This window comes from Urocitellus parryii, chromosome 8, assembly GCF_045843805.1.
Source record: "Urocitellus parryii isolate mUroPar1 chromosome 8, mUroPar1.hap1, whole genome shotgun sequence".
Taxonomy (NCBI): Eukaryota; Metazoa; Chordata; class Mammalia; order Rodentia; family Sciuridae; genus Urocitellus; species Urocitellus parryii.
Window position 1 is genome coordinate 104,012,072 of NC_135538.1, and position 72,089 is coordinate 104,084,160.

Below are 72,089 nucleotides of genomic sequence, written 5' to 3' on the forward strand. Positions count from 1 at the left end.
ATAGTATGAGAGCTAGAATAAGAAAGCAGGATGTTGTGGTTTGGATATGAGCTGTCCCCCAAAAGTCCATGTATGAGACAATGCAAAAATTTTCAGAGATAAAATGATTAGATTAGGAGAGTTGTGACCTAATCAGTGGATTAATCCACTGATATGGATTAACTGGCCTGTAACTGTGGGCAGATGGAATGTGACTAGAGGAGGTGGGTCACTGGGGGTGTGACGTTGGAGTTTATATTTTGACCCTGGTGAACAGAATTAGCTCTCTCTGCTTTATTGCTGCCATGTCCTGAGTGCTTTCCTCTGCCTTTCCCTTCCATTATATTGTTCTGTCTCACACAGCCCCAGAGCTCTGGAGTCAACAGAAACAACACACCGTGGACTGAACTTAGGAAACTGTGAGCCCAAACAAACTTTTCTTCCTCTACTTTTTTTTTTTCTTTTTTTTTTTTTTTTGTCAAGTGTTTTGGTTACAGTGACAAAAAGCTAACACGGGGTATCACCTTGGCCAATCTTAGCTGGGAACATGCGCATTAGGCAACTCCATTTTTCGCTGTTCTGTGCATGTCTGTGAATGATCACAAGAACACTGTAGATTTAAGGGTTACAAATAAAATTCAGGGAGTAAGTGAATTTGGAAATTTAGAATTTGCCCCCCCCAAAAAATGAGGGTGAATTGAAAGTGTTTTTTAAAAAAAAAAGAGAGAGAGAGAGAATTATTTTTACTGTATTTGTGACACATGCAATATTATCCATTGCTTATCTGAAATTCAAATTTAACCTGGCATCTTATATTTTTATTTTCTAAATACAGCAAACCCTAGTCAGAATAAATATTTTCAACTTTGCAGATCACATGGGTGTCTGTCACATCTACTCAACTATGTCTTTTTAGTGTGAAAAGTAACCAAAGACAGTATGTAACTGAATGGGGATGACTGTGTGCCATTAAAAACTGGTGGTGGGCCAAATATGGCCCATAGGTCAAAGTGAATTAGCACGAGACAGGAAGTCTAAGAAAGAAACTGTTGAAGTATTCTTAGAAAAAATGCCTTTAAGATAGTGACAATAGAATGGAAATATGTAGATGATGCTGAGACATATTGGGTGTTGAAGTCAATAAAATGAGGTGACCAACTGGTTAGAATCAAGGCATGCACCCATACTTAGGGCCTGGACTACTGCTTTCTCTTGGAAAGAAAACAATTGGGTTTGTATTTTTCCTTGACATCTACCACATATAACAATTTTGCAAGTTATTTAACTGGAGTAGTTCTTAATTTTTTCATTCATTTGCTTGGAGATGATGCTATAATGTTGTTACAAACGTTTAATGAGACAGCCTCTTGTTCAACACTTAGATAAGTGTTGGCATAAATGCCCAGTAAATGTTACCTACCTTTCTCTCCTCTTTCTCTTTCCAAGTCCACATTTACTTAGAGATGCATTTGCCACCAGAACTATACCTGTCCATGACTGTGCAGAATCCAGTTATCCCTACTATGTGGGTGTGAGCCACATGATTTTGTTATATTACTACTAATGACTTTACCTCCTTAGTTTATGTCTCACTTCTTGAGAGTGACCAGTCTCACCACCATGGTATCCACCTGGCATTGCTTCAATAGACCTCTCAGCACCACAGTGTTGCATTTGTTAAAGCACCCTGAAAATATCTGAAGGAAGGAAAGGAGGAATTTGGTCCTCTTTCCTGTTCTGCCTGTTGTTAGCTCATTAGTTTGAACAGATTTACTTCGTTTGGGGTTTGAAAATGGACATTTGTCAACTGCTGTAGAGTACACAGGAATGTTTGCAAACTCACTTCACTGACTATGCCATTGATAATGGTATTGTCGTAATAAATCTACCAATAGTAGCAAATATGATGGACTTATTAGAAATAATGATTTCCTTGGAACACCTGTGGCCTGGGGGCATGCTTGGAACATCAGTGTCCTTCCTTTATCCTGCCCTGTCTCCAAATGTATAAAGATGATTCTAGAGATACATACCTTGTATCCTTCCAGTCTCAGGTTTCCCTTCAAAGTTTTGAGGTTTTGCTCTATCCTGAAAAACACAATCCCCACAGGCCCTCTTTACTGTGGGACTCTCTTTGCTCATCTCAACTTAGAGGCTCCATGTAAATATGAAAAGGAAATGTGTTCATGATGAGGAAAATAACCTGCAGCAGATTCCTGTGACGGTATTGCAGGTACTTGCCCAAGGGAACACAGATGAGAGCACAGAGAACACACTGCCCTCCATGAGGGCTTAACCTCGACAGAGTCACTTGGGCTCTGAAGGTCAAGTTAGGGGATAGGGTACATCATTTTTTTTTTTTTAGTGGCCAATGTACCTTTATTTTATTTATTTTTATGTGGTGCTGAGGATTGAACCCAGGGCCTCATACATGCCAGGCAAGCCCTCTATTGAGCTATAGTCCCAGCCCCTAGGGTACATCTTTTGGGAAGCTTTAATTATGCCAATCAAGCTAGGACTCTATTAACTATAAAGGTGAAATGCTGTAATGTGACCCTCCAGCTACATCCTTAGAAGAAAGAAATGGACATATACTAGGAAGGGTCCTTGGTTATAATAACAGAATAACAATTTTTAGACCTATAAAGGACTATAAATATTATCTTAAAAAACAAACCTCATATTATAGATAAGGAAACTAAGACTCCAAAAAGTAAAACAACTTGTGTAGCTAGTGAGAAGCAAAATCAAGATCTGAATCTAAGTTGCCCTACAACTGCCAGGCTAGTGCTTTCTCCTCTCTTCAGCTCCCTGTCCACATTCCCTGTGGCTTGCGAAGGGATGGTTCTACTATGCCATTGCTCTCCAATCACATTCCTGCCACCTTTCCTCTATGTTGATTCCCTTCCTTAGAAAGTTAGTATCAGCAGGAGTAAACTTATAGTCATACAAATGTATTTAAAAGGACGTGTTGTTTATCAGAAAGCCAGCTATCTAGAGAAACTGAGGAATTTCTCTTGGGACTGTGTAGAGATGTATCAAACTTACTTTTATATGATTCTTAGGTCTATGGTGGGAACATTCTGTAGCCAGAAAAAACACTATGCAGCAAATCATGGTAGCCTGGGACTTCATTTTCACAAATTAGGATCTTAACCTGCAATAGAGAAAAAAAAGTGGGTCCTGTCAAAGGGGATCAGTTCACATAAGTAACATTAACATTGCACTTAGCAGGCTAATCAGTCATTTAGCAAGGGGACTCTGAGATATCCACACCCAAACAACCTGCTCCCAAAGGGACACCAACCAATATCTGTTTTCAACCTAGTTAAGATATAAAAAAAGAAAAGTGTTTCTCTGAACTGTTGATCTATCCACAGCAGAAGACAGGAATAAGGGAAGCACCAGGACTGATGTAAGTCCAACAGAGCATCGGTCCTTATTTAATCTACGTTTCTTTAAAGTACCATTTGTCAAAAATTGCTATTGCTTATACTAGTCTAAACACTTTCTTTGCTTTGATTCATTTAATCATATAACAGAAGATACTATTATTATCCTCATTTTATCAGTGGGAAACTAAAGCACAAAGAATTGAGCAACTATGAGCCCAAGGTCAATTGCATTAAAAGTATGAGAACCTAGAGTCCAGCTCAGATGGCCCAGCTGGACAGTCATTCCTGATTTCTATAGTAGGGTCTCTCTGGGATGATGCTATTGACATTTGGATAATTCTTACTTGTTGAAGGCTCTCCTGTGAGTTGTAGGATGTTTAGCAGCATCTCTGGTTTCTATCTAATAGATGCCACCAGCACCCCCCAAAACACACCCCAGGTATGGCAGCCAACATTGTCTCCTTACTTTGCCAAATGTGTTCTAGAGGAGACTTTCTCCCACACACACATTGAGAATCACTGTCCTTCATAATACTTTGCTTGGAGACAAGTAAAGTGAACATAACATGCACAATTGTCTGCTACTGGAGCATACACTGAGGCTTCCTCCACTGGATGAATAGATTTCTGTATAGATCCACTAGAAGTACTGGAAGTTATCTCTGTTTGTTGCCATGTCTTTGTTTCTTGCCTTTTATTTTTTCCCTAATGTTTCCATTTTTCAAAACCAGATCTCCAAGATAATATCAAATACCATGGTTTAACTTCGCTGTCACAGATAATCCTGGTCATCCCATTATGCTTTCAATTATAATGGTGATAATATATACCTCTTATTGGTAAGAGTTCCTTAGAATGGTTTTCTTGGAAGAGTACAGGCAGCAAAGTGAAAATACCATGGATTTTAGAGTTGATAAGCACTAGACTGCAATCTCATCTCCACTATTTATGAACTGTTTAACTTTACTGAGTCTTTTTGTTTTCATTTCATTAAGTTTAAATGTTGATTCATTCATTTATCAAATGCCTTTTATTTGCCAGAAACTTTACCAGATGCTGGAGGAACAAAAATAAAAAATTGCTGTCCTTTCCATAAAGCATGTGTAGTGGGGACTTGTCTAAGTCCATCTAATAGTGAGAAGAGGGTTTACCCATACACTGACCTGGTTAACAAGGCTAGGCAGAGAATAGGCCCTCAGCAAACCTCACTTCCACTTAGTGAGGGGAAATCTCTAAGGGAGATGATCTAACTCTGATTCATCATTACTCTTGAGACCATCTGATCTAACATCAGACCTTTACTGGGTGGAGTCAAATCTAAGATGAACTTTCATGAGTCTAGGGAGCCTCCTACTGAAATCAGAGCGACAGGTACTTGCAGGAAAGCTTTAAGTTGTCTTTGACTTTAAAATTCTTAACCAATGAATGGGGGAAAGTATTTTGATTTACAAAATTAACTTGTAGAGCAAGTCTGAGCAGGGGAAAGAGAACATGGCAGAATGACAGGCAAAGTGTGGTAATGAATTTGCATAGATGTGGGGATTGCGTGTACAGAATTCATCATCTTACAGTGTGGGTGGGAAGAAGCTATTGTGTGTGATGCAAAATGGAGGATGGGTACTCTAGCCAATTTGGAATATGAATATTATTTAACACAAATATGTAGACAATCATCACAAAAGAAATTACCAGCAGAGGCAGGATAAATGATATTAAATGTATCCATAACTTTCATATATACAACTGTGACTTTCAAAGTTTTTGACCATGGTATAAGAAGTGAATCTTACATTATAACTCAGTATGTATATATGTATAGGTGTGTATATATGTATTATACATAAATCTGAAAAATACATGATCTTTATGTTTTTAAAATTCTTTATGTAAAAATATTTATCCTTCCTACCTATAAGCAAGATACTCTTAGCATATCCAATTCATTTCATACATACTATATTCCATTTGACATTCTTTCAAATACTGGTTGCTACCCATTAAATTAAATTCACAAGCTACTAATGGACTATAGTCTGCAATTTAAAAAACAGAAATATAGGGGTAGGGATATAGCTCAGTTAGTAGAGTCCTTGCCTAGCATACACAAGGCCCTGGGATCAATCCCTAGCATCACACACACACACACACAAAAATAAAATAAAATTTAAATTAAAAAAAACAGAAGTATAGACTATAAGGTTTGTTTTCATTGTCAACTTGAAAACTGCTCATTTCTTTCACTAAAGTAGTCATTTTGATCCTTTCTCTTTGCTATTCCTCATAATTATGCTGAAATTTCCCTCCAAGATACAAGGGAGAAAAGATATGCACATTCAGGACCAAATCATTAGACTGATGTTGCCTATAAACCAAATTATCCTCCTTTAGAGATCATAGAGTTAAATGCACGAATGAGTGAAGGTGGACCAAAAGGAGGTATTTATAAATAATAACACCTACCATCTGAAACTTCAGGAGAAGGGTCCCTTTACCATCCATAATTGTCAATATAGAAATTTTATTTAAAGTTAACCTTGCTGGAAGAGTCAGGCATTTGACACAATAATATGATATAATTTATGGAGTCCAAAAATGCTTCCCCTCCCAGTGCTTGGGTCTCCCAGTAAGTATAGCCTCTTAAAGTATTCAGGGTGTAGGATCCAAGAGTCAAGACATTTTTTATAGGTCATTGTACTCTTATGGGACATTATGAGATAATGATATATTTTATATATTCATATAAGAAAAGTTTTACTAGTAAAAATATGTATGAGATATAAAATGAAAATCATAAACATGACTATAAGAAACATGAACTGCCTGGAGGGTTTTGATCACCTGTGTTATTGTAGTCTGTATATGTAACCTATGTATCATTAGGTATGATAATTATATGGTAAGTTTTCTTCAGTTGCTACAAATGTTGGGAGAATTTCAATAACCTTACACAAGAGGAGTCATAGAATCCTTATTTTGCAGAGTTTGATCACTGTGATGAATCCTATAGGTGTTCTCAGGTTGGCCCCAAATGGGTTGTTTCTCTTCTCACCAAAAAAATAGTTGAATGTATCTCAGATGGGGCCAAAGCCAAAAGCCAAATGTTCTGCAAAGCAGAGAGAGAACAGAGCTCTGAGAATTAAAACATAAAAAGAAGTCCTAGCAGCACAATTCATAACCAGAGACTGGTATTTTATATAACAGAGTAGAGAGAGCCCACATTCTTTGATTTACCACTGATCAAGACTTAATTAAAGTAAACTTTAACTGTGCATGATTCCAAATTGAGAAGTTTCTGCAAATATAAGCAAACTTCCTCCCTCTCCAGTATCTTGTGTTATCTCTTGAAAGAATGGGGAAAAGAAAAGAACAATGATGCAAAATTTGAATACTAAGTTAAATAGGACAAGAGAATTGTGAATCATCCAAAGGAACATGAGCAAAACACAGGACTAAAAGAAGCAGCTTTCAGATGTAAATCTCCCCCAGGCTAACTCACCCCACTGAGTCACCAGTTTTGGGTGACAAATGGCTGGAGTCAATGCCATGTTCTATCCTACATGGAAAATCCAGAGTTATTCCATGTATTTTATGCTTAAATTCCCTTTATACCATTTATTGACTTCTAATTCTCCAGTGTATTCAGTTTGTTAACAAAATTATGAGTCTCCATAACATCCCTAGTTCTATACGGAAACAGAGAAACATTTTGTTTGAGAGATAAGTCACTGGCTACTAAATCCAGGATCCTAGTACTTAGGGTGAGGGAAAGCAAGACAGTAAGGATTAGACCTTTCAGAACTGTACCGTAGCTATGAATATCTATGTCTGCCACATGATCCACTACTAGTTTACCAAGCACTTGTAGCAGGCACTAAAAGTTAAAGGAAAATTTAACAGTGAGGTGTTTGTATCCACGTATTTAAATTTTCTATGAATTTAGGAAATCTGCCTGCTTTACTTTCAGTAGGCAAACAATAGAGTTTGGTATTTGCTATATTTAACGAAGGGATGGTACCCTAAACTAGGTTTCTGTAGAATATTTTTCTCATGAAAGACAAAGGTGTTCCATGGTTAGTTCAACTGGGGCAACAATGTGTGCTATACCACCCTCCCCCAGACTTCCTTCTGTCCCCAACACACACACACACACACACACACACACACACACACACACACACCAAAGCTTCCAAGAGTTCTTATAAAACTTTTTTTTAAAAACCATGTCACCCAGTTTTTATTAAAATTAGCCTGCTCATCAAAAATGCTTTGGGGAATTTTAAGCTGCTGTTCCATGAAAATTTGTCATCTTGGAGGCAAACAAGTTAATCTGCCAAACTGGCCTGCTATGTATTTGTTGGGCCCCTGTACCAATGGGTTCATGGGAGCTCTTTAAGTCACTTACACCAAAGCTTGGGACAATCACAAGAAGAACAGGTTCAGGAATGGAAAATAAAAATCAGTAGAAGAAAAAAACAAGATACAAAAGAACACTCTTATCTGTGGCAATGAGATAAATAATAATTTTTCATTTGCAAACAAACTCCCTCCAGTTTCTAACTAGTCACATCTTGCTCCCAAAAAAGCTCCACATTTTCTTCCCAAAGAGTCTGCAAGATACTTATTTTTGCAATAAAAGCAACTACACAGCATTTTCTCAAGACATGTAAAAGTAATCAATCCATGTCCCAAATTCCTCCTCCCCTCCTCCACAAATCACCTCTGTGCATCCTTATACAAGTGTGAATTACCCACTACAGTCCACCTTTGCTTTTCACACAATAATAAACAGCAACTCTAGGCTGCTGAATTAAGCCAGGCTCCCTGCTCTAACCTAGTGATTAAAGAGAGAGAAAATAACATTTGTTGGCTCAGAAACTTAAAAGAAAATGTAGCATGATCCAATAGACCCAGAGTGAACTACCTTCCCCACCAATTTACAATAGTCAACATCCACCACCTCACTGCCCAAGCACTGATCACAATGGGTCAACAGAGCACATCAGTGCTCTTAGCCCCAGAGACTGAGAGAAATCAGGTCACATCTAGGGTACAGACAGGAAAAAAATCAGGCTTTTGCTAGTTTGAAGGTGAACACCTAACTTCTCTCTCAGCACCCAGCAGAGTGTAAGGTACATAAATAAACACTCAGTAAGCATCCATTGTATAAGTCAATTATGATCCCTCAGAGAGAAAACGAATGAGTAAAGATCCCTGCCCAGCGTTTGAAGTTTTTGTTTTATAATCAACAGGAAACTTTTCTATCTTAGAGAGGCAAGTGATCATACAGTGGTCTTCAGGATCCCTGAGAGATTGGTTCCAGGATCCACACAGACACTAAAATCCACCCACACACAAAATCCCTCATACCAAATGAAATATGGTTGCATGTCACTTGTGCACATCCACCCCTAAACTTTAAAACGTCTCTAGATTATGTATCTCATACAAGGCAAATGCTTTGTAATAGTTTTAAGACTCTATTATTGATGTGTTGGTATAGACACATTTTGCTTTTTCTTAATGGTTTTAATTCAAAGTTGGTTGAACTCATGGATGTGGAACCCACAGATAGAGAAGGCCAAGGTATTTGCAATTCTAGGTAATTTTTGAAACCTAGTGATTTAAGCAGAAATGCTCACTAATGCTAGATTTACTATGTATTTCTTCATTGTACTACCTGAAGCATGTAGGTAAAAATGTAGTGGGAGGTCCCAACTAGGTAAATAAGAAATAAATCCATGTGAAGGAAGGGAAAAAAGAAAAGGAGAGCCCTGCAAGCATATGAATGTGTGCCATGGGTGTCATAAGAGGGTGACATGACCATGCATGGGTCTTTTTCATGCTGTCTCTACAAACCAGAACTCACAGAAAACCTGGACACCGTCTTCTATTTTCTCCATCTTCCTTGTACCTCGCCTGAATTTCTGAATGAGTTGGAATTCAAAGCTACGATTAGCCTGGGTCCTGGAACTGACTTGGGTATGTGCTTGATGGAGCTGGAGATGACTCTCACAGACTGAGATGTGCCCCACCTGTCTGAACATGAGGGGCAAGGACTGGCACTGGGACTCCCAAAGAAAATAAGAAAGGGTCAGACCAGGAATGGTAAATGCAGTCAGTGATGAGGGAATGTGTGGAAAGTGTGATCTCTCAGATCTCTTGATGCCAACACCCTAAGGTGAGAGGTCTGGGAACATCTGGAAATGAGCACACACGGTCCCTAAGTGCTCCTCTCTGCTGAAGTGTACCACGCGAGGTGAGAGGGAGGCATCCATTCCCACCAGCTTATCTAGACAGTAACTCACCACATACTCCTTGGCCAATCCCTTTGTCTGATGTGAGTGACCAATTCAGAAAGGTTAACTGAAGGGCGAGGAACCTAAGAGTTAGGTGACCCACATTTTAGGGTGTGGGTATGTTTTGTTGCCCTAAGCCAAATTCCATAACTGTATGTCCCATATACTCCATTACTGCAATTAGAATTCTGATTATAACCTCAGATGGATAAGTGAGTTGTTTATGTGTTTAAAACCCACTATTTCTTGGCCTCAATAATAGATTCTCTTTAGTTACTCTTAGTGGTTCTCTCTTGCCTAGGTTAGGGTACTTCATACAGAAACTTGGGGAAAAGAAAGGTAGCAAGATCTATTAGAATTGGGGACATCTCTTCCTTGGCTATTTTAGACGGCTTCCAGATAATCTTTTTGTAGCTCTGAGATTAGTCTGAATCCAAATTCTGATAGGTCTCAAGATCACAAAACTCAGAGTTGGGAGGCATCCACACAGCTCATCAACTATCCTGGTATTTACCATAATTTCAAAGAAACTTATAGTCCCAGCAATTACTCTTTCCCATGAAGAAAGCTAAATGTGTGCACATGCGTGCACTCTCTCTCTCTCTCTCTCTCACACACACACACACACACACACACACAACTAGCATCTAGGGACACAACAATTTAGAGCTTTCATGATTTATCTCATAATCTAAGGAATATGAGACTTCAAACAGCACATCACTGTCCCCTCAAAGGAAGGGAGATACCTCTGCAATAGGTTTTAACAGTAAGAGGAAGAAATGTTTTAAGTTACTATAAAGACAGCTTTGTCAGCCTCGTTAAAGAAGAAACCACTAAAGAATGCTTTTTAAAAAACATTCAGCTTTGCATTCAGTCTAAAGAAAGGGAATTGAATTTTATCATGCAAGAGGACAATTCAGGGACAGTGAGTCTAATTGCCTGACAGGATGTTTTTCATTTTTCACTCCTAGAAGTGAGCAATTAGAGCCTGACCGATGACTCTTTGAAGAAAAACAAACATAAAAGAGACTTAGGAAACAGTCCAACTTGGAGCTGGCCAATTTCTAAATAGTGTTCGGGAAGGATCCTGCAGAATCAAGCATTCCAGAAAATACCATCATAAATCACACATTTCTCCCATGCTGGAACATATTCAAAAACATTTCTTTCTTCAGGAGAAAAGAGGTATGGGCTTGGGACAGGTACTCACAGAATCCAGGAAGTAGATCTAGCAGCCGGGAGGTGGAGAATCACCCAGCTGGCAGGTTGGCACTGAGTTCCCACCATCATGCCCCGGCATCACGTGTGCCCACACTGGTGCCCCCCACGGTCTTCCCTCAGTGGCCATGACCCATCTTTTTCATCTTTTGGAAGGGAAGTCCGGGAGGCCCTGGTGAGAACCAGCCGCCTATTGTAAGAAGCCAATCTGACAACAGTATAGCTGCCCACAGCTTCAAGGCTTGTGTAAGTGTGTGAGTCACTCCACAGTGGGTCCGTCAAGCACACCTGAGAGAAATTACAGGTTTCTCTTGTCTGAAGCAGATCCATTAAAGTGAGTCACCTGTTTGTCCTGCCATTCCTCATCTTTATCTCAGATGATGACATGAGACTCTGTGTTCCACCGACTACACTGGTGTGAGTAGGAGAGTGATAATATGCAAGGCTGCATCACTATCGCTGATGATTTTAAAAGGTTTTTATTGCTTTTCTGCCTATACTGAAGTTGAACTTGGAGAAAACTGGCTGAATTTTCTATAGCCAGAAACTTACCCTGCGCCATCTTGGGAAGCGTTGAGGAACTGCACAGAATAGGTTAACTCCCGATGAACCTTGGAGATGACACATGCAATGTCCTGCACATCTCACAAAGGGGGTGACTTTTAGATAATTACATCAGAAAATCATTATCTAATCTCTAGCTTGACACCAGAGGGATTTATTTATTTATCTGATGATGAGGAACAGTAGTTCTTATTGAGCCTCCACCTGGCTGTAGGTAACTCAGACCTAGAATACATAGTCCACATAGTCTGCACTTGTGGGAAACTTCACTTGATATGACTCAGGCTGCGTTCTTCTCACTACCAAATAATTTCATACATAGTAATTCTGGGGTCTTCTATTTACAGGCCTTCCTTCCCTCAAAGATCTGATGCAAACCTGCCTTTAGATGTTACCAGAGGAAGGTATGGACAATAGAGAAATAAGTAAGAGGAAACTCTATTACACATTTTACAGTAATGATAGTCAAGGAGGCAATGTTTGTTGAAATGGGTCAGATTTATTTAGGTCACTAGTTAAATACTAGGTCATTTGGGATTTGGAAAAACCAGTATCAAGAGGTTGTGTAACCAAAGGACTTTACATATTTAGTGAACGCATTCTATATACAAAGCACCTTGCTCTGCTCTATAAGCATGTAAGTAGGTAACACAGTGAGCAACAAGGTTTTACAGTCTTATCTGGGAAAGAAAATTTATGCACATAAAGGACTCAAAGTAAACAATGTAACACAATATATACCGATGTAAAGTGAATGGGACAGGTTATAAATCACATAAAACATTAAGGAAGGAAGATCAGCATTTCTGGTTAGACCAATCAGGGAATACTTCTCCGAAAAAAAGAAAGTGAAGTTAAGCTTAGACAAGGACAGGGCTTAGAGCCCTGTGCCACACACTCTTGTTTCCAAGGCAGGGAACCATATATCATTACCAGAGTAGCATTGGATAAAAGGCTCATTCTATGGTAGTAAACTCAGCAGATTTTGTTGACTGATAACCCTAACATTGAACAGACCAAATTGAATGCTTGACTCTTTTATTTAACAGTCAGTCAACTAGTTCCTGTGGGCATATCTACATCCAAACTCATGCAAAGAGCAGAGCTATACATTTTTTTTGTTATGTGTGTTTGTATGTGTACACATTTCCACAAGTACTCTTTTAAAAACTTAACATTTAATGAGCAATTAATATTTGCCAAGTACTATTCTAAATACCTGCACTTGTCCATTTAATCTTTACAGTAATCCTCTGAGGTAGGTTTTATTATCTTCAATTTACAGAAAAGTAGTCTAAGGAATGTAAATGACTTTCCCAAGGATGGCCATAAATAAAATACTCTACCCATGAGTCTGCCCTAGGCAGTGTTAGCACCAATTTCTCCTTGGTCCACCTGACCAAGTCATCCCCTTTGTGAGGTGTAAGCAGGATACTGCATGTATCCCTGTCAAGGTCATCAGGAGCCAACCTATCCCATGCAGTTCCTCGACATTTTCTAAGATGGTACAGAGTAGTTTGGGGCTGCAGAAGAGTGAGCACAACTTCTTCACAGAGTCCCAAAATAATTCTGTAGTTTCTTGTACCATCCACGGGCCTTTCTTGCTTTAATGATGAGCATGGTGGGGTATCTTTCCCAATATCCTATCTCCAGAAGTGAGTACACTGTAGTGTTTTCATACCAGCTGTGACTGCTTAATGCATGATACAAACAACAGGCTAATCTACCTCCTTCTGTCCCTGTACTCAGAATCCTCAGCTGTAAAATGAGGCAATAAGATTTAGCCTTTTCTAAAGTCTGCCCAGATTTACAGTCATCTAACTACTTGGCTTTATAAGATTCCATCTTTGCCTCAATATATTGACTCTGGATAAGTGGCATTTCTTGATGCCTAATTTCTGTGCACTGAGAAAAACCAGGACTATGCCTATCTCACCTCCTTCTCTTAAGGAGTCTCTCCAGGTCTATTGCTAAAAGACAAATTCAAACCACTTTCTGACTCCATTTGAGAAGAATGCTATTGTTGTCCCAATATAAGCAATGCCTCTTGTAAAATCATTCTTTCTCCAGGTTGATGAATTTTTTCTACCTTCTGATGAATCTCTTTATTATTCCTTTGCCTTCTCAAACTTCTCACTTAGAGAAAGATTCCTTGGAGAAAAAAAAAAACAGAAAAAGAGACACTACTCGTGCACAAAGCGAGCCTCACATTCCTATTTCTACTGGAACATCAATAACACTGGCTTCTTGGTGAGATAATTGGGATCATCCACTGTTCCTTGGTTTTCTCCTGCGGCAGCTGGCAATGCACTTACTCTGTAAAGGGGCTTCTACCTATAACATTGTTCTCTATCAAGCAACACCTGGTTTGAAGGTTAAATTTGTTTACATACAAAGTTAAGAAAATGAGCAGCTTTGACCTTGAAATATGATATTCCCTTTCCCCATCACAGGCTTCAAATATACAGTGTTGGTGACAGAAAGTATAAACAGAAAGCCCTTCAGTGGCTACCTGATCTTGGAGAGAAAGTCAAGAACTGGGAGTCCACAGACTTGGGCTTCTGCCTCTGGCTCAACCTTTGATTAGCTGTGCTTCTGCCTCCTTGACTTGAAATAGGGTTTTGTTTTGTTTTGTTTTTTCTTTCTGATTCAAACTCTATGATTTTCACTTGGCTTATGACCAAAGGAGTCACATCTGTATATATATGGTTCATGGGCAAGACATATTCAGTAGCACAGAACAATTCAGAAGAAGGACTTCCATCCTCTGCACACTTCGTGCCCTCCTCTGACAGCTCCACGGCGTGAGGTTTCCTTCACTCTCTCTGGTGGCAAGAAGACAGGAATAAGCACATTTCTTCTTTGGGCTCTGCCATACCTGGAATGAACAACCTTGTTATGAACAGAAAATCACAGCTTTAACGTACATGTTGCAAAACCCAAAGGCTATTCACAACAATTGCATTATAAAGCTCACTCTTCCTTGAACCTTTGGGTAGAGCCCTCTTGGCAGATGGAGAGTCTCTTCTCTTGAGGCCATTCCAGAATCTAGAGAACAAACTTGTTCTATTGCCTACAAGTGTTGTGTTCCAAACCAAACTTCTCTTAGGAAAGACCCTTCCTTTTCCCTGCACTAGGCGCTGGGCATTGCCCAAGGCCCAAAGGCTGCTGGAGCCTGGAGTAAGGGGTAGGAGGCTCCCTCTGCAGGCCTGAATTGGTCTGCCTCCATTTCTGTTTCTGTCACTCTGTGTGCATCTGTGTAGTCATTCCCTCTACCTAATTCCGTGTGTCTGAGTGTCCCTATGCACCAGTCAGCCTCTCTGTGCTGCATCTCCCTGTCTCTGTGAATCCTGTGTCTGTCTCCCTCTCTGCTCTTCCCTTTCTAGATCTAGAGGGACATCAGGCCACAAGATTGGGACAGTGTACCTACACATGTCCATGTATGGAGAATGCTGTCTTCAACTCTGAGCCACCACGTCCCTCTGTCTAGATGTCTCTGAGCTTGTTTCCCCCCTGTAGCTCCCTTCTCTAACTCTCTCTATATACATTTTTCTGTCCATTTTTCAGACACTACCTCAAATGTAAACCAACTTTTACATTACTCCTAGGGCCTCTCCCAGATATGTTCCATCATAATTTCTTGATCTTTTAAGATGAGAAAAAAGAGAGAGGTGACAGTGGGAAATTTGGGGATATTGCTTATATAATTTGTGATGTCCTAGAATGGGAAACTAGGGGACAGATGGAAGAGAGGGAGCAGTTAAGCAGAGAGGGCACCTGTGCTCAGTGCTCTAATTCACAAGCCTTCTCAGACATGACTGATGGTTTTGCAAAGACGGCAAAAATTTCAGTAGCTCAAGAACTGGAAATGTGAATGAATTTCTAACTATACCAAAGTGACAATAGATTGTATGAAAGAATCCTTTCAATCAAGAAAAAATCATTTCTAATGACAATCGAATTATCATTTTTGAAAGAAGTGCCACACGTACGGCACATGCGTGGAGACCCTTTTGCTTTGCACTCACCTCCTGAGTTAGGAATGCATGTAGTTTGTTAGCTTGGCCCTTTGGTGGGTTGACAAGAGAATTCAGAAGAAAGGTCCTATGAAAGACAAAGTATAATTGTGCTTATCATTATTAGTTTGTTTGCAATTATCACAGTAATTTAAAGCACATGAGAATTTAAAGCAGAGATTTATTTTATCTTTTAACTTCACCCTTTCTCCTCTTTATATTAGAACCACTAACAACACAGGAATAGGCTGGTGTGAAAGGTCCTCCTCCTCTCCGGCCAGGCCTGCCTGGATGCCTCTCTTGAAGGAGTCCCTAGTTGGGGTTCTGGGAAGGGAGGAACACAGAGAGGATGGTATAGAATGGTTCTCGGACCCCAAGCACCCCTTCTCATCTGATCTGCTGAAATCCTCAACATTAAAGTCATTCCCTTCAGATGTACATGTATTGAAAATATATCTTTTAGGTATGTTTTAGATATATGTTGCCTAAGAGAAGTAACACACTAATACACTAGTAGATTTACTATCCCATTACCATAGGCTAATTCCTGATATTAGATGTAATATAACCACAGATGAGCATTTATTATCCTGGGTGTAGGGTATTGGGACTGACCCTGTCCAGGCAAGTACTACCCAGCGTGAGTTAAACCTGGATGTAGAAGATTGCTACCTACGAATCAGGGGCTGACAAAGCTGGAGAGGAGAACAGATGATAGACCATGCCTACTTCCATCTTCTGAGCAGGTTGATAAAGCTAATAAGCTAGTGAGCAGAATGCAGGAAGGATTTCAAGAAGTGAGCCAACAGTACCTAGTACTTAGACCCATGAATCCTAACCCCAGCCGTGCATTAGAATTACTGCAGTTTAAAGACATGCTTAGGCCCTAAAACCCTAGAGTTTCTGATGTAATTTTTCTTCAGTGAGGCCTGGACTATGGTTTTTTTTTTTTTTTAAGTTCCCTTGATGCTTCTAATGTGCAGCTGGCATTGAAAACCACTGACAGCCTATAGACAACTCACAATAAAGTACTGAGTATTGTTTGGACTTCTTCATTTAAAAACCAAAGAGAAATGGGCAAGATGACACTTTTTCTTTGTCACAGAAAGGTAGACTTTCCCTTTGGTGGCCTGAATGGACCGATACTGAAAGCACATTTTTTAAAAAAGAGTAGTGCTAACCTGGAAGAGATCAAGACAGTGCCCCCGAGAGCGCTGTGTCCGTGGACAGGTGACAGAGGGGTATGCTTAAATCAGGTGCACTGGTAGGAAGCAGTATTTATGAAGCAAAGATCCTTTCAGAAGGCTTTTGATGAATGCATCTCAGCCTTGACTGTACATTAGAATCATCTGGGAAGCTGTCAAAACTCCCCAAACCTAAGGCATACTGCAGACCCATCCAGGAGTATGACCCAGTAACCCCATTTTTTTGAATCTTCCCAGTTGATTCTCATGTGTGGCTGAGGTTGAAAGCGACTGCTTTAAATAATTATTAGTGTCAATACTCAGTAAATTTGCCTTTTTTTTCTGTCTTTAGCTGGAAGGAATATAGAGAAGTCAGTCATCTCCCAGGTGTAAAAACCAAGGACTAAGAACAAGATCAAAGCTTAGGTAAAAGTAAGGGTAGATGCAATAAGCAAAGAAAAGGAAGAAAAAGGAGAGAAGATAAGAAGGAGACAAAAGAAGTCAAAGAAAAGAGAATGGGAAGTCAAGGGACATAGGGAAAGGTGATAATAGTGCTACGCAGGGCCACAGGTACACAGTCCCAGAATGACCTGTCACCCACCATGTGCCTATCTTCTGTAGCACCAGCTCTTGACGGGCGGTGTTGGTCCTTTCAGATGTGGCCTGGAAAACTCTAGATCACCTCCTCTCTTGTTGCTGGTCTATGTCTTAGGTTAACCTCGAATCCCTTTTTGCTGCCATCTAGAAAGTTCCAGATTTTCTCTCACTCAGAACAAGTTTGCTTAACAATAAATGGCTTCTAAGTTATAAGAATAGAATATATGCTAAAGGGCATGTTATGGTCTATCCTATTAGATAATAATGACTGAAGCTTCTCTGCAACCTCCTTGAACTGAGCCCCAGCCTACTTAACTCCAGTTATCATGGCAACTGGCCCATCTTGAAAACCAAGCTCTCAAGAAGTTCTTTGTGTGGGATCAGAATATGACTCCCTGAAATTTTCACACTGTGGATGTCATGCAACTGATCAGCAGAGAACCATCAGTCTGGTGGGATCAGACTTCTCAGCTCCCCTCATTTCTCTCTTTCATTCTGTGCTCTCTTACATCTCCAAACCTGCCACCTTGTTACTCACCTCTAAGTGCATTTAGGCCTACTTTAATTTCTCTGGATTTCAAGATTTTATTTCTCTATAAATCTTGTACTCAGAAAGAATATGAACAGCTCAAACAGGCACTCACTTGGGGAAAAAAACAAATTACAGAGTGTTGAGGTGCTAGTTCTGCACTGTTATCTTGCTGGTTTAGCAATGCAAAAAATGCACAGGAGAGCTTTACCTCTGATATTCTGGCGATCCATTTCACAGAGTTCACTCGACCCTTTAAGGCTTCTCTTATCTGGATATTTTACAAAAGGAGTTAAGAATTACAAGGTTATATGAAGTTAATACATGTACCTGAACCTGGCAAATACTGTGACAAGGGAATGTTACCAGCCGGGTCCCTATTGGTAGAACACAGAGGGATCAGTAACCTGGTGGAATGGTCTGGGAAGGAATTGGGACCTTGGGGGAGACAGGAGGGGTAGAACTGGCTTAGGAGATTCATATTCAGGATCTTAAGCCTGGACCTAATGGCTAAGAAGTAAAGTTGGCCACAAGCTTGAGGATTTCAAACAAAAGGCTTTAATTTATTTATTGTACTTTATTTTATTTTTGGAACATTTAAATAGTTAATCACTTCCATAATTTGTCAATAATTCCACCCATTTCTAGATGAAAAAAGAAAGTACTATACAACCTAGCTACAGTCCATGGAATCAAGTAAATAAGAATATTAAGTAACAATTACATTTGGTTTTATAACTTTAAAGTGCTTTTCACAGTTGTCATATTGTTTTACCCCCCACCAAAAAAAAAAAAAAAAAACCTGCAGGATAAATATTATTATCCCCATTCTACAACTGAGGAAATTAAGGCTCCAAGATTGACATCTAAAATCTTCTATCTACTAAGAGAAACAACCAGGACTTGAATTCACATCCCCTGACTCCAGATCATCCTTTCCTCTCCTGTTGAATATCGTACCTCTTCTTATTTCCTCCGACTTTCCTTCTGCTATGAAAATGTTACTTACATTCCAAGGCCTTGTATAAGTTCTGTCTTCACAATTAACATATGCCAAAGCCCTCCAGTTCAGAGTGACTTCACCCTTCCCTGAAAATGCAGTTTTCTTTGTCACTCCCAACGTCCAGTGAGGGGTCAGGGGCCAGTGCACCAAGTGATCCACTGAGATTTGTGGAGATATATTAGAGCTCCTACTTACATTTTTTTTTTGTTGCCATTCTTTTTCAACTCTGTGTTGCATAATTATATACTTTTATAAGGTACACAATTCATACTTTAAAAATTAATAGTAAGCACATTTAGGCATACATGCTCACTGTTTTTAACTGACTACTACTTGTTTTTGGAGATGACTAGAAATTACAGTTTTCTTCCATCAATCATGTAGGCTCCTGTAATGCTTTCGAGTGTTAACCTTTTGAGGAACCTGGGATTCATAAGCATTAAGAACTCCCCAATTGCACACAGCTAGTACAGAAGCTCCTTGAATGACAATGGGACCGCATCCCCATAAACCTGTTTCAGTCAGTTCTGTGTCAGTGTGACCAACAAGAACAACTTAGGAGAGGAAAAGTTTATTTGCAGCTCACTGTTCCAAAGGTTCGTCTAAGGTGAGCAGAATCCACTGATTTGCATCAAAGTTGAGACAATGCATCATGGCCCTTTCTTGGAGAAAATCTGCTCAGTTTCTGGTGGGGTCAGAAAGCAAAGGGGGCCACGAGAAAGAACAACCAGGAACCCACCTCCTCAAGCCATGCCTACTTCCTGGGATTCAAACTAAACTACAATCCAATCATTTTACATTTGAATATTCTTGCTTTGGGGAGACACCTCATAACCAAACCCATTGTAAGTCGAATATCATAAGTTAAACTTAATCCATTTAGCCTACCGAACATCATAGCTTAGCAACACAGTGGAGTATCAGTTGTTTACCATTGCAACACCTGGCTGACTGGGACTTGCCAACACCCAGCCTGGTGAGAGAGTATCACACTGCACATTTCCAGCCCAGGAAAAGATCAGAATTCAAAATTTGAAATAAGGTTTCTACTGAATGCATATCACTTTTGCACCATCATAAAGTGAAAATTTCATAAATCGGAACTTTGTTAAGTTAGGAACTATTAGGTACATAGAAATATCAAGACTAATATGCTTTCACCTCTCAATAATTTTTACCAGGTTGATATGATAACCTTAAAAAATGCTGAAAGGACAATTGTGAAAGTCTTCTTTCATAAGCCTTTGATATCAACCTAATAATAGAATTAGCATCCATACTTTTTAAAAAGCCACAACTTTGCAGTGAAGATGTTTTGCTTTTGTTTTGTTGTGTGTGTGTGGGTTTTTTTGGGGGGGCATATCTAACCTTGTATTATCCCTTTTGAGTTTATAAATTATTTTTTTAATTGGTAGAAGGTGTTTGTATCTATATCTGAGAGGGTTGTTTGCTATTCCAAGAGGCAACACAATACAAGTGGGGGAAAGGGGGACAATCTCAGAAGCCTCAGTAAACATCTGAGGTTTTATTTGTTTAATTTTTATTTGTTCTCACCACTTACAACAATCAACACTCATCTGTGTTTAAAGAATTCCCTTCCTTTAGTCCACTGCTCTTCAAGGTAAAAATCAGGAACTTACTCATCCAACCAATTCTGCAGCTAAGGTACAGTCACACAACCTGAGTTCAGATCATCAGCCCCCTCAATGCAAAAAATCAGGTACCACTGAGCCCCAACAGGCTGGGTTGGAGGTAATCCCCCACACAGCAGTAGTAGCAACTCTAGTTTAAGCATCCACTGTGTAACATTGGCCTATTGAGTTTTGCTATCTGTGCCAAGCCAAAGGGCAGGAACAATGGTATCCCTCTTGGAACAGCTCTGTCCTGTGCATTGGAGACAATTCCTGCAATGGAACCTCCAAGCCAAGGAGAGATCCTCCCAAAGATGGCACTATGAGATGGAACAAACCCCTTTTCTGAATCAGTGGGACATGGTGGGTTTGTGCAGAGTTCTGAACAAGCTACTTAATCACTCTGTTTCCCCATCTGTAAAATAGAAAATGGTAATACCCACGATCGATCGCTTTAAGGATTAGAACTAATGTGCATAAAATACTTATCCTCTCAAGAGCTCAAAAGGTGGTAGATGTCACTTTTGTTATAAGAAACAGTGGTGCTCTACTCATGTGACTCTACACATGACTCAGGTGAAAGACTCTCAGTGGCCTTTACAAGTGAGCATCTCAGGGCCAAGTACTGGTAACCCAAGAAAGAAAAAAAAGAATTTATATACGGTACCTTCGGGTCCAGTATTGTTCCAAACACCAGGATGAAGAAGCCCTGTGAAAGATAAAAAAGGGAGGAGAAGCCATTTACAAAATGATAATAAATACTAGTATTTATCATTCCGCCACTATTTGGGTAAAATGAAAACAATATATTCAATCTTTTAATTTCCTATTTTAAGATCCTAATTTCCTATTTTATGACACTGTGAAACCTCAGCAAACCAAACAGAACAAGGTCCCTGCTTCATACAGGAATATTTGAAGGATTTTGTTTTAAGGTGAGCAAAATAAAAGTGTTTAGCATTTTGCAGAAGCTATTCCTCTTATTGGAATATAATGTTCCAAGAAAAAGTTAGGCAATTGACAGCAGCCTTGCAGTCCCTGAACAATAAGTAATGAAAGAAACTTCCACAACAAAAAGCAAAAAGAAGTGTGCTTAGCTTCCCAGGACACACACAACCTCCTTCTCCCATCCACAGCAAAGAATATTACAAAACTTTGCAAAGAAAAAACAAACATATGCATACTCAGAAAAAATAATAAATCATAAAATAGATTGACTTTCTAACCATATTGCAGCTGCTCCAAAGAAGATAAAATAGAGGGAATTGATTGGTTCTTCAATCTCCTACCATCCATACAAGAGGAGGATACCATAAAATGAAAAACAGGTTGTTCCTTTGCAATTTTAGTCCATTTGAGTTTCTTACTTTTTTCACCACAGATTGCCACAAAACTTCCTTGGACAAGGAAGGATAGGGAGTAGTCCCATTTTTCAGATAAGGAAAAGAAAGCTCAGACAATCCACTTTCATTAAGTGATAGAGATATCCATTGGCCATGGTGGCAGGGGCGGGGGCGGGGGGGGGGGAAGCGAAGAGTTTTTTTGAATGTTCAGTTACTTACACTATGGATCAAAAAGGGAAGTGAGATAATGAGACCTTTTCTTTAGGCCTCCTTATGAAGTTGCTCCAATTTCAGAAGTGAATACAAACCCAGTCAGAAGCCTGTTAAGGCTCATGGGTTTAACACAACTGGCACCATAAGGATGTTACAATCAGATTCATCAATGAGAATAAACACTCAACCTACAGTTAACAGTTTGGTAAAAGTCCACCTGAGAGATGGAGGACTTTACAGAAACAGTATAGAGCCACACAGCTCATTCATTCCCCTGAACATATATACCTTTCCATCCAGTCTGTCCAACAAACATTCAACACCTTGCTCCACACATAGCTTTTATCAAATTGCTCTTTTGTGTGACACTCTTAGCCTACATGATAATTATTGAAACCTGTCATTGTTTCTACTAAAAAAAAATGTCCTCTGGACTACAAAATATTATTCTTAAAAAGATGCTTAGGACAAATACTTGTCAGCCTGGTTTTGGTGCTAGGAATGCATTTGGAATCAGAATCTAAATGAGGCTGGCTCAGAAATTTAAAATGTTGAAGATCTGGAAACCACCATTCTAGCATGTTTCTGCCACAGAATCTGCATTCTTTGGCTAAAGGACTAAGAAGAGTTTCTCTCCTCATAAGATTTTCAGTTCCTTGGGGTTGACTTATTTATATTTATATTCGCAACAGTTAGCACAATGAATGACACAAAATAAATACTCAATAAGGATGGTGTCTCTGTATTGAGTGTGTATGTGTTTGATAACCTTATGATACACTCTGCCCCTATACAGCCACAAACATGTAAAGGAAATGTTCAATTAAAATCACTTCTCATTGGTTTGTGCCCTTTGGGGAAAGTTACCTAAAATGTCAATGAGAAGATTTAGACAAAAGATTAGTCATGAAGTTTAATATCTGAAGGAGAAGGGATGAGAAAGTGTACCTAATAAGAATTTATCAGCCGCATCTTTGCATTTCTTTTAGTAGATAAAACACAATTTGAGCAAGTAAACCCCAAGGTGTTCCCCCAGGTTTTAATATATGTGCTGTATATTTCTCCTACTAAAATAGCTACAAAGGGTCCCCAAACCTCACCCAGCCCACAATTACCTCCCATAAATAAAAGGAGGGGATACCAATCAGAAGTAACTATGGATCGTTAAGATAGCAGCTAACTACCTAATACACCTCCATAGTAAAGGGGATGGTTAAGCCATTGGAGATACTCCCATGGGGTTGGGACCAGGAAATCTTCAGAAGAGTCTTCCTCACACACGTCTGGGCCTCCCAGCATATTTCAGAATCTCTTTTCTGGCTCTGTCAGCCTCAGCTGCCTCTTGTGTCTTCTCATCCTAAGAATCTGCTTCCCTCCTTCTTCCTACCGGGCTTTCTATGTCTCTCACCTCATGACTGTTATCTCCTCTCCATGACTGACTCCTCTTCCTCTCCTCCCTTCCTAGGCATCATGAAGATGTATTGATCCAGTGAGATGCTGGTAAATAACTATGAACTCTCCTTATTTGTAGTATTTACCCATCTTTATGGTTAAGTGCTCTCACTGGGGCTGATTAAATCTAGCAATACAACATGGCTGAGCATGAAGGTAGGAAGAAATGGGCAGTGAACATCATTATTTAGTATTTCCACCATATGGATATAGCAAACCCAAATCAAGAGTATAGTAAAATGTTAGACAAATGATTAGGAAGTGATTAGTCTCAAAGTATGATCTTTGTTTTTAATTTATTTCATTGCACATTTTAATTTTGGCTGAGGATTGCGTTTATAACCAGCTCACAAAATTCCTAAGAATGTGTCAGTTCCCATGAGCCAGAACAAGCCAGCTCCAGCTCAGCCCTGCCTTCTGCCCTCCCCATGTCTGGCCCTCACCCATGCCCTGCTCTCAGCTCCCCAATGACTTCTACACACAGAGCCCCAAACTGCTCCTGGCCTAGAGTCAAGGCAAAAATTGAATGGAAATTTCAATTCATCCTAGTATGACTAGTGCTCACAGACTAGTCCAGAAGAAAAAATCACAGGTGAGATGGCCCCAAGGGAGACAAAAAAGGAAAGTGCTGTGGGATGAGACATGAGCTACGGTCCCTTGGAGGACAGGTATGGGATATGCTGAACTGAGACTTGGAAAACTGGGTTCTCACCTCAGTCCTATTTATGACTAGTTTTGTAAACATGTGTGAGGAATTGATAATTACTAATTGCTATACAAATGTACAGAACAATAAATAGCTTCCATAGAAATGTGAGGCATCCTATATTATTAACATAGTTGTCATACATTATTTTCAAACCCCTATATTATGCAAAATATTTTATTAGCATAGAAAATTTGTCAAGGATAAAACTGTGAATGTTGTTAATTCATACAAGATATGAGAGAAGAGAAACCATTTTTAATGCCACTCTATAGAGCACAACTTGTTAAAATAAGATGGTTTCCAATGGCAACTAAAAATTCTAAGTAACAGAAAATATAATAAAAAATTTAATAACTCCAGTTATAACCCTAAATTTTGGGAGAGGTGTTATTGTTTAATTTCTCAACAGTAACAAGTCAACCTAGTAGACACCTGCTTGTGATCTTTAGATTATTTTAGTACTTTGATGCTTTCATAATCATGATTTTTATTTCCAAACAACTCTATGAAGTGGACAATATGATATCCACTTTATGTATAAGAGAAATATGCTTGAATAAGTTAAGTAAATATTCCAAGATCTTATTAAACATTATTAGTAAATAAGAGGGTCAAAATTCAAATCCAGGCCTTTCTGGAACAAAGGCTAATTTTCTTATTCCAGATATACTATTTAATTGTCTTTTGTAAAATCTGATGCCACAGACTCCTGATCACAAAACTTCTTCACATATTCTCTCACTTCAATCTTGAGCAGAAGCATCTGGACTTACCTGGAATGCGTTGAGCAGGGAGAAGATAACGTGGAAGGCCAGGGAGCTGTCATCAATGACTGTGGCTATTCCGAATCCCCAGGTCAGACCCAGCAGTGGTGTGAGGATGGCGATGTTCTTACTGATTCTCACAATGGCTCTCACTTCCTGGAACATGGAACTGCCAATGGCAGCTCGCTGGGTCTTGGTGATGACCAGTGTGACCGTGATCAGGTTGACTATCACAATGGCCAGAGCTGGGACCACAAAGGCCAAGAGGGCTTTGGTGGTGTCCCAGTTAAGCCAGCAGGCCTCTGGCCGTAGGTAGCCTTTGCCAGGCTCCGTGACAGCAACTGTAATAACAGCAATGACCAAAGGGCACCCATAGCCCACTGAAAAGAGAGATGCCACCAGGACTGACTTGGGCAGTGTATGGAAAACAACCAGAATTCCATAGAGGATGAGGAGTGCCTTGGCAAGCATCCAGAAAAACACAGAAAGGTAAAAGAAATGAACAAAAAATGTTGCTGCTACACACCCATTGTGGTGTATCATTGAACCACTGAGAAAGGAAGCCACAATGAACCACACATCAGCCATCAGTAAGGTGGCCGCAATGTTAGCGATACATAGGTGGCGTAAGTATGAGATCTCGGTCTTCGTCACTTGACCCCACACCAAGGCCTCGATGGACAAGCAAAGGATCAGGCTGAGAATCGAAATGCCCAGGCCTATGTATGTGATATAAATCAGAGTTGGGCTCTCCAAGGTCTGAGGTGACATAAGAATTGAGAAAGAGGTAAACAACTTGCTTGGCCAACATTTGCAAACAGCTTGCTGGGAGTTTTCTTGAATCATTTTACAGGCCTGCTTGTCCCATCTGCTCTCCAGGGAGTGCCAGCCAACACACTGTGTCTTCCTTTCCTCTGACTTGCTGATCTTTTCGAAAATCAGTGAGATTCTTTTAAGTTCCTTGGGCAAAATGACAGACAGAACAAGCCCATTTGCAGTGACACTTTCCAAAAGACTGGCTTCCAAGATGGCCCCAAGAGTTGGAAATGCAATGCTGATGATCTGAGAAGGGGAAGGCACCTTCTGAAGTTCTTCTTGACTAATCAACACCCTCCCGGTAACTTCATTGCCAGTGTCATTAACTTTCATGGAAAAAGTGAAATTCTTTCCTGTGTTGTCTTCAGAAATGGTGGTGCCCATGGTATGAATGAAGACGTCTGATATGTCAATGGGATGTTTACTTACAAAAAGCTTTCTTGCAAAGGAATTGACTGAGTGAAGCAGAACACAGCTGCTGTTTCTCTCAGGAATGAAGGTCCAGTTTGAAATGCTTTTGCTGTTAAGAATGTGGTTGGCCATGGTGCTGTAACTCTGCCAGTGAAGAACTGGTATTAGTACTGAGCCACTCTCAAACAGCCAATGCATTCAAGATTCACTTTTACAAAGTGTGGTCCTCCGACCAGCAGCACAGGCATCCCCTAAGAACGTCTTAAAGGCAGAGACTCCTACCCCAGATCCTACCCCAGACTTAATGAATCAGAGTCAGCATCAGAACAAGATCCCCAGGCAATCTGCTCATTTCTATCATCAATTCCACTTCACAAAAATTACAGTTTGTAAAACTACAATTTGCTTAACCTGTCAAGTACCCATCATGTGATTAAAAACATCTGTTAAATTCCAACTGTTGCAGAATCCTATACAGGAACATAGTAAATGGGAAACTGACCCCAGAGGCTGAAGCTACTTTTTAACTACCCTTTGCTTTTTGAACAAAAGAAACAGATCCAGTTCCATTTCAACGTTTCTGCAGAGAATATGGCTATTTTCTTGGCATTCCATTATTTTCTGTTTTAGTAACCAGCTCTAACTCACAAATAAAAGTAAGAAAGATGTTTCTCTCTGCCAAAGCTAGAATGATTCTTAGAGGTTTACAGCAGCCAAAATTGGAAAAGCAGACTCCAGTGTCCACCACAGTCCCAAGTAAGTGCAGTCTATAAATGTTTGTTAATTCAACAAGTTATTCATTCTTTCTGTCTTCATTGAGAGTTTACTGAGCACTTGCTGTGCTAGACACTGGAAATACTGAGGTGGAAGAGTCTTCAGCCTCCAGGAAGCTCAGAGAATACTTCAAGTAACCTAAATTCCTTTTCCATGTAGACAGTGCTCTACTAAATATCCAAGGCCACTCACCTTCATCTTTGCCTCATCAACATCTGTCAGCAGAGCTGTTGAAATGTTGTGTAAGAGCTGTACAATGACAGCGATGTTTCCTGGTATCCGGGGAGACCTCTTAATGTTTTTAATCGCGCAAGACAAATCTTTTGGACACTTTTGCATCAACATATCTGTTATGGTCTCAGATTTTCCAGCATATTCATTTATTCTTATGGTTTCTCCAAATGGTTTAGCTAAATATGAGTCCTCCTAAGATACAGCCAAAACAAAGAAATTTTTAATATGTCATGTTTATGTTAAGAGTAAGAGTACTTTTACCAAAATTTACCAGGCTTATTGTACAATTGTGAATTGCGTAATGATTTTCTGTTTTCCATTTCAAAGTCACATTTGGGGTAGAATAACTTGATCAATACCAAGGTAAATGAACCAGAAAAAAAAAAAAAAAAAGAAAACCAATGGCCTACTCCTGAACCCCTCCTTCAAAACAGCAACTGTCATCTTTCACATTAGATTTTGGACAGCCTCTGTGTATACATACTATGTGTGCATCTGTGTGTGTGTGTGTGTGTAGAGAGAGAGAGAGAGAGAAAGAGAGAGAGAGAGAGAGAGAGAGAGACTAGATTTCTAGTGACATTTAAGCTTTTATTTACTATTCCCCAAAACCAAAGTCTGAGACATGACTATAACTGAACTAGATTGAACAAAACAATTAGGACACTAAGGTACAAGAATGCAAGAATGTCTAAAAACAGTGACAGACAGTGTCTCCCACTGATTCAGGCTCAGGGTCCCATGCTTTATGGTAGAAATGGTAAACTATGGCCTCTAGGTAACTGTCTTTTTTTTTTTTTTTTGGTTTGTTTGGTTTTTTGCTTTTTCTCTTTTGTGAATAAAACTTTATTGGAACTCCACTGGCTTATTCACTTAAGTATTGTCAATGGCTGCTTTCACACTATAATGGAAGAGCCGTATAGCAGTAACAGAGAACATGTGACCCACAAAACTGAAATTATTCACTGTGGCCCTTTATACAAAAGTTTGCTGACCTTGCTCGGAAGGACTTCCAGCCTACCCTTTCACAGGAAGAGGAATCTGTGGATCTAGAAGACATGCCAATGCAGAGCCCTTTGCCCTGTTAGAGACATGTAAATGCCCTACTCAACACTCCAGGTCTACTTCTAGGGCCTGGAAGGGCTTCTTTCCCAAAGCTAGATGACACCACCATCTTAGGGGTGTAAGAGGTTAAGAGGCACTGTTTTCAGGGTATTAGATGCATGACCTTGGCAGTGCACTGCCTTTGAGGAATAGAATGGAATCTGGGATGGAAGCAGACAGGTTATATCTTATTTAGCAATTTTTAAGTTAAAACATTGAAATATTAAGACATATGGTGTGTGGGTCTGCACATACACCTTTGCTCAATCTCCCCAGATGTTAGAACTGGGCAGCCTCTTGAAGTCTGATCAGAGACTCTTGGTCTAATACCCACTAAATACTCCCTAGAGATGTGCACAAACACAACAACAACAACAACAACAAAGGAATGTTCCTAAAACAAAAGAAATGCTAAAGCAGAGACTCCTCTGAAGGAACCAGGAGCTGATTTACCTGCACAATAGTAAAGCTCCTGCCAGAAAAGGAGAAAAAGAAGCAAAGGAGAAGAAATAGCATTTGACTTGAGTTTATTAGACTTTAATTAAAAAGCTATGGAATTACTTAAGTATATGTGAAAATGTTCGTTTGATGACAAAGTCATTCCCTTTAGGCCAGCTGGCTTCTCACATTTGAACGACAACAGAAATCACCTGTGGATCTTGATAGACAACAGATTCTGATTTAGCAGGCCAAGGTGGGGCCCAAATTCCACATGTCTAAAAAGTTTCTAGGACTGCTGCCAGTGGGTGAAGGATGCCTTGTGTGTCAGAGCTTTGGGGTGTTAAAGAGCTAACTGAGCAGTTTTCTATCACAATTGTGGCACCCGTTGTAGCTCTAACCTAAATGACTGGGTTCCTTCATGTCAAGAAAGGGTGTGAGGAACTGAAGCACAAATGCCCAAAATTAAGAGAGTAGAGATATGCAGGTATTTAGGTATTAACAAACAACCTATTACCACCCCACCTCATGTTCGTCTTCCCCCTAATGCAAGCCCAATATGAATTGCTAATTCAAGGTTCCACTTTTTTCAGAGAGCCCACAAAAGAATTCATGTTATGAGAGACAGGATATTACCTCAAAGATGTTGAAGGCATTAAGAGTCCGGCAGGTATCAGTAACTTTGTACCATTTGTTTTTCCTGCATGAAAATCCCATATTTCCCTCAGTGCCTGGAGGGCAAGGTTGGCTGCAATGGGAATTGTCCATGCAGACATCATCACATACACCTGGAAGAACAAAAGATGTCCATATCAGATTGAAAGCTCTGAGATCTAAGTTATGCTGGGCCAATCACCAAGGTGTCCCTGAAGTAAAGGCACATAAATCTGGTGGATGTCAGGTATCTTTTCTTGGTAAAATGGCAGAAGATTAAAATGAATCAGTGGGCATCACATAGTTCAGCAACAAAATCCTATCGTGTCTGATAGAACCTTATCCTGAACTCCAATATATAAAACATATAAAAGTGGAATTGCCCCAGTTAAATTGGGCCAGAAGAGTCCACAGCTTAGCCCACTGGGTCACTCTCCTGTGCCCACAGAAACCCCTGGGCAACTCCTCAGATTGCTAAAGCTTTCCAGATCAGCTCATTTGGAATCCACTGTCCCTGATGTTCCTAGAGAAGCCCTCCAGTTCTAGAAACTTATAGTGTGTTACATCATTAATGAGTTTTTCACAGATCCCTTTTAGCTACCTCCCTAGTTTGACTCCACTCAATACAAAGGATCTGTGGCAAAGAAGTCTCAGGCCAGGATGGAGTAGGGAATGTTGGGAGGAAAGAGGAACACACCTGTGGTCAAAGGCACAATTTAACACAAGGAAAAAAAAATAGAGTCCAAATACAAGCTACCAAGATGTCCCATCTGCTATGCCATGTGACAGAGGACTGAGAATGGCCTTCTGTTACAATATAGGACCAGTCAGCCTTCCATGTGATTAGGAACTGCTGCCAACATACCATGTGGCCTGGCAGGCACCTTCTCCGTGTTTTTGTTGGCAGCCTAGACAGAAAAATAAAAAATTCATGTCAAAATCAGCTGTTGATATGCAATCCCAATGGTCCATTTTAGTCACAGATGAATAACTATGTCTGAATCAGCTGTGAGGACAGTGTGGCCACTGGAATCTGAGCTGTGAAGTGTGGCCCGTGGCCCCATTTTCCCCTCGGCCCTCCCTCCCATTGCACGAAGTAGGCGTCCACTTCTGTCTCCCGTAAGAACAGTCCACACTCTGTCCACAAAATACATTGTGGACAGAGGTGGATTTACAGGGAAACTAATGAAGGTTCACTTTGCTTCTAGAGGCCCCTTTGAATTCTGGGAACACAGGACTGAATATCCTTGAAATCATGGATGTGATATGGCTTATTTTATAGTCAAGAGAATAAAGTCTTATTACATAAGCAGAATAGCTAAAGTTCTTCCACTAAAAGAGTACTAAAATAATAGTCTTAAGAGTTCTGGAAGATTCTTTAGATCACTCAGTCCAACCCCCTTATTTTACAGATAAGAAAACTGAGGCCTTGCTAGATGAGGTGCCCTGCACAAGGCTATATAAGGAGTTCCTCTCATGGCTGAGACTAGAACTTTACTATCTCCTTAGGGAACAGTTGTTTTTTTTTTTTCAAAGAGCCAGCCCATGTCTACCTGCAACAGGTAGAGTAGGTATGTGGAAGGAAGCATAGGCTTATCAAGGGGCCCCAAACCCATCCTGATAGAGCCATGTTCTTCAACACACTATGGGAAATGTAGTAGGAAGTCAACATTCTGGATGAGACTTGACCCATTAAACCAACTCCAGTGAAGTCACATCATATCAATCAGGTATGCGGGCAGAAGGCCATGGTATGAAGTTTGCAAGTAGTTCTGGAAAACCTGTCTTCTTAAATGAAGGACCTAATTCAATCCTTCCCAGTTATTTTCCAAAGCATGCCATATGTGACTCCTCTGATCATTTCATTTCTAGGGGGCATGCAGTGTGGGACACTTCAGCTTCAGATACCAACAATCCTCAACCTAATAACATAAAAAGAGACAGTTGCAAATCGGCAGCCTGCTCAACTGGTTAGGCTGCCCCAGTGCGAGGGCAAGTCAAGAGGGGGCAATTCCCAACTGTTCAGGGCCCAGAAACTTCTATAATAGAGGGGAAAAAAGGATAAAATGTCCCTGATGAGGTGATCCCATCAATCAAGAAAAACAAAGCCAACCTCCCATCCTCTGTCTACACTCTACATTCTGTCTGGTAGAAAACTGTGGATTAGGGGCTAGGAATGTGGCTCAGCAGTGGAGTACACGCCAAGCCTGTTAGAGCCCTGGGTTCAATCCTCAGCACCACATAAAATAAATAAAATAAGTGTATTGTGTTCAACTACAACTAAACAATAAATATTAAATTTTTTTTAAAAGAAAACTGTGGATTAAAAAATTGAATTAAGAGGGGAAATAGTACCATGTTGTGGGGTTGGAGTGTCTCCTGCGAAAAAGCTTCTAAAGGGTCTTTAATTTCTCCTGGAACCAGATATGCATTCTGTGTTGGCGGAAGGAAAGTCATGGAAAAGAGTCCCACCCATACTAGTTAAGGCAAACTACTTAGAAAGTAAATATTATTTGGAAAACTGCTAAAAAGAACTTTGAGTCTCCCCTGCTACTCAAGAAGGCTTTACTAAAAAGGAACATATTAAAATGGAAATAGCAAGAAGCTGAGAATCTGAAGACAGATGTTCTCACCTTGGCCCTGTAGCTGAGCAGGGTGCATACCTCATGCAAATTACATTCTAAAACACTGGCCTCAATCTCTCCATCTATAAAACAAGGGAGTGGAGCTTCACCTGTCAATCTCAGACCTGTGGTCAAATAATAATACTCTCTTCTCAAGATCTCAAGATGCTCAAAATATTTTTTTTCTCTCTCTCACACTCTCCTTCCACACCTTATTTTAAATAAGAAACTAATAGGGAAATTTAAATGACCTATGGTATGAAAGAAAATATTCCAGAGAGAGGCCCATTTTTGCTATTCATTATCAGTTTCCCAAAAAAGATGCTTTTGCCATTTTGACTAGGATGATGCACTACTGTGCCAAACCCGTTTTAGATCCTGCCAATTAAATGACATTAATAACTCCCAGTCATGGTGGTAACTCCACCACCTCTACATTTTCAAGAGCCCCTTAGGAAATAGCATCACCCTGATTATAAGCAAGGGAAAGGATATGAAAAGAAGTTTATTACCCTTCATTTCAATCTTATTGCATCTCAGAATAAAATGGGGGGAAATAATTTGTAGCTACTGGCTGACATGGGTTTTTGTTAACTGTAGCTGCAGTTTCTTCTGTCAGAGCTGTCACTCCATCATCATCCTCTCTAGCACATGGGCTCTCAGGAAACTGAGAGCTGGTTGATGGATTCTGTTGTCCATTTACATTCCCCACCCATTTCCTCCACCTTTCCCCCTTTTCTTACCTGACTTAATATCTTACAGGATTCTGTGGGCAAAAGAAACACCAAACAGAAGAACAAAAGTGTACAAGTCATTGTCTTCCACACAGTTGAATTTCTTGCTTCTACAAAAATAAACAAAAGGGCAAAATATCACAAATTGGAAGCTCTCATCATTCTATGCCACCGCAGACCATCAGCCTGTGAGACTGGGCTCTGTCTTCAGTGCTGTCCACTCAGAATTTTCTGCTCCAGAGGTGGTGACCCATCAACTTCACCAGGAGGCTACAGGTGTAAGCACCAGCCCACACGGGGAGGTACAGGCAATTGCTGAGTGATCCCTCACCCTCTGCTGCCAGCTTACAAGTCACACCTAACATGGGAATCCCTCCAAATGAAGCTGCTGCTTACCAGATTTCACCTCGCCTACGAGGTATAATAAATAACAGCCTGTGTTTGGGCAGCAGGAATGATGGTTCACTCTCTGGGTTCGGCAGGTCTGAGAAACGTGTAGGTGGCTATAGTGGAAGATGAGCTGGGGTTCCTATGGGTAAGCTCAGCCAAGATACATTTTTTGAAAGACAGTAAGCACCAGACTTGGCCTATTATCCCACCCTCCCCAGTAATTCTCATGGATAGGTAGTGATTTCTTTAAAACTAATCTGCTATTGTTATGTTTACCAGAAATGATGTCAAAACTCAATGGATTTCTTGACACCAAGAATGCCTGGCACGTGGTGGGAACATAATACATTCAATAAAGGAATAAGGAGGGAGGGAGATAGGGTGTAAGGAAGAGAAGAAATGAAAGAGGGAAGGTAGATGGAAAGAGCTGAGGATTTGTATCAGAATCTGTGTTCTATAAAGGATTCACCGAAGTTTTTTCTTTTTTTTTTTTTTGGGTTTGGCTTACTTTATTTTCTATTCTTAACACTTATTCTAGGGACTGGTGTAGAAATGGGAAACAAAGACAAAAAGAAAGAAAGAAACTATTTATACAAACTTTGCTTTAAAAGAAAAAAAAAAGCCACCGAAAGACCCTTACACTTTCACCCTGCCTGCCATGAGTGATGTTGGTCTTCAACGTATGGCTACAGCAACATAAATAAACCTCTATCTTACATTTACGAATACCTACTCAGGTCCTAGGAGCACTCTGAAGACACAAAGGAGGCTTTAGTACAATTGGGGCCTGGCACACAACACTAAGAAACAAGTAGAGGCTGCCATATGCAAGACTTGGTGTGGACATCAGTCTCATGTTCCCCCGAGGGAAGTTAGATTAGCAAAATGGTGCAGCATACTTAATGTGGAGGAGTGGGGGCAGTAAAATTTGGAGAATGAGTGAATAAAGGAAGCAGATTGTGCTAGGCTATAAATGAGAGTGACTCTTAGCAAGTCATCAATTTCCTTCCTCACATGGACTCAAAGTGGTCAGACCTGAAGGTGCAGTGCAAAGTCCAGCCTGGCTTGGCCTAGAGGAGCTACCTGGTCAGGTGTGGATCTGTGAAAGGTGCCAGCTGAGTCTCACTGACACTGTCCAGCAGGGCCCTGCTGCTCACTAGGGTGCTTCTAGAACTGCCAAGGAGCTCTACATTGGAACCATATGACCCTTGTGTAGGAGGCAACCATTTCCCCAGAGTTGATTTTCTGAGGAGAGCTGATGAGGTGAGAACTGTGTTGTGAAAGGTGCTGTGTCACTGAGGCTGTTCAGAAGCAGTGTCTCAAGGTTTAGCATACACTCTTAGGTGCACTTTGTCTAGTGAGAGGCCTGGTGGTCTTTGACTACTGGTGTTACATCACTGTCAGGAAGTCATTCTGTCTTTCTGCCTACCCTAGTAGTAGACATTTCTGATCACCTCTTCAGACCTGCACCAGCTTTGAAAGAATAGGGCCCAGGTGCTCCTTAGCAGATAGACAGTTGTTCAGATGTGGTGAGGGGGTTAGGCCTAGGCTTCCTCATGTTTAAGGGATCTGTGGTGGCTTTGCTTCTTTTGTGGCTCCTGGAAGGCAAGAGTCTCAATGCTGGGGCACACAAGAAGGACCCTTAAGGAGTTCACTGATCTGATGTCAGATGGTGATGTATTTGAAGCAGGCTCCGTGACTGTGTAAGATGCAATCGTTGCTTTAGCTCCAAGTTAGTCCTTGCCTTCTTCAAAACATCATGTGTCCTGGTCAGCTGGCTGACAATGAAGTTCTCCATGTTCTCCTTCTGCTGGTTAGCAGTCTTCAGACGCTCAGCTGTGCTCTCAAGGAGCTTCTCCTGTTTGGATACTTGGGCTCGCAGATCCAGGAGCTCCCTTTCCATTGATTCATCCACTTTGCCAGGCAGCCCAGGGCCCTGGAAGCTTGGTAAAGCTGCTCTCCAGAACATGGTCAGGAGCGAGGCTGACTCCTCCAGGGTGTGCTGCAGGGCATGAGCACTGCTTCTTAGCTCATGGAAACATTTGCTGCCTGGTGCCTCTGAGCCCTGAGCTTCAAGGCCCAGGAAGTTGCATGTGGGCCTCAGGAGAGACTGGATCTTTTCAACCAGCTGTTTCCCCTCCCCAATCTGCTCTCTGAGAGCAGTATAGTCATCGATGTGGCCTATGATGTGGCAGCCATGATTGTTGGCGAAGGAGCCATCCTTAGTATCACCCTCTAGCTTCAGAGAATTCTTCATTCCTGAAGGATCATTTGAATCCAGCTCTGAAGCCTGAAGGCCAGGGAATCTGCATGCTAGTTTCCTCTTGCTCATCAGAATTTTTCTTGTAATAATTTTCTGTTTGCTGACACCTGTGGCATCACTGAAGACATGTTCGGAAGCTTGAAGTACTGGGAATCTGCATGCCATTCTCCACTTGCAGAAGAGTTGTTTTCTTTTCATGATCTTCTGTTTCAGGACACTCATGGTATCAGTGAGGACATGCAGCTCACATTCAGGTGTTTTGACAGCCAAGCCTCCAAGGGCATCACCCTCAAGCTTGGGAAGGTTCTGCAGTTCAATGCAAGTATCCAAATTCAGTTCTGGGAAGAGCATCCACTGTTTTCCAGGGTCACTGTTGGCTACACAGCTATCGATAGCAGAGGAAAGGCTCAGCCTGGCTCCACCATCTCCACAGATTAACTGGTGATCCAACATTGTCCCTTGACAACTACTCATTTGGGCATTTACATCCAGGTGTGCATCTGAGGCTTGCATCTCTGACACACTGGGGCTCACATGCCCACTCAAAGGCCCATGGAGGCAGGCCTTCTCAGTGACACTGGTTCCATCCACAGTAGAGCTGACATTAGGCTCATGTGATGGCAACACAGAGCTTATGTCAAGTTCTTCTGTGTCACATGAATCAGGATGACCAGAGTACCGAAAATATTTTTCATCCAGCTGGAGGTCATTCTCTTCGTCTTCCTTCAATTCACTGTTGAGACTGCTGAGACAGCTGAAATAAAGTGACTCTTCTTTATCATTGTCCTCATTGTCATGGTGTTCCAAGAGATCAGCACTGAAGCAGGGGGCCTGCTGGATATCTGATGATTCAGAGTGACCAGGGCAAGTGTTACAGCCCTCATTCAATACGTCCTGTAGGATTTCTTTCTCCTCCTGTGGGGCTTGTCTCAGACTGGGAACCAGTAATTCCTGTTCTTTTCCATTCTCCTCCTTTGCACCACTCCGATATTTCTGGAACTGGTTGGCAAGGGTATAGACGGTAGATTGACATACGATGAATTTTTCTTCCAGATCACGGAAATTCAGTTTCTGTTCTTGTAATTCAGCTTGTAGTCCCTGTATGATTTCTTTAAGTTTATTCTGAGGCTCTCCGTCAAGGTTCATTTCAGCCCCTCCATCAGGGGAAGGGCTGAAGAATACTGCCATGTTTGTACAGTAAATGTACAGCCAGGACTTATCCTGCCTCTTTCTTCAGCTGGCCAGAACATACTCAGTATCTGTTGATGTCATCAAAATCATCTTCAGATCTTGAGAATATGGATTTCTATGAGCCAAACTGGAGAGCAGGTGTTGGTCTGAGAAGTCATACATCATTATGCTGGGACTAAAGGTCAACACTGGAGCAGGGATGTTGGTGGATATCAGGCAGTTCACAGTAAATGGAGGATGTCTTACGGGTCTCATTAATGAGTCCTTCAGGGCTTCTTCCACTTCCTCCTTTTCCTCCTGTCCCTCTTTTTCAGCCAAAGTTCTGGGGCTGCTGTAAGTAGCAGATGCTCCTCTGCTGTCTGCATGTGTGGAAATTCTGGCTGGTGCATGGGTCCTGGTCACAGGTGCTCGTGTCTTGATGCCAACAGCAATCCTTGTGAGCACGCAGGCATGTGTGTGAACACGGACATCAGCTTCCACTGCGAGGGTCCTGAGGGCCATAGGGCACCTTGCTTTAAGACATATCAGAAGGAACCACTCTACATTTTCTAATCCCTATGTGCTTTCTAATGTATGTGATTTTGTTTCTCATCCTTCCTTCCTCTCCAGATATTTTAATCTTCCGATACCTCCAGAGCTCTCCAATGTCATCAGTCCTTTCAAAGCAAACAGGTTTTCCAAGACTTCATCCAGGCAGCCATTGACAAAACAGAGCCAACAGGCTCCACCCAATCACAGAGATTCTTTTCTTGTTTATGGTCTTCAAGGATCTTCACCTGGCTAGGGCAATGTCACTTTTCCTGGAGGATGACACCCAGCTGCAGCTCCCAGCAGAAGTCCTCTCAGCAGGAGCCACCTAGCAGCTGCCTGGCACTCCCAGGTCTTCTGTGGCACTCCCAGGATCCTGCGAGCTGCTCCCAGGGTCCTCCATGGCGCTGCCACCGTCCTCAGCTCTCCAGGTGAGCAGCAGACCCTCAGAGGTATGGACGCGGGCACAGGCGCAGGACTCACAGCAGTAGGGCTTGGAAAGTGAGAAGTCACCTGGCGAAGGACGGCGCAGAAGACAACTCCACCGAAGTTTTTTCTATAAAGGATTCACCGAAGTTTTTTCTATAAAGGATTCACCGAAGTTAAGAATGTGAATATTAAATTTTAATAATTTTAATATTTCATTCTGAGCAAAGTCATCTGTGAAAGATATTTGATGTCTTCATTCTCAAATAAAAGGGTTAAGAAGACCTGGATGTCATCACAAAATCCAGGAGCTATCAAAATGATTGATATTGGTTACTTGACCATTTTTAGTCCAAAATAAATCTTTACCCAATTATGTGTAGTTCTATAGCAAACCATGTCATTATTTTAAAGACTAGACAGCAACAATTTTTCAATCATGTTTCTTGCACTGAAATGTTAGTCTAGCCGAAATTCCACTGAAATTCAATAATTGTTTAAAAAATTTTGTATTGCCTATTTCAGCCTGGTTGCAAATACTATTTTCTGCAAAGTCTATAGCTTTTACACAAAGGGGCAAAGGGAGTACATTATTGCTCATCACTTTTAAGTGTCTTTGGTGGCAACACAGATGGACACACAATTTCAAGTTAAGTGGTAGCCTTTTTTCTATCTTTTATTCCAACTTGAGTCATTCAAAGACATGGAGACTCCAGTATAAAAACCATCCAAATGACCCATTAGAATCATTAACACAATGTAATTACTGCTTTGTGCAAAATCATCAAACTAAAAAACTAGAAATATGTTGACATAATTCTCATACCACTTGATAATAAGTCCATACTTTTTCTGAATTAACTTTAATAATTTTCATCATATTTAATGTTACTTCTCATGTCTAAAACAAATTTTATAAATTCTTTAAGAAAGAGACAACAAACTTTCATAAAGCTAGTATTACTTGGCCCCAAAACTCAAGTAAATGAAATTTGTTCATTTCTGCAAATCAAGATGAAAATCATCTTGTTTGCTTAAAATTTTAATGTATTGTATTAAAATATAATCTTTATTACATTATCATTTTGCTTTAAAGTTGAAATATAATTAAGTTTAATGCTTTTCAAAATGTTTTTTTGGTTATTACTAAAATTAAATATCTATGTATGACAAAGTAAGCACTCTGAGTTTTATGTAGAAATGATCTTCATTAGACAGGAGCCACTCCTTTGTTAGACTGTGAAGTGTGACCTTTCTTATTTCAACAATGATGACTCTAATTCTTAGTGACTTTTTAGCTTATTCTTAATTCTTTTGACTGAAAAGAAAATTTCCAAAAGTTAACATTTTTTTGTTTAGCTTATAAAACTGATTGCTTTTTAAATACCGTGGCATGTTTTAATCTAGGTTCAAATGAAAACAGTTTTCTTCCAGTTTTGTTGACAGTAAGCCACATCATTAACTCCTTTTTCAGATCCACAGAAAATTCAGAAGAAGTAAAAGGATATAGTGGTAAAATAGAAGCATGGCTCTAATATTTCGATCACACAGTGCCCCCCCACCCAGAGCCTTCATGCCATTTTTTTCCTGAAAACCACTGGTATCCAACAGTTCCCATCCCCCTACCCAAGGTGATTGGATTATAACTCTAAAAGAAGGGATAGTTGGAGTATAACTCTTGCCTCTCAAACAAATGCCTAGAATGTTGTCTTTGTGTAGCCTAAGCCAAAAACTTTATTACAAACATGCATTTCAGAAAAGACTTATCTCTTAAGAACATAACCTAAAAAAAAAAAAAAAAACCCTCATGTAATTCATACTTGCAATAAGCAATCACATCAGTACTGAAATTTCACAAGGGGTAATGTGCCAAGTACAACATGTATAATTTTAAAAAAATAAATAAAATAAAATATAGAAACTACTTCACTATCTCCTTCACTTAAAAAAAAATGGAACCACAGAGTATACTGATATAATGGCTAAATCTGCAAAGAGATAAAATTTCCAACTCTCAAATCTAGATTACACTTTTCCCTTCTCTTGTCTGATTTACAAACCTGAAGAAGATGCTTAAGATGTTCATTTAGGTGTTGATTTCACAAACAAAAATGGAACCCCCTCATTGCCAAGCAATGTACTAGCCGTTAAAAATTAAACAACAACCAGGATGACTTCTTTCCCTCAGCCCCCACGGGAAAGTCACAGTGACACCAGGCACAGCCTCAGGGCTGGGAACTCGGGGATGGGCTTGCTTCTTAGAGACCAACAGACCCTAAGGGGCAAAACTGGTGTAATTGACATGACAGGAAGTATCTCAAAGTTCCAGATTCCGTAAATGATTCTCATCTTTGTTGGCAATTTAATTATATAAAATATCTCTTCCTATCTGTATCAAAATCCTCCACCCCCAAAGCCATACAGTTGGCGGGCAACAGGCACAGCTCACTAACATGAAACAACAGGCAGAAAGAAAATGTGTGAATCACATGCTGGGATGTGTTTAATGCACGGCCCCTTCAGAAAAAAAGCATTTGCTTAATTAAAAAGTATAAGTGCGCACGCGCACACACACAGGCCAATAAAGACAGGCAGTTTTTTAGAGTAATTTAAAAAAAAAAAAAATCTTTTGCAAGTTGACCTCTCACATCTTGATTAACAACAACAAAAAAGAGAACATATTGGGATAGTCATCACAAATCACATCAATCACAAAGGTAAACAAAACTCCAGACAGAACTTTAACTACCAACCAGGAACATTTCAATCACCAGTTTTGTCAGCTGATAGTCTGTGGCTACTACTTGCATAATTAGATTTTACAATTGTTGAGGTTTGAAATGATATTCCAAAAAGAACTATAAAAGTTCCCCGGGCAGACTGTGGGTATACACTTCAGATGATCTCAGGGGTGGAAGATTCCATAGCGTCGGTCATTAACCATCGCATCATGTCACCCTTGGTCAGTGACCAGGGTGTACCTCCTGCCTGAGTGCAGTCATTGTGGAAGGGCAGAGGAGAGTAAAGCAAACAGTTATTTATTCTTTGTCAGAGGCCATGTTGATGTTAGCTCTTTTTAGGCCTTCAAACAATTCTGTGTTTCTGAAATGACTTCCAGAGTTTTCCAATGTTAAGGAACTGAAAATTGATCCTGCCCAATTTTCAATTACCAGGCAGCACAGTTGGGATTTGAACCTAGGTTTGTTACCTTTTAGTTTTTTTCCCAGAATATCATCTGACTTTTCTAAAATATGAAAGAGCTGATTTTTGTATGTATCTAATTCTTTCAGAGCATTTCACTATAACTTTCAACTTGATGTCATAATAATTTTATGAAGTAAGCAAAATAGATATCATTTTTTCCTTGTCTAAAAGAGGGAAAATCATGGTTCAGATAGCAAGTGATTTGCCTAAGTTCATACTGCAAGTTATTGGAAGATCCAGATTCTCTTTGGACTCCTTATCCAAGACTCTTAAATGAGATCATCCCTCGGTTTCCACAGGGGACTGGTGCCAAGACTTTCCATAGACACCAAAATATGGGGATTCTCAAGTCCCTTCTATAAAATGGCATAGTATTTGCCTATAACCTATCCACATTCTCCCTTTTACCTGAAATCATTTCTAGATTACTTAAAATAATTATTCCAATGGAAATTCTCTATAAATAGCTATTATATTAGAAAGAATGACAATAATGATGTCTGTATGTGCTCAATACAGATTGATCTGTAGTTGGTTGATCCACAGATGCAGAAGGCTGAGTGTACATTATTCTGTCTGCATCTTCCTTTCTGTCCTTATTGAAGATGGCAAGTGTTGGTCATCATCTCTAGGAAGATGAATACCAGAAGTTTCATGGGGTTTGTTATTCCATCCAAATGTATATTTTGTCAGGGATCTCCTGGAGGCAGCATCTCCAACAGTAGGAAGTGGAAGGACTGTCTCAGGTTGACAGGCTAAATATTTGATGATTTTTCATGCCCCAAATCACCCCCACAGTTACCCACTCATAGATTGGGTGAGCCCTCAGTTTTCTCCAGAATACCAGTTTGCTAAACCTTAAGTCATTTTCACCAGTTCCTCTGAGACTCAACCAACCTTCTTCTTTATGTACCCATGTTGCATGCAGTGCCAACTCACATCTAGAATGTAAACAGTGAACCGGGACGAGCATGTGCAGATGGCATCTATGCCAGGCACTTGGTCCAGGTGTGCCCTAAGAGTCATCCACCTCATGAGTCACCACAAAATCAAAGAGAATTTCATCTGATAGTCAGATGCTGCCAAGATAGAGACTGTAAAAATCAACACAGTTTGGATAGGAACTCTAAACAACTAGGGGAAGTCCAACTATGGCAGTGCTAGCAGCATATCTGGGCTTTTGTACAGAAATAAAGTATAGTAAACAGCATGATGTTGAGGTGTGTGTGTGTGTGTGTGTGTGTGTGTGTGTGTGTGTGTGTGTGTAGAATCTTGATAATTCATTAACATGAGATAGCAGTATTATATAACTTCTTGATATTGGGAGGATAAACAGTCAACAGGATCCTTGAGGCACAACCAGAGAAAAACACTAGTAGGATTTCTCATCCATCTGGAATTAAATCAAAGTACTTCTGGCACCCAACAAAATGCTGAAAACCAGCAAAAAAAAAAAAAAAAAAAAAAAAAAAAAAAAAAAAAAAAAAAATTCTAATTGCAAAATAAATAAATAAAGTGTAAGATTTAAAGAAACAATTCAAAAACTATTAAAGAAAAAAATTTTAATTCTGAAATGGAGTGGAATGCAGTAGTAGAGCACAGCTCCTAAAATTTATTCCCCTTTCCTCTCCCCCTTAACCAAACCACAGTGTAGACAGAATCTCTGGAAACGTCAGAAATGCCCAGAAATCTAGAGAGAAGCAAAGGTGAGAGGCCTTTTGCTTTTCCTCATCTGTCTTAGTCATTTTTTGCTGTACAACAGATTATCATGGACCAGGTGATTTATAACAAATAGAAGTTTATTTGACTCACAGTTCCGGTGGCTGGCAACCAAAACCACAGCACTGGCCTTGGGAGAGGGACTTTGTGCCACATTGTAACATGAAAAGTGAGAGCACAGGAGACACAGAAAAATCAGGATGAAATCATCTTTTTATCAGGAACCCACTTCCCTACTAACCAACTCCTTCCCAAGATAGCAGCCTTAGTCCATTCATGGAAACACAGCCCTCATGACATAATCAACCTCTTAAAAGCCCCATTTCTTATCACAGTTACAATGGCAATTAAACAGCTTCAACATGAGCTTTAGAGGGGACATTCAAACCCTAGCATCAACTAACCCAAGAGCTCTAGAACAGGAAGCTGGGGATACACTGTGAACTGTAGAGAGGGAACGATGAGATTGCCCCTCTCTGGGGACATGAAGACTCCAAGGCTCTACCCAGACAAAGAAACAATCCAGAGCCTTAAGATATTTGCCATTGGCATTTAGGATCCATGGAAATGGAGGGAATTCTGACACCATGCAACAAAATCTCAGTATCAGAGTTATGCCCACATGAGCAGCTGGCTCTGTATTTGTTCCCCGTCACTCATCAGAATTATTCTCTGTGCTTCTAAATCCCACTCTGTCCAAGAAGCTGACCTCTGCACACTGTCTTGCCCCTGTTTCCAGTGAGGGTTCTTCTAATGGGAGTCACTGGCAGAAGATGGGAGGGTGGGAATAGGGAGAAGAGGAGACATACTCCTTATTTCTCCTTCCTCCACAGTTAGAATCCTAGACGTGGCTGCTTTTCTCTGCTGTTGTTTTTGTTGGGCATTTTCTCTTCCATGCCTCAGTTGGCACTGGACTTTAATGGTTTCCTTCTCTTGCCTCTTCAAAGTTAGTGATAGTAATGGTTTTCTACTTCTTCTGTGCCCCGGCTGCCTCCCTTGTTGGGTCTTGAGTCCTGCCTACTATCTAAAGAATCTCATCATTAAATTTCTTCAATTTATTCTTTTCAGCTGGGTCCTTTTCAGGTTAACTTGTATTCAGAGTTAGCTGGGAGCTTGACTAATACATGCAGTGTAATGCTGCCTTAGAACTCTGCTTCTCCTGGGTATTCCCTTAGGTTGCAAGAAAAGTGAACAGAGCACAAAATACCCAGACCCTAAACCGTGCCCTTGAAAAAATGAACTACTGTCAGGTACAGAGAGGGAGAAATCAAGAAATCACCCACTGTGTACCAGAGTAATTTAAACACTAGCAAGGTAAAAGGTGATACATCCCAATGACTCAAACATATTATAAAGAAAGATTTTAAGGAAAAACACAAATGAGCAGAGCTTCTGAAAGACAGCCAAAGAACTCAAATCTAAATATTAATACCGCATTCGAGCATGCACACATGCACACGCAGGCAAGAAAATGTTTCACAATTTAGTTTAAGGTACAGAACAAGATACATGAACGTGGTTTTTAATGCCCAAGTTCAAAGTAGATAAATTTGAAAGTTCAAAAATCAAAATCACAACATAAAATTCATAAATGAATCAGGAGCTTGAATCAAAGAGACACTAATAAAAACTAAAGTATCAACATGTAAGATTTACCAGCATAAATGCTGATAAAGTAAAGGAGAAATAAAAAGACAGAAAGATAATGTAGAAAATGGATAAAGATAACCAGAACAAAAATAAATTTAGTCCCTGAAGTATAGAGATAATATGAATCTTCTCTAGAAAAAAAAAAAGAATGCATTCAGCTATAATGTAAGACCGTTTTTGCTGAAACTTAGCAGTAAAAAAAGGTCAATATAAAAGCATAATGTAGCTGCCAAAAATTGAGTGTCAAAGGACTGACTAGGAAATTGTTGAAACCTCATCTTTCCAGTGGTTATAAATCCACATGGCCTGTGCAATTAACAGGGCCATTTTTTAAAATAACTGCTTCCAGTATGGAGATTCCTTGGAAAACTGGGAATGGAACCACCATTTGACCCAGCTATTCTTCTTCTCATACTATACTCAAAAGACATAAAAACGGCATACTACAGGGACACAGCCACATCAATGTTTATAGCAGCACAATTCACAATAGCTAGACTGTGGAACCAACCTAGATGCCCTTCAGTGGATGAATGGATTAAAAATGTGGCATTTATACACAATGGAATATTACTCAGCACTAAAAATAACAAGATCATGGCATTTGCAGAGAAATGGATGGCATTAGAGCAGATTATGCTAAGTGAAGTTAGCCAATCCCAAAAAAAACAAATGCCAAATGTCTTCTTTGATATAAGCGAGGTGACTCAAAATGGGGTAGGGAGGAAAAGCATGAGAAGAAAATTACCTCTAGATAGGATAGAGTGGTGGGAGGGAAAGGGATGGAGAATGGGAATTGCATGGAAGAGGGAAGGAGACTCCCTTCGTTATACAGAATTCAGGTATGACGATGTGAGGGAAAAAAAAAAAGAAGAAGAAGTGGGTCACATTAGATTGGGTAGAGAGAAGTAATGGGAGGGGAGGGGAGGGGAAGAGGGGAATGGAAGGACAGTAGAATAAAATAGACATTATTATTGCTGTGTATATATACGTGACTGCATGACCAATGTGATTCTGCAACCTGTACACTCAGAAAATTAAGAAATTATATCCCATCTGATTCAAATGTCAAAATCATTGTACTGTCATGTGTAACTAATTAAAACAAATAATAAAAAACTGCTTCCATCCACAATATATTTTATCAACTTTTTTTGAGTATTAGAAAGGTTATTTAGAAAATAACATTTCTTGTGAGAAAAATTATAAGTTCAACAATCCTTCAGGTTTTATCTGATATTCCCTTTTTTTCTATTTAGTTTAAATAAAATTGAATGTATTAATTTTAGAAGCAAATAGAACATAATTATTAATAATTGTACTTTTTCTGTTTTGTTTTATATTGATGTACCCATTGATCTACCATGTCTTTATATATGTCCTGTTGATATCTATAAAAATAGGTGGAATAAGGTTTAGCTATTAACAATGATTACTTCTAGACAGCAGGATTTGGTATGGTTTCTTTTACTTTTCTCCTGGAAATGTTTTGTTCTCTTTGAATTTTTTTGTAACATCATGTATCATTTTTAAGAAAAGCATGATTTTCAAAGGAGGGAAGGAATAAGAAACAGACTTGAAATAAATACAGCACATGCTAACAAACAGCAAGTAATTCTGGAGATGGAAATATGAGTGACTTTTATTTTCATTTTTATACTTGAGATTTTTCTAATTTCTACAAATTATTTTTTAAAAAGAAAAAACAAAACCACTGGAAATAAATATAGGACAATATTAACAATAACTATGACAAAAGGAGAAAAATTTCTCTGCATACTTTTCTCTGTACTCTATATTTTCTACAAATAATTATTTTTATAATAGGAAAAATTAAACTTATTAACATTATGGTGGAAAAAGAATGAAGTAATTTGGAAGTCAGCTCTGTGTTCTTCTCCCAATTCTGTCATGACTAATTTTATGAAATTTGGCAGGGTACATGGTTTCTCAGGGCCTTCTTTCTCCATTCACTCATTCACTTATTCATTTAGAAAATATTCACTTTAGGCCTCTTTCTTTCAGGGTAAAAATTCAGGCTCTAGAGATGATTATGAAAAAAAAATAGGCCATGATCTGACCCTTCAGGAATCTACAGTGTAATTAAGGAAGACAGGTAATAAAAATGGTAACAGTTAATGCTCTAAGTATCCTCCCTGAGCCATATAAAATTTATTTTTGAGGCCTGTGGCAAGAAAAAATAAACTCAAGTATAAAATAATGGATTTTGGGGTGGATCAGAAACAAGGTGGCACTGATCGTGGCCACTGCTGGGGCAGTGGTGAAGAATAGTGTTCCAGGTAGAGGAGCAGCAGATCCAGAGCAGGTTTGGAATACCCACGTGAGGCAGGGACGTCTGAGAAGGTCACCGTGGAGCATAACAGGAGCAGTAGGAGCTAAGGCCTGCAGCTACTCAGTCAAATAAAAACTGGTACCAAAATCAGGCTGATTCTGTGCCACAATAAAGCAAACAAATTCCTCCACGGACAGAGGAGCTAGCAAATCTTCCAATGACAGGATCAGATTCCACTTTCTCAAGTGTATTTTGCCACCACAGAGGCTGGAGACAGTGAAGAGGCCATTCTTCCACCCAGATGAACAACTAGAAAGATCCAAACCAAGGCAATGGCAGGCAAGTGGGTCCAAAGCCAGCAAGCCTAATAGGATCTGATGCCAAATCAGAAATAGGGAGACTAATGGGGGAAGATACTAAAACTTGGGTTGAAGGGAAAAGATTAAAAGGTTAGGGAGGGCTGGAGTTGTAGCTCAGTGGTAGAGCACTTGTTTAGCACGTGTGAGGCACTGGGTTCCATCCTCAGCATCATATAAAAATAAATAAATAAAATAAAAGTATCATGTCCATTTACAACTAAAAAATTTTTTAATAAAATAAAATAATAAAAAGGTTAGGTAACAGGGATAAACAGATGATACTTATGTTTTCAGAGTCAGCAATTTTGATGCCATTAATCAACAGGAGAAATACAGAAAGGGGGCCAAATCTCAAAACAAAGAAAAATTAGGAAATTCAGTTGATGTTTAGATACCACTTAGCCTATATATACAAGATTTGTATTTTTCCATTATGTAATTTTTGTTGAAACATGTTTACTATTGTTCATATTTCAATAGACTTTTCTTCTATAAAAGCCATGTTATTATCACAACTGCAGGGCACATGGTGTCATACTGCTTTATAGTTCTGCAAAAGCATCCCAATACTGTCTCACTCACATGAGTAAAGGCTGAGAAATGAAAAAGTCTGACATAAAAATAATAATAGTTTTAAGGTAACTGTTATTTAAAAAAAAAACACACATAAATATATAACAGTCCATCACAAAATAATGATTTCTGACCTACAGTTGTTCATGAAACCATCAAATTTGAATGTTTACATCATGCAAATCCTCATAACTGTGTTCTTTGTTGACTAATAACTCCATTTCCTCTTTTACAAAATGAGAATATTAAAAGGAAAAACTTAAAGTAACCCCTTTGTTCTGATCACAGGGCAGGAGACAAATTAAAAATGTGGACCACTTGACTCAATGACTTAATAATGGACATTAAAATGCACACAGTAGTTACATTTTAACTGGACAACAAGTTGGTGTTTGGGTTCTTTACAAACATCAGCTCTATCTCATTTAGTGTTTGTCTGTCTTCCTCTCTCTTTGCACAGATGTAGAGATGGAGATAGACATGAGAGACTTACGAATAATTGCTTGTGGTTACTTTATAAAAAGAAAGAGGAAAAAGAATAGATGTTCAAAAGTAAAAAAGCTATATGAACATAGGGAGCTATCTAACTTTTACGACCAGAAGGTATTTCTGTCTCTTCAGTTCTCCAAATCGAAGGCTCATTTCCCCCTTTCTTATATTTCTTTTTCTTATATTTGCTTTTCCTTCTTACTAGACTTTCAGACTCCCTTTAATGAAGATCAGTGGGTGATAAACTCTCTTAATCTTTGTATGTCTGAAAATATCACCTTTTCTCTCATTCTGGATGATTAAATGAATGAGTACAGGGTCGGGGCATTGATGGTTTTGTTTCAAATGATGCTTTATTTAGAATCTGGCTCTGGAGCATGAAGGGACTTTTGCATCAAATACATTTTGAAATGGCTTTATGGGAGAAAGACACCAGGACAGCAACTAAGAACAAGGTGAAAAGGACATCCAAGGTGCAGCCAGCATTCTGGAGACAGCAAAGCCTTCTGTATAAATCGTGGAGAAGGACCAATACCCAATGTCTACACAGAAGATAAGTACACAAATATCATGAACATGTGCTGCTGTCACAAAACTAGATGGGCACCGATGTGACTGGTTCTCAAACTATCACTGAACCTAATTAGCACTACAATCCTTATTTGAGCCAATGGTGGAAAATTTTCCCATACAAAGAAACTCATTGAGTTTTGGTTCAAACTAAGCCTCTTTTGATTAATTCAAGGGTTTCCTCCTTCTTTTCCTCCTCTTTTCTTTTCTGGAACAATGTCCTAGCATTGGGAAATAAACATCCAAAGATGCACCCCCCCACCACTGCCAGCCTCTGCTGAGATGTGCAATCGTGCTGGTCTTTGGGCGTTGTGCCCACCCCAGCTTTGCCACGTGGTGACATCTGGTCCTGCTCTCCTTGCGGGTAACTAGCTGCTCTGTCTGGGCCAGTTTCTGCCACTTCTCAGGGGCTTTTCCCTCATCCTATATTCTTCCTCCTCTCCCTTCCAGCTCTGTTTCTTCAGGAATCACAGAGACTTTCTGTCTTCCAAAGTCCAGTTGTTGCCACAAGAAGCCCAAGTTCTCTCCTCAAACCAGCAGGGAACATGTCACCATTTAGACATTCTGCATCAGCATCATGACTCCCTCATTTTCCTTCCTCAGTGCCATCCACCGAAGCATGGAGATGCCCTCCTGGCTGTCCCTCTCCACCTTCAAGAGAGGGTTCTGAGCTTAGAGCCCTTTGGACAACCTTTTGAGATTGTGTCTGTCTGGCTAGCTTCTTGGAACTTTTTTTTTTTTTTTTAAGTTCTGAGCTTTAAGTTCCCTGCTTCAGTAGATATTAAGTGTGTTTATATATACTACTAGGTATATCAAAATAAACTACTAGGTACCCAAATACAATTCCTACCCATGTGTTTTATGCACACACTTGTCTCAGAAGGTGATGGTGAGTGAATACTGGGGAAAAGAGAGAGATTTGGGCCAAGGAAGAAGAGGTTTCTCCTGGTGTTTGACTTTGGACAGGTTATTGGCAGACTCCCTAGTCATCAGCTCATATATGCCACCCAATCGATGCCTCTAGAGGTGAGAGGACCTCGTAGGTGACTTAGGGTGCAGAAAGAACAGAACTCCGAGATCCAAATCATTAGGGACCATAAAGAGTCTCAATACTCAGTTTGCATAGAAGTGATGGTACCACTCTCTTCCAGCTGCAACGACAATTTGAGACTATTTAAGACTCTCAGAATTATTACTTAGCAAAGGGACAGTGCCTCCAGACACAAGACTACAATGGAATTTTCTGCAAAATCACTGGAAGGAAAGAAGGGGACTGAGGAAGACGCAGAGCCTCTTAACTGATTCAGAGAATCTTTGAAGAAGTGTGATATTTTTAAATTTTAGTGTGCTGTGGGGTAAAATTCATACCTGCTACAACTAGAGCATTATGTCCAGCAAAATACCTCATAATATTTGTTATTAGACATCATTTTATGCATCACAACTTGTAAGGACTAGTCTGATATGGATAGAGTTGTGTTTTTTGTTATCAAATATATTAAATTATTTGTTTTGTCCATTAAAATTTTCAAACTAAGAAAAATTAATTCTCGTCATTGCATTCTTTCAAACAAAGATATAATTTGAAAAAAAAATAGCTACAATAATAGTTAGCAACAGTTGCCACATGTTCTCAAATTTAGCAGTTCAGGATTCCCTTTGCCTTGCTTTGGAGGAATATGCTGGACTCTATTATTTTTAGCACTATTATTATCATTATTATTACTAATTACTTGCCTAGGCTCTCCCTTGCCCCAAGCACGCTTGTCTGGAAACCACAGGTGTGCTGCCATTTGAATAACGTGCCTCACTGGGGACCACTGCATTGGGGGATAACATCAGCTGGGCTCATCAGTCCGCAGCCCAGGAATTTGGAAACTTGGATAGGGAAGAAGAGAGGGGACTCACTCTCTTCACTGAGAGAAGCTGAAAAAGAGAAGAGTTCATAGCAGCAATTTCCAGCTTTGATTATATATTAGGATCCCCAGGGGAGCTTTTAAAACATAGCAGTGTCTGGACCCTACTTTAGACCCATTGGATCCGAATATCTGGGAGCAAGGCTCAGATACCTCCACCAAAACTTTTTATTTTGAATAATATCACTTTCATTCCTACTGAAAAATTGGAAGACTCCTACAGCAAACACCCTTGGTCTAGATTGCACTAAGTGGTAACATTTTCAGGGAAGAATGGCCTTTTAAAACTCTCCAGGTGATATTTTTTAAAAAATATTTTTAGCCGTAGATGGACACAGTATCTTTTTTTATTTTTATTTTTTAAGTGGTTCTGAAACCACATAAATCTAACTCAGTTCCTCACACATGCTTGGCAGGTGCTCTACCACTGAGCCACAATTCCAGCCCCTACAGGTGACATTAATATAGAGAACTGAGAAAAGTCTCCATAGTTATATTAATATGTAAATAAGAACAACCCAACTACAGAAAGGACAGAGAAAAATGAAATAGATGTAGCAAGAAAGACTGAAGTGGAAAACGAGAGTCAGGACCCTGTCTCTTGTGCTGTGTTCTGTGAGATGCCTGAGTATCACCATAACAGATTCACCTATTGGGTTTAAGCTAGTGTGATTGTTTTATCATCGATGTCAAAAGACTTAAGAACAATATGCAGAGGAAGCAACTTTCTATAACCTCATCCCTAAATAAAAATAAAAGCAGGTGTTGTTGGATACTTACAGCTTTTTAATGGCTATTATGTTCACAGAAATATATAAAAATAACAAATCCAGAAAGCCATGAATTCCCATGAAAATGGAATTAATGGACCACCTGCTAAATTATAGGTTTTCAGATGTATCTTCCGTGTGCTAAGATAAACTATTTTCTATTGGTGAATTAAGTCAAATCTCACTCATCAGAGGCAATACCCATGCAAAAGGGAGGTGGCTGTGGTCCGCCCACTAGGCCAGTATTTTATCACTGACATGGTTTAGAACTGCCAGAACCTACTGATAACATGTTTAGAAATATTATCTACAGAGAAAGCACTCCATTATTGCCTGGACTCAGGCAAATCATTTCTATCCCCATGCCCTGTGCCCTCCTTTCATGTCCAACTTTAGAAAGACCAACCAGTCTCCAGGCTTTGAACTGTCCCCTGAGCTCATTATCTCTAAATAAGAGTTCTGGTTTCTGTTTACAATTTTTCATTCATTCTGCAAAATGACAATGATGCTTTAACTCTATATTATGCCAATATTGTTGAAAGGGGGTTTAGACCTCCCTGATCTTAGGATACAATCCATAAAGACATAAAAGACAAGGTTTTTAGTCTATTAAGGCTAATCACTAGTTAAAAATATGCTTAAAATCATTCATCAGAACTACCAAGAAGTTGATTTTTCCAAATGATAAGAATATGAATAAATTTTGAAGGAGGAACTGCAAATAATAATAATAATAATAATAATAATAATAGATAAATTCAAACCTCACCCTTTTCTCAGGAAGCTTTCTTTAAGGGGGAGACCCATTTTGTCAAAATTCAAAGGATAAAATTTTGAAGCAAAACTCAACTTTTAAAATTTGCACTCAAATATTTACAAAGCTTCTTTCAGAAAAAAAGAAGAAATAAAGTTAAGGGTCAGTTACAAGACTATTTTAAGGAATAGTGTGCAAGATGACAGAAAGGTAGGTGTTTGGGTACACTCTCCCACAACACACAAAAAAAAATGACCCAAAGAAAATCTTTCAAACCAAGAAAAATCTCCTCAAAGTTCACATCATCTAAAGAAAAGAATGTCTAGGATCAAGAGATCTCAGTGCACTGGTTAGTCAATGGAATTGAAGGGTTTTTTTAAGGAGGTGAAAAAAATAATTCTTTGGCTTCCAAATTCAAGGTTGGTGAACCTTATTAAGAAATCAATATTGTGGATAAAACATTATAAAGAATGATGAGGGAAAATGATAACAATGGTTCATTAACCTCTGTATTTGCACTTAACCACTTGGAGATTACCAGAAAGAAAACAAAAATCAGTTAGAGATTCTAATTTCCCACATTCTGAAATTTGGATGGCAATCAGAGGAGCTCGGAAAAATAAATGTAAACAAAAATATGCTCATAACCAGGCTGGTACTCTTAATGAGTTATGTAAAGAGCTTCAAAGTTATCACATTCCTTCTTAATACTTACTCACTGTCATGTTATTAATTAAGCCCCCAAATTACCAAAGCCCCACTATTATAGAATCATAATTGGCTGCTCATTTCTGAAATTCCTGTCCAAAGCAAGTCACTGGAAAAAAGAAGGAGGATATGGGACTACTCACTGTGGCCACCCTACTCCCTGGCAGCTGGAGACATGCGGCCATCAGTGGCTTTCCTTCACCATATCTCTTTTCAAATCAGCAGGCCAGGCATCAGCTCCTCTGAGCAGTCAATTTAGCCCCAAATGGCAGATCCCCAGGCGGAGGTAGCTGGGCTGGGGCCTGCCCTCCACGGAGGTGCTACAGCCTGACAGGATGAGTCTTGCTTGGGGAACACCTCCCAAAGTGGGAGGGGCACGGTGCTGGGGAATGGATGAATCACACACTGGGTGACACGCCGAGACTCACAAAAAGCAAAGGCTTCTGTCTTTGGCAAGGGATCCAGTCTGTAGTGGAGGCACGGGATCTGTGGTACTTGGCCATACTTATTTCATCCTTACAATTCTTCCTATAAGCCTGGAGGTGGAATATTAAAACCACAGTGTCTATGCTTGGGGCTCTGTAACTGGCATGAATTGCACTGCAATTTTTAACCTCCTTGTGGTTGTCTGGAGTCACAAAAAGAGTTCTATCATGGTGACCAGCAATTCAAGATGGTAGCTCCTCCCTCAACCCAGGTCCCTGGATGACTGTGATAAGCAGAAGCCCCTGTCAACCCACAATGGGTATGAGAACAAGTTACTCATTATTGTTCTTAGTTACTGATATGTGGGGGCTCTTATTACCTCAGCATAACCTAACCTATACTGACTGATAAAAGAACAAAGCCTCTTGAAAAGCAGCACCATTGATGACATTGTTTTTTAAAACTTGAAAGACTCAAAAATCTTTTCCAACTCTTTAAAGTTTCCATGGACTTTTTGGTACCCTTAATCCCATATTTAAAAAATTAATTTCATGTTTATCTAGGGTATAGCATTATTTTAAGTATTCACTAAGAAGTTCTCAGAACATAGTGAGAGACACCCCTCATTTTTAATCCTTCCCCTGCTCCATCTTCATTTTGTGTCTTAGACTCTTCTGGATCTCCTAGGAAGTGATCAGAACAGGAAGGGAAAGTCCACAGGTGCTTACTTTATTTTTCAGTAACTCTAGATTTGAAATCCCGTTTGGGGAGTAATATTCATCCCTTGAGTACCATTCAAGTTCATCCCTCTGATGGGAAAAAAAAAAATATATATATATATATATATATATTAAACAGACTTTATCTTTTAGAGAATTTTTAGGTTAAGCAAAATTAAGCTAAAAGTACAGATATTTTCCATATACCCCCATCCCAAACACTCACAACCTCACCTATTATCAACATCTGTTATGGTTTAGATGTGGTGTCCCCAAAAGCTCATGTGTGAGAAAATGCAAGAAGATTCAGAGGAGAAATGATTGTTAAGACAATCAATGAATTAATCCCCTGATAGGGATTGCCTGTGTGGTAACTGAAGTGGTAGGGTGTGGCTGGAGGAGGTGGGAATAGGGTGTGGCTTTGGGATATATATTTGTACCTGGCAAGTGGAAATTTCTCTACTTCCTTATCACCATGATGTGAGCTGCCTCCCTCCATCACACTCTCCTGCCAGCCTCCCCTCAAGCCCTGGGGAGTGGAGCCAACCTTCATGGACTGAGACTTCGGAAACTGTGAGCCCTCAAATAACCTTTTTCTCCCCTATTGTTGTTCTGGTCAGGTCCTTTAGTCATAGCAGCAAAAAACAACATCCCGATACCAGAGTGTTGCATCTGTTAAAATGATGAACTTACACTGACACATCCTTATCAATCATGTTTTCATGAGATATATATATATATATATATATATATACACACACACACACACATACACACACACACACACACACACACACACACAATTCCCACTGTGTCACATATCTGTGGAGATACATGGAGATACATTTACTTAAAATATGATCTCTGACCTCTCAAGAGCTCACTGTGCATTTGGAAGCAGATACATACATAAGGAAAATGTACAAGGTCTTCTCTGAATAGAGCTGAAACAAGTCACTCAAAGCATGTAGGGGCTGTTGGAGGCTGTTTCAGGAGCCACTTTGTAGGACACACAGGGCCAGACTAGGCCAGGGAGACACATTTCATTTCTATTGATGAGCAAAGTTTGGGCAGCAGGAAAGACTGAAACTTGTTCCTAATTCATTTGCTTAGAAAACTTTATTAAGCATGTACTAGAGACAAGGAATGTAAAAGATGTAAGTGTTCTTAATGGATCATTCAGCCCAACCCCACACTACACAAAAGAGAAAAACAACTCAGCTATTATTTCCAGAGCTGGGACTCCTGACTTCTTCAAAGACAGGAACTGGCCGGCCTTCACCAAATAAAGCAGGGCTCCTAAACCCCTTCACCATCCAGGCTGGAATTGACACTTTGTACCCAGGTAATTCCCTGCTGAGGGTTTGTCTTCTGGTTTCCAGCCTCCCAGCCTTCCTGCATACTGTGCCCTCTACCTAGGACTTCCCTCCTTCTTCTCTTGACTCATGCCTGGTGTTCAGTCAGGGTTCAACCCAATTCTTTCTACAAGAAACCTCTTCCTAAGCCCCAGATGAAGCCAAGCACCCCTTCTTTGGCCTACATATACCTTATCATTGATTTTTCTTGCTAGATTCTGTTTTCTCCCCTCTGCAGTCATTTCCATCAAGACTGTCACCTGCTCTGTCCTGTTCATCTTGCTCTAGCTACACAAACTGGTTCACAGGCCCTTCCTTTCTGTTGACCTATACTGAAGCCTAAAGGGCTCCACCCATCCCCACCCACAGCCTCACACCTGGCTGACTCACCCTTCTCCTGGAGTGTCTCCTGCTCTATCATGCTTTCCATGTCCAGCCACCCTGGCCCAGGTCCTCCCTTGGCCACCATGGTATATGACGCTGGCACCACCTCATCATTTCAGGTTTTGGCTCAAATGTCATCTGCTCAGAAAAGTCGTCCCTGTCGTGGCTGTCATTCTTTAGGGACCCTAAAGTGGCTTCTTTCTTACTAAAATCCAGATTGATGATTCAGGAGGTGTGTGTGTGTGTGTGTGTGTGTGTGTGTGTGTGTGTGTGTACATGTGCGCATGCCCACACACACATATGCAGGTGGTAGGGTTGGAATCCAGGGCCTCCTACATACTAGGCACTGAGCTACATACTGAGTTCTCAAGTCTACTTACCTTATTTTTTAAATGCAAACATGAAAGAAATACCTTCTCCAAGTCTATACACAAGCAATTGAGCTTGGCAGGGATAAAATTGCAGAAAATAGACATCTACTATATTTTACTGACTCTAAGGTACCACTGGTTATAAAATGTCTGTTGCTTTATGGACCCCTGAGGGGGGGAAAAAAACATGCTGATAAACTGAAACAATGCTAGGAAGCTATGAAACAATGCTCCCAAGTCAACGACTAAAAAATGTGCATCTCACGATTGATAAACTATGGCAGTTTCACTTTAAAACAATGAATTCCATGGCCACTGCTGGCAGCTGTCCAGTACTGACATTCAGACTCGTTTCCCACAGTCCCAGATGACTAATGACATCTACTGGGTTTCTCTGACGAGTCTGCTCTACAGCCTTACCCAGCATTTCAAGGAGAAAATTGAAGCCATCCAATGGGGACTTATCTACTGAATTTCTAAGGATTGAAGTTTGGGAAATTCCAACACCCTTCTCCTCACCCCTCTGCTGTCCACTCCTCTCTCACTCATAGTTCCCTTTATTTCTCTTCTAAGCACAACATTCCCACATCAGCACATCCTGATTTCTATTTCAAAATATATCTCAAATCTGTCTATTTCTTCTGATTTCCCTCTAGCCCAGGTCCTCTTGTCTCTGGCCTGTGTTAACACAAACCCTTCTGATTGTCTTCTACTTTTACACTTGACCCCTTCCAATCTGTTTTTAAAAATCTCCTATAGCATGTACTCAATTATATTACTTTTCAGACGAAAACCTGAGTTCTCTATGACCCCCCCTCCTGGCCCCCATAGCTGCAGTGCCCAGCTGACCTCCAGGCTCACCTTGCTTCCTCTGTCCACTAAGGTCCAGATAGAAGGGTCTTGTTCAGCTTCTGAAACTTGCCCAGCTCATGTCCTGCTCTGGGCCTTTGTATATCCAGTTTCTTCCTCCTGGGATCACCTCCTCCTCAGCCTACACGGCACTGCCTTCTTCAACACACACACACACACACACACACACACACACACTCATACCTTTGTGTGCCATTTCTCCTCTCCAGAATGCCCTGAAGACTAAGGTGAGGAAAGAGAAGGCTGTGAAAGTGCTGACCTTGCACTGTGTAACCCCAAGAAAGAGGGACTCCTTCAGTGCTTCAGTGCTGTGTCCTAAGTCTCACTTGCCGCCCCTTAGTCCAGCCCTGCCCCTCTCTTATGTCTGAGGTTCGACACAGTCTCTGGGAGGCTTCCTTTGACCATTCTCTCTAACAGGTTCCTCATTCTTCTTGCTTGCCAACCCTATAATCCTAAATCACTGCTCTTTCTTTGTTTTCCTTCATCTCATTCACCCCAATTTGTAAACATCTTATTTATTTCAGGGTTGTCTGTTTATCCCTTCTGTCCCAGGAAAATAAGAACTGTGCACACATTAACCATTTGGAGTGAATTTAAAGCCATAATTACTTCAACCACCCTTGAGTGAACATGGCTTCAAACTCTGTGAGTCTTCTGTCCACCTCCTCCTGTCTTCCAAATAGTGGAGGAGCTGAGATGGGAGGAAGTAAGGGGCCTGGGAGCTTTATCAATTTCTAAGGGTAAAAATAATTAAAGTATCACTAAACTCAGAATTCTTAAAATTAAAAAAAAACTTGACATTTAACCCAATATTCAAAATTTAAAGGCAATTTGATATGGTCTAGTGAACTCATTTCTGACAAGCTACAACAAGGCTTTTGTTTCATATACAAGAAAGTCTTTCACTCTTAACATGTCAACCCTCCAAAAGACCACCAGAAAAATCCATTGATCAAAAAGCTACATGTACTAGACTTACTCTCAACAGCAAGAAAGAACTCCACCTTGACTGTCAGTAAGTCCCACAAGAGGGAAGACAAAGGAGGATATTCATGGGGTTTGGGAACCTTGAAAATCAAGGAACTGGGTGAGACTGGACAGTTTATGGCACTGGCTTGGCTAGGTGGACACAAAACCAAGAAGGGTTTAAGCAAGTCTTGAGAAGCAGGTGATTACTCTTGACAATAAGCTATTTTATTTCATTCAGGGTTTATCTTCCAGGAGCAAATATTTTCTGGAGAGAAGGTGGTGTCTATGCTATTTTCGCTCGCCTCAGGTTTTATTTCACACGGAGACAGGAAAGGATGCCCAGTTTCAGTACCATTTAACACAAAGACTGGAAAGAAAAACTTTTTTCTACAGCTCTAAAACTCACCCTCACAATTTTAATTTACATTCCCTCTCCTTTACCCACCATCCACCCTTCCTCAAGTCCATTGTTTAAATGGTCAATAGCCTCATTTCCCATCTGAGTCACTAAATAGGCTTTTAAGGCTCCAATGTGATCAGTAGGAGATCTCATTATTTTTCTCTTAAAAGGTTATTATCTACCACAAAATTAGTCACTTGGATAATTTTAAGAGTCTAGTTGTTGGAATGGACCTTGGTGGTGAATTACTCCTCGGGGTAATTTCCTTTCAATGTATTCATCAACCCTCCTCAAGCCACCTCCTTGCGTTCTTTTTGAAAGGGCCGGTCCTTTCGACTGATTTCCAGTGCCTTTTAATATTTACTAGATGCTCCGATTTCATTTTGCTTCTGGCTACACTTCCCAACTCCTTAATCAAGCTGACGGTTCTGCTTTTCTAGGGGCCTGTGTGTCAGTCCGGGCAAAGCTTCATGCCTTCCTTCCTCTTCAGGAGTCCCTGGGTTGTTGGTGGACACTGTTGGCTGGCTGACTGTGGAAGCAATGGCAGTAACATGCAACGACAAGTTGCCACCTACTATTTTTATCACCCACATAGATGACTGAGGGCAAAAAGGGGTAACATTATAAACACGCTGATATATATATATCAGAGAGAGAGAGAGAGAGAGGATAGGGTTAAGATGGTTTTAAACTCAGATTCCTAACATTTCAATTGAAGAAAGAGACCCACTGAATAAGAACTTGATTTTCTAAAAGACATTTATTCCTATTCTAATACTTCCCAGCTGTGTGAACCTGGGCAAATCACTTACCCTCCCCTTCCATCAGTTTGCTCCTCTGTAAGTAGGGATGTAAAAGACACTAGTATGTGCACCAATTTTTATTCCCTTTTCTTTATTAACGAGCCCTAAATTTTTTTCCAGGGTAACAATGTGCTCTGTTAAAATATATACCTTCCTACTGTGCAGCTAGGGCTAAGGATATAACCAAGTTCTGGACAATGAAATGTCAGTTGAATTTGTTAGGTGAAGGTTAGAGGAAAGTGTTTTTCCCATTAAAGAAAGTGGAGTGAGTGGGGAGCAGACTCAGCAGCCATGGATTTTTGGCTGATGTTTTAGTCAGCTCTTTGTTGCTGTAACTAAAATACCTGACAAAGACAACTGAGAGGAGTCTACCCAGTGCTCATGCAGGCTAAGCCTGTTGGGATGTGTGGAGTATAATTTGGAACAATTTACTTAAGGAACCACTGGACAGAAGTATCAAAAGCATTGAAAATGCTCACAGTTTCAAAGATTCAGTCTATGATGAGCTGACTCCATTACTCTGGGCCCAAGGTGTGGCAGAACATCACAATAGAAGGGTCTTGGTAGAGGGAAACTGCTCACCTTATGGTAGCCAGGAAGCAGAGAGACGGAGGAGTATGGGGAACCAGGAAAGAAGAACCCTTCTAGGATACATCTCCAGGGACCCACCTCTTCCAGCCATGCCCACCTGCCTACAGTTACCACCCAGTTAGTCCAGTTAGACTTTGGTGGACTGATTAGGTTACATCTGTCACAATCCAAACACTTTGCCTCTGAACATTACTGCATTAATCCAGGAGCTCTTCGGGACACCTCATATGCAAACCGTAACAGCCTACTTACATATTCTCATACTACCTGGGATGGAGATGCAATAATTACTTTGTTAACACAAAAATGAAAGCAGATGCTAAGACTGGTAGAACAGAAACATAGTGAAGATATAGTTCTTGATACCTTGCCTGAATCTTTTCATAAAGACTGCCTGCCACCTAATCAGTGACATTAAGAGAAAAAAAATAACATGCAGCTAAATACAGGATTTGGTAATAGTACCTGTGCTATATTGAACATGTCACTTCTGAAATTCAGATGTTGCCAACGTGATGGTATTGAGAAGTAGGACCTTTAAGAGGTGCTGGTCTAGGAGATCAAGGTAGGATTTCTAACAGACGACTAGCTTTAGGAACTCAATACTTCATGGTAGAGAACTCATCTAATGGGAGGAAAAAGTCAAGTTGAGATGGAAAAGCTTAATCTAGGATAGTGGTGCATGAGAGTCAGAAGGGTATGAGCTTATTAAAGTGTCCTCTAGTCTCACCTTCATTTCTCTACCTCATTGTGGAATTGACCTAACATCATCTACAATAGGAAGCTATCATCCATACCCAGGTAAACAGGTTTGTCCTGGGTCAGTCTACCCATAATCCATTTGGGCTAAGCTTTGTTGAGATGTGTGGGGTATAAATTGGAACAATCCATTTAAGGAATCCCTGGACAGATGTATCAAAAGCATTGAAAATGCTCATACCATTAACCCAATTGGTAATGCCACTTTTGGGCTTTTATCTTAAAGAAACAAGATGTTTCCAGGTATTCATGTAAAATAATATTTATCACAGGGGCTGGGATTGTGGCTCAGTGGTGGCTTGCCTTGCATGTGTGAGGCACTGGGTTCGATCCAAAGCACCACATAAAAAATAAATAAACAAAATAAAGTTATTTTGTTCATCCACAACTAAAAAATATTTTTCAAAAGGAATATTATTGCTAATAGTGAAACACTGAAATCCATGTAAATGTCAAATAAGAAGCCAATTGGCTAAATATATTTTGTTATAACCATATCTTTGGCAGCAGGTAAATTCATATTTTGAGAAATAGCTAATGAAATGAAAAGAAAGTGATAACATACTCCAAAATCTACATATGATTCTGGTTTTGGGGGAAAAATATGTATACATACAGTGTGGGCAAATATTTTAGAAACAAACCTAAAGTTTATAGTTATCTCTTCTCTGGTTAGTTTGTGTGAAGTTTTTATACCCTTATATTTCCAAGTATTTCAAAATAAAAATATTTTTTTCATTTAAAAATGATGCAAAACAAAAATCATCAGTATGGAAACAGAAACAACTCTTTGTATGTTAAGTATGAAGAATTTGATCCTAGAGAATTAGAGTCTTAAACATCTACTGGAAGGTGGAGGGGAACAACATTAGGAAGCTAGGACCAAAAACCTCAGTTTGTAGCTCAAAACAGATGATTACCAAGAGCTGATTACAAATTCCAGAGCCTTCTAGAATTCCCTGCGACTCCGTGGGGAGGAAACTGGCAGGAGAGAAACAAAGTGCTCAGAAAGACACAGCTATGCTTGAAGGAATCCAAGAAGAATTTTGAAGCAGTAATTTCCAATAAACTGCTCCAGCTCCCATGTGGGGGATCCCAGAAGCAGCTCTGCCTGCTCTGATCTCCGTCCATAGCATGCCCATATGCATATCTGCCACTGCACCTGGAGAATAATCACTGCTTCCATTTTGCCTCCCAACCCCCAGGAGAAAGAAATTCCAGGGTATGTTCTTTCTAGCTTCTCACCTGTGCTACAAAGAAGACCATAGCAATATGTGGCCATAATGCCAAGTAGACATCAGATAAGGCCAAAAGAAAACACAAATCTATAAAATGAAACAGCAACAGCAAAACAATTTTAAAAGCAATAACACTACAAAGTTTTCTACTTCCTATTTGGGGCACCACACCAGAGTCTTGGTTATAATAGAAAGGTATCATTCAACCAGTCCAGCCATCTACTATATAAGAATTAATGCTGTTTTGTTCTTACCTCAGTGGATGATATCAGTTAAAATGATGTAAATGGTTACAGCAGAGTCCCAAGTCTGGCATGAGAACTCCATGAGCAAATCATTATTCATAATAGGAATTTTTCATAATATACCCCCTAAAAAGTACTCTCTCACTGGTGAGCAGAATTTGTTCACTGAAGCATTTCCATATCACTTTCAGAAACAAGGGAAGGGTGAATACCATTGCACATGGTAAGGAAGGCCAAAGATACAGGCACTTTTCAGTCTGGTAGGAAGCAGGGCCTGTGGTAGGCAGAACAATTGCTCTCCCTCCAAAGATGTCTGTGACCTAGTCCCCAGAACCTGTGAACATGTTACATGGCATAAAGGATTTTGCAGATATATGAAGGTAGGACAAGTTGGGGCAGGAAGCCTGGATCCTCCAGGTGAGCCCAACATAATCATAAGAGTTCTTAGACATGGAGAGGAAAGCAAAGGCAGGGAGATGTGGCTATTCTGGAAGGTTGAATGCTGCCTTGTAAGCACTCCACCCTTGTTTGCACATCTACAAACTACTATACTGGATACGTTTGTGAAAAACTAGTAAGGGGGTGTCCATTGGTGCCTTTGGAAATGAAGAAAAGAGGCCTTAAACCAAGAAATGCCAGCAACTTCTTAAGACTGGAAAATGGAATAACATGAATCCCTCACTAGAGCCCCGAGAAGGACCATAGCCTGCATGCACATTGATTCAGCCTAGGGAGTTCCAGCTGGACTTTTGAGCTCCAGCACATAATGTTTCTATTGTTCTATGCCACTAAATTTGTGGTAATTTCAGCAGAAATAGAAAACTAACACAGAACACTTCAGGTTCTGGAAAAAAGAAGCCCCAGAGGAGAAGGCAAGTACAGGCAGAGCAGGAGATGAGATAAAAATATTTCCTAAAGTCAGCGCTGAGCTGGGAAGGAAAAGGGGCAGAGGGCTATAAGAGCTCAAAAACACACCACTGTGATTAAGGAGATCCACAAAGGGACAATGCTTCATTTCCCTGGATATGTCTATCAGGTTTCAAGTTTTCTAGGGAGGCCTCATGAAAGGCCTGGTTTATTACTTGATGTTGAGTCAAGACAAAGAGCAGTTAAGAGCACAGGCAAGAGTCTAATCAGGGAGGTGTGAGACAACAATCTCCTTTTTCTTGGCAACTTGTCCCAGAAATTTGTGGATAACTAAGTCAAAGGAGGATAAAGCTATTGGGAAAATTGAGTTAGGATGCGCAGGTGCTGCATTCAGGAACTTCATATTGAAAGTTTTTGTGAGAATCAAGTGCATAACAGTGTGATACCGTGAAGAACTAGGCAGGATCAATCACAACTCCGTGCATGTGGGACAGAAGGCCATGAGCTGAGTAGTGAAGACACTCCCCGGGGGACCAATGAAGGCTACAGGACAGCACACAGACCTGAGGTCTTGCCTCCTCCTGCTGCCAAGAGGATACCTTGACACCAACTGAGAATAAAGGCAGGTGGGTCCCATAAGAGAAATAGTTTGAGAAGAACTTTATCTTGATTGCTCCTTGTTTTAAACCAGATGAGATCATTGACTTTGAATCACAATGTTTTTTTCTCTTTCTTTCCTGCTGTGAGAACAAAAGCTTAGATCAAGATGAAATCAACAAAGACATTTTTACATTACATATATATTCAAGGAACTAAAAATAATTGTTTTATTTTATTATTTTATTTTATTCTCCACTTCCCTCCCTTCAATAAGACTGTTGATAATCTTGGTGAGACTGAGGAAAACAATCCCTTTTACATTGAATACATTTATGTGTCCCCTGTTGTTTTTCTCATACTCCAGGACTTTTATTATATTAAAAATCACAATTGCTAGTTGTGTCACTTGTTCAAAATCACTGCCTAAGCTCTGAACCAAGACTCAGAGCTCTCTGTGGAAGGTTTTGCTTTCCCCTAGTGTTCTGCAGACAACTGGCTGTTGTTAGTGGAAAGAGCTGTGTGATGTCACATTGTTCTAACCTCTTAAATAACATGTTTCACACCTAAAGTCATTCAGATAGCCACGTCCTTTCTAGGGTAACATGGTTCCCAGTTTCTGTGACATTATAGTCATGTAGTACCATGAGGGACACATTAACTTCCTTTTGGACAACAAAATATTTCCTATTCAGAATTCAAACTGAAATAGATTTTCTTTCTTAGGCATGATCGTGGCACCAGGTCTCTCCCTGACCGCTGCTTGGAATGGACTGGGCTGTGTGGAACTTATACAAGGACCTTGGGGAGAAGCTAGAAGTAGAAAAGTCAGAGATGCCTTACCAGTAACTCTTTGAGAAGTCCAGGGTGCAGGTTATTTTTTGAGTTTGTTACATAAGTAACCATAGAGAGGATTTGTTTTCTTTGGAGGTTGGTTAAAGAAGGAGCACATTAGAAAAAGGAGCTGGTCCCAGATAATCCAGAGCTGTCAGTGGCAAATAGCATGGAGGAAGGAACCAAAACCCTGCAGCAACCTGGGGTTAAAGGATCTTTCAAGGAAATAGCGTCCAACTATTTGTTGCTATTGCTGTGAGTTGGTTGTTTTCTCAGACCACAGGATCCCCTCTCTCTTCCCTCTGAGTATATAACAAGAGGGAAAAGGCTTTAAATTGTAGTAACAATTTTGGGGGCATCTTTTAAAGGTAAGTGGCAAAATTTGAAATTATTTCCTAAGTGCTCAGAGCTACTAATTTTTGAGCAAGTTTTCAAAGCCAGATTGATCTGATTCCAAATCCTCACTTCTCATTCCCTATTATGTGGCACTTTTCTTGAGGAAGAGGTTGGGCTAGGGGAGTGAGATGGTTATGTCCCAGCTCTGAATGAATTCACTGGATTGAAGTGTTTTACTCAAGACAAACCAAAGAAGCCAAGCTTTGACTGCCATCTAGTGGTCAGTTGTTTGTTTTACGGAAGTAAAGTAGATTTTTTTTTTTTTGCCTTCACTGAAAACCCATATTTGTAGAGGTGTACACTAAGAAAGGAAAAATGCTAACTAAAATCTTATGTGTGATCATATCACACAGAGGAATCTTAAAGGACTGGGATAACTAAAATGATTGTTCTACCAATGGAAAGATTTTTTTTTTTATTGTTGGTCGTTCAAAACATTACATAGTTCTTAATACATCATATTTCACAGTTTGATTCAAGTGGGTTATGAACTCCCAATTTTACCCCGTATACAGATTGCTGTATCACATCAGTTACCCTTCCATTGATTGACATATTGCCTTTCTAGTGTCTGATGCATTCTGCTGTCTGTCCTATTCTCTACTATCCCCCCTCCCCTCCCCTCCCCTCCCCTTTTCTCTCTCTACCCCTTCTACTGTAAATCATTTCTTCGATTTGTATTATCTTGTCTTACCCCTCCTTTCCTCTTATATGTCATTTTGTATAACCCTGAGGATCGCCTTCCATTTCCATGCGGTTTCCCTTCTCACTCCCTTTCCCTCCCACCTCTCATCCCTGTTTAATGTAAATCTTCTTCTCAAACTTTCGTCCCTACCCTGTCCTTGTTTACTCCCCTTATATCAAAGGGGTCATTTGGTATTTATTTTTTAAAGATTGACTAGCTTCACTTAGCAAAATCTGCTCTAATGCCATCCATTTCCCTCCAAATTCTATGATTTTGTCATTTCTTAATGCAGAGTAATACTCCATAGTATATAAATGCCACATTTTTTTTATCCATTCATCTATTGAAGGGCATCTAGGCTGATTCCACAATCTTGCTATCGTGAATTGTGCTGCTATGAACATCGATGTAGCAGTGTCCCTGTAGCATGCTCTTATTAGGTCTTTGGGGAATAGACCGAGAAGGGGAATAGCTGGGTCAAATGGTGGTTCCATTCCCAGCTTTCCAAGAAATCTCCATACTGCTTTCCAAATTGGCTGCACCAATTTGCAGTCCCACCAGCAATGAACAAGAGTGCCCTTTTCCCCGCATCCTCTCCAGCACTTATTGTTGTTTGACTTTCTAATGGCTGCCAATCTTACTGGGGTGAGATGGTATCTTAGGGTAGTTTTGATTTGCATTTCTCTGACTGCTAGCGATGGTGAGCATTTTTTCATGTACTTATTGATTGATTGTATGTCCTCCTCTGAGAAGTGTCTGTTCAGGTCCTTGGCCCATTTATTGATTGGGTTATTTGTTATCTTATTGTCTAATTTTTTGAGTTCTTTGTATATTCTGGTTATTAGGGCTCTATCTGAAGTGTGTGGAGTAAAGATTTGTTCCCAGGATGTAGGCTCCCTGTTTATCTCTCTTATTGTTTCCTTTGCTGAGAAAAAACTTTTTAGTTTGAGTAAGTCCCATTTGTTGATTCTAGTTGTTAACTTTTGTGCTATGGGTGTCCTATTGAGGAATTTGGAGCCCGATCCCACAGTATGTAGATCATACCCTACTTTTTCTTCTATCAGATGCCGTGTCTCTGATTTAATATCAAGCTCCTTGATCCATTTTGAGTTAACTTTTGTGCATGGCGAGAGATAGGGATTCAGATTCATTTTGATGCAAATGGATTTCCAGTTTTCCCAGCACCATTTGTTGAAGATGCTATCCTTCCTCCATTGCATGCTTTTAGACCCTTTATCAAATATAAGATAGTTGTAGTTTTGTGGATTGGTTACTGTGTCCTCTATTCTGTACCATTGGTCCACCCGCCTGTTTTGGTACCAGTACCATGCTGTTTTTGTTACTATTGCTCTGTAGTATAGTTTGAAGTCTGGTATCGATATACCGCCTGATTCACACTTCCTGCTTAGCATTGTTTTTGCTATTCTGGGTCTTTTATTATTCCATATGAATTTCATGATTCTTTTATCTATTTCTACAAGAAATGCTGCTGGGATTTTGATTGGCATTGCATTAAACTTATAGAGAACTTTTGGTAATATCGCCATCTTGATGATGTTGGTTCTGCCTATCCATGAGCAGGGTATATTTTTCCATCTTCTAAGGTCTTCTTCTATGTCTTTCTTTAGGGTTCTGTAATTTTCATTGTATAAATCTTTCACCTCTTTTGTTAGGTTGATTCCCAAGTATTTTATTTTTTGGGAGGATATTGTGAATGGAGTAGTTGTCCTCATTTCCGTTTCAGAGGATTTGTCGCTGATATACAGGAATGCCTTTGATTTATGCGTGTTGATCTTATATCCTGCCACTTTGCTGAATTCATTTATTAGCTCTAATAGCTTCTTTGTGGACCCTTTTGGGTCTGCTAGGTATAGAATCATATCATCTGCAAATAGTGATAATTTAAGTTCTTCTTTTCCTATTTTTATGCCTTTAATTTCTTTTGTCTGTCTAATTGCTCTGGCCAGTGTTTCGAGGACTATGTTGAACAGAAGTGGTGAGAGAGGGCATCCCTGTCTTGTACCAGATCTTAGAGGGAATGCCTTCAATTTTTCTCCATTCAGAATGATGCTGGCCTGTGGCTTATCATAGATTGCTTTTACAATGTTGAGGTATGATCCTGTTATCCCTAATTTTTCTAGCGTTTTGAACATAAAGGGATGCTGTACTTTGTCGAATGCTTTTTCTGCATCTATTGAGATGATCATATGGTTCTTATTTTTAAGTCTATTGATGTGGTGAATAACATTTATTGATTTCCGTATATTAAACCAGCCTTGCATCCCAGGGATGAATCCTACTTGATCATGATGTATAATTTTTTTGATATGTATTTGAATCCGATTCGCCAGAATTTTATTGAGGATTTTTGCGTCAAGGTTCATTAGAGATATTGGTCTGTAGTTTTCCTTCTTTGATGTGTCTTTGTCTGGTTTCGGAATCAGGGTGATGTTGGCCTCGTAGAATGAATTTGGAAGTTCTCCCTCTTTTTCTATTTCCTGAAATAGCTTGAAAAGTATTGGTGTTAGTTCCTCTTTAAAGGTTTTGTAAAACTCTGCTGTATACCCATCCGGTCCTGGGCTTTTCTTAGTTGGAAGTCTTTTGATGGTTTCTTCTATTTCCTCTATTGTTATTGGTCGGTTTAGGTTGTCTATATCCTCCTGGCTCAATCTGGGCAGATCATAGGACTCAAGGAATTTATCTATGCCTTCACTATCTTCTATTTTATTGGAGTATAAGGATTCAAAGTAATTTCTGATTATCTTCTGTATTTCTGAAGTGTCTGTTGTGATATTGCCTTTTTCATCCCGTATGCTAGTAATTTGGGTTCTCTCTCTTCTTCTCTTCGTTAGCATGGCTAAGGGTCTGTCAATTTTATTTATTTTTTCAAAGAACCAGCTTTTAGTTTTGTCAATTTTTTCAATTGTTTCTTTTGTTTCAATTTCATTAATTTCAGCTCTGATTTTAATTATTTCTTGCCTTCTACTTCTTTTGCTGTTGTTTTGCTCTTCTTTTTCTAGGATTTTGAGATGAAGTATGAGATCATTTATTTGTTGGTTTTTTCTTTTTTTGAGGAATGAACTCCAAGCAATGAATTTTCCTCTTAGAACTGCTTTCAATGTGTCCCATAGATTCCAATATGTTGTGTCTGTGTTTTCATTTAACTCTAGGAATTTTTTAATTTCCTCCTTGATGTCTTCTAAAACCCATTGATCACTCAGCAACCTATTGTTCATTCTCCAGGTGATGCTTGATTTTTCCTTTCTTCTTTTATCATTGATTTTCAGTTTCATTCCATTATGATCAGATAAGATGCATGGTATTATCTCTACCCCTTTGTATTGTCTAAGAGTTGCCCTGTGACATAGTATATGGTCTATTTTTGAGAAGGTTCCATGTGCTGCTGAGAAAAAAGTGTAGCTACTTGATGTTGGGTGGTATAGTCTATATATGTCAATTAAGTCTAGGTTGTTAATTGTGTTATTGAGTTCTATAGTTTCCTTATTTAACTTTTGTTTGGAAGATCTGTCCAGTGGTGAGAGAGGTGTGTTGAAGTCTCCCATGATTATTGTATGTTGGTCTATTAGACTCTTGAACTTGAGAAGAGTTTGCTTGATGAACACAGCTGCACCATTATTTGGGGCATATGTATTTATGATTGTTATGTCTTGTTGGTGTATGGTTCCCTTGAGCAGTATGAAGTGTCCTTCTATATCCCTTTTGATTAGCTTTGGCTTGAAATCTATTTTATTAGATATGAGTATGGACACTCCTGCTTGTTTCCGCGGTCCATATGAGTGATATGATTTTTCCCAACCTTTCACCTTCAGTCTATGTATATCTTTTCCTATCAAATGTGTCTCCTGTAGACAGCATATTGTTGGGTCTTGTTTTTTGATCCATTCTACTAGCCTGTGTCTCTTAATTGGTGAGTTTAAGCCATTAACATTTAGGGTTATTATTGAGATATGGTTTGTTCTTCTATCCATATTTGTTTATTGATGTTACTAAACCTGATTTGTTATCCTCTTTGACTACTTTCCCCCCTTTACTGTCCTACCTCCCATTGTTGGTTTTCAATGTTATTTTCCATTTCCTCTTCCTGTAATGTTTTGCCAAGGATTTTTTGAAGAGATGGTTTTCTAGCTGCGAATTCTTTTAACTTTTGTTTATCGTGGAAGGTTTTAATTTCATCTTCTAACCTGAAGCTTAATTTCGCCGGATACACGATTCTTGGTTGGAGCCCATTGTCTTTCAGTGTTTGAAATATGTTATTCCAGGATCTTCTAGCTTTCAGAGTCTGTGTTGAGAGATCAGCTGTTATCCTGATTGGTTTACCCCTAAATGTAATCTGCTTTCTTTCTCTTGCAGCTTTTAAAATTCTCTCCTTATTCTGTATGTTGGACATCTTCATTATAATGTGTCTAGGTATGGATCTCTTATGATTTTGCACATTCGGCGTCCTGTAGGCTTCTAGGATTTGGGATTCTGTCTCATTCTTCAATTCTGGGAAGTTTTCTCGTATTATTTCACTGAATAGACTGTTTATTCCTTTGGAATGGAGCTCTGTGCCTTCCTGTATCCCAATGACTCTTAAATTTGGTCTTTTGATATTGTCCCATAATTCTTGGATGTTCTGCTCATGGTTTCTTAGCAGACTTGCTGAGCTGTCTATGTTCTTTTCCAGTTGAAATACTTTGTCTTCATTGTCTGATGTTCTCTCTTCTAAGTGATCTACTCTGCTGGTAGTATTCTCAATTGAGTTTTTAAGTTGGTTTATTGTTTCCTGCATTTCTAGAATTTCTATTTGTTTGTTTTTTATTACCTCTATCTCCCTGTGAAATTGATCTTTTACTTCCTGGATTTGTTTGTCAATGTGATCTTTCATTGTCTGATTTTGCTGTCTCATGTCTTCCTTGAGACTCCAGATCATCTGAAGCATATATATCCTGAACTCTTTATCTGATATTCCATCTGTTGCAGCTATTACCTCTTCTAAAGTTGAGTTGACCTGCATTGCTTGTGGTCCTTTCTTTCCTTGTCTTTTCATACTGCTCGCGTTTCTTTCTGCTTGGTGCAACTGTTGTGTTTTTGAAATTTACCCCCAATTTATTTATGTTGCTCTTGTATAGTTGAAAAGTCTCCCTTGCAGGTGCGGGAGGCGGCTGTGCCCCTACTCCAATTGGGGTGACGTGTCTACCACGCTGGCGGCTCTCTGGGCCTGTTCCGGGAGTGGAAGGCGGCTCTGCTCTGTCCCTATTCCAATTGGGGTGTCTTGACTACCATGCTGGCAGGTCGCTGGGCCTGTTCCGGGCGTGGGCGGTGGGCTTGGCTGGTGGGATTCTACCTAATGGCAGTCCCTAACCTCCCTGCTTGCTAATTAATGGCTTCTCTGAGGCGCCACGCCTTCTGTAGCCGCGGGGCAGGCCGCGCGAATCAGTTGGCCTGGATCTCTGGGGTCCTGCTGCTGGCTGTTTTGATGTTGCAAGCTGTTGGAGAATGGTGGTGTATCCTTCAGCTTTCCCGGATGGTGGCCGCTGACTGCCTGGATGGAGTGTCCGCTGTGGGGGATGGGACGGGACTGTACTGCTTCCTTCCCCTTCTGAAATCCCATACTCGGCCCAAGGGTCCGTGTGGGCTTGGCTGGCGGGATTCCACCTAATGGCAGTCCCTAACCTCCCTGCTTGCTAATTAATGGCTTCACTGAGGCGCCACGCCTTCTGTAGCCGCAGGGCAGGCCGCGAATCAGTTGGCCTGGGTCTCCCGGGTCCTACTGCAGGCTGTTGGGATCCGTGGCCTGGAAAGATTTGATGCTCAGCAAAGATTCATAAAAGTAGTAAAAAATTTGAATACCCTATTTAGGCTTCTTTCATACTCATTATATCTAGAGTGCCAATAATAAAGCATATATGATCAAGAGAATAAGCTCCAAAATCATGCTGTCTGGGCTTGGAGGTTAGTTCCATCCCTTACTAGCTCAGAAGCCTTGGTCAAGTCGCTTAATCTTCCTGAATTGGTTCACTCTTCTGTGAAGAATCATCACACAGAACTGTCGAATGGCGAAATAATTAGGAAAGTGGTAAGTTGAAACAGTGCTTGTTACATCATATTGACAGGATTCCTATTTCTGTTTTTTTTTTTTTAAGATGAACACAATATTTTTATTTATTTATTTTTTATGTGGTGCTGAGGATCGAACCCAGTACCTCACAAGGGCAAGGCAAGTGCTCTACCGCTGAGCTATCATCCCAGCCCCTCTAGTTCTTTCTTTTTTTTTTTTTTAAGTATTTTTTTCATTGTTATTAGTGTTTCTTTTTTTTTATTGGTTGTTCACAACATTACAAAGCTCTTGACATATTTCATACATTAGATTGAAGTGGGTTATGAACTCCCAATTTTTACCCCAAATGCAGATTACAGAATCACGTTGGTTACACATCCACAATTTTACATAATGCCATATTAGTAACTGTTGTGTTCTGCTACCTTTCCTATCCCCTACTATCCCCCCTCCCCTTCCCTCACATCTTCTCTCTCTACCCCATCTACTGTAATTCATTTCTCTCCTTGTTTATTTTCCCATTCCCCTCACCACCTCTTATATGTAAATTTGTATAGCAATGAGGGTCTCCCTTCATTTCCATGCAATTTCCCTTTTCTCTCCCTTTCCCTCCCATCTCATGTCTCTGTTTAATGTTAATCTTTTCTTCCTGCTCTTCCTCCCTGCTCTGTTCATAGTTGCTCTCATTATATCAAAGAAGACATTTGGTATTTGTTTTTTAGGGATTGGCTAGCTTCATTAAGCATAATCTGCTCTAGTGCCATCCATTTCCCTGAAAATTCCATGATTTTGTCATTTTTTAGTACTGCGTAATACTCCACCAGCCCCTCTATTTCTAAAGATAAGCCTTGGTGTAATTAAACAGACCACTTAAAATCCAGTATAAAATATTTAACATATTTGAAGAGCCTAACAGAGTTCCTGGAATAGCTACTTAATAACAATTGGTATGATAGCAGTAGATTTCAACTAGGATACTTAAATATTTGAAGAGGAGAGATGAAAAGGCAGAAGGGGGTCAAAAACACAACCTT

General features: G+C 40.0%; 3 protein-coding genes across 3 annotated transcripts in view; all 3 read right to left on the bottom strand.

The window, feature by feature from the left end:
- LOC113186895 (adhesion G protein-coupled receptor F4) overlaps positions 1–3,114 on the bottom strand; it is a 12,931-nt gene extending 9,817 nt beyond the window's left edge. The window contains exons 1-2 of the mRNA XM_026394496.2: positions 3,028–3,114; positions 2,013–2,067 (exon numbers count right to left, since the gene is read on the bottom strand). Of these exons, the coding sequence (XP_026250281.2) occupies positions 2,013–2,067; positions 3,028–3,114 (142 nt within the window). The remainder of the gene's footprint in view (positions 1–2,012; positions 2,068–3,027) is intronic.
- Positions 3,115–10,972: 7,858 nt separating this feature from the next.
- LOC113186887 (adhesion G-protein coupled receptor F2) lies at positions 10,973–32,763 on the bottom strand. Its single transcript, XM_026394486.2, has 9 exons — positions 32,692–32,763; positions 30,190–30,232; positions 29,307–29,458; positions 27,090–27,323; positions 24,906–26,267; positions 21,083–21,124; positions 17,993–18,052; positions 11,444–11,526; positions 10,973–11,081 (listed from the first exon to the last, which is right to left on the bottom strand). The coding sequence occupies exons 1-9, from the start codon at positions 32,761–32,763 to the stop codon at positions 10,973–10,975; spliced, it is 2,157 nt and encodes a 718-aa protein (XP_026250271.1).
- Positions 32,764–34,547: 1,784 nt separating this feature from the next.
- LOC144256438 (uncharacterized) lies at positions 34,548–36,523 on the bottom strand. Its single transcript, XM_077801491.1, has 2 exons — positions 35,914–36,523; positions 34,548–35,673 (listed from the first exon to the last, which is right to left on the bottom strand). The coding sequence occupies exons 1-2, from the start codon at positions 36,521–36,523 to the stop codon at positions 34,724–34,726; spliced, it is 1,560 nt and encodes a 519-aa protein (XP_077657617.1). The 3' UTR covers positions 34,548–34,723.
- Between the last annotated feature and the right edge of the window lie 35,566 nt (positions 36,524–72,089).

What these genes read in the sequence shown, in the direction of transcription:
- LOC113186887 (XM_026394486.2), bottom strand. Translation starts at nt 32,763, where the DNA reads ATGACTTGTACACTTTTGTTCTTCTGTTTGGTGTTTCTTTTGCCCACA. An exon ending in GGTGCCTGCCAGGCCACATG is followed by an intron (nt 29,459 to 30,189) that starts GTATGTTGGCAG and finishes TTGTTCTTCCAG; the next exon opens with GTGTATGTGATGATGTCTGC. An exon ending in GCTTCCCAAGATGGCGCAGG is followed by an intron (nt 11,082 to 11,443) that starts GTAAGTTTCTGG and finishes TTCTTACAATAG; the next exon opens with GCGGCTGGTTCTCACCAGGG.
- LOC144256438 (XM_077801491.1), bottom strand. Translation starts at nt 36,523, where the DNA reads ATGGCAGTATTCTTCAGCCCTTCCCCTGATGGAGGGGCTGAAATGAAC. An exon ending in CTCTACTGTGGATGGAACCA is followed by an intron (nt 35,674 to 35,913) that starts GTGTCACTGAGA and finishes TGCTCTTCCCAG; the next exon opens with AACTGAATTTGGATACTTGC.